The following is a 66,262-nucleotide window of genomic DNA, read 5'->3' on the forward strand; positions in this document are numbered from 1 at the left end:
GTTTGGTTTTAGAGATGATTGAGGCATTTCTTTGTGCAACCCTCTATACTTGAGAATCCACCTGTGCATATTACCATAGTTAACCCCTTTGAGCCTGAAGCCTGTTCTTTGATAACCCTATAACGATCTAAATCGCTGTGTTTGAATAAACTTAATTATTTGAACCTTTACCTCCTAGAAGCACTTGAATCACTAAAGAATATACAAAAGTCAAAGTGTGGGGTGGGAGAGAGTTAGAAAAAAAAAAGGGGGGGAATCAAGGATGAAGGTTTTGATTGGTGAACTGGCAGTGTACAATAAATCTCTGGAAAAAAAAAAGAGAGAAGAAGCCAGTTGTACCTAAAGAAAAGTGGGGGTCACAAGTGAAACAAAATGTGGAATAATGATTGGGTTGATCATGAAAGCAAAATAAAAGGAAGTATGTATTAAAAGTGCTTAGGGAGGTTAGTCACTATATCTAAATATATCCTACCCGTCCCTTAGCCTACATTACAACCTATAAAGACCTCTTGATCTTTGACTGAATGGCTCGATTAGTAGAGTATTACACTAAGGCAAACTTATGGTGTGTCTGTGTGGCATGTGAATGCTCTTTGCTGAGAGTGAGTGAATTCTTTCTATATATGGTTCCTTGTTGTTGAATTTTATGTGTGTGGAACTTCTCTCAGATTTTGTTTATGTAAGGGCATGTGACTCAGGAAGAAAAAGTGAGTCTTCATTTCTGTTAGAGTAATTAGAGTGAGCACAAGTGTGTCTTGGCATGAGAGTCTGCATTTGAGATATGATTGTGCACTGCTTAGGTCAATCATAATAGCAGGTGTGACATAAATTGGGGCAATGCATTGAGCAGTTAGGCCTAGAAGTGTGGTTTAGTTTGCTCGAGGACGAGCAAAGGTTTAAGTGTGGAGTGTTGATAATAGGTGAATTTGACTATAATCACACCTTAAATAATTACCTTCTTGTATAGTTTTAATGCTAAAAGTGATAACAAAATGCTCTTATTAGTGCTTTTCATGATTGGCAGGTGATATATGTATAAGGAAGGCTAAGGAGCAGTTTTGGAGTCAAAATTGAAGAAAAAGAGGCTAACTGTGAAATTCCCCAAGTACACCACGCAAAACAGGCCTGAAGATTCAGAGAACTGGTTTGACCGCGGTTCCACCGCGACCGCGGTTCCACCGCGACCGCGGTGGAAGATAGCTGCGGATAAATTCAGATTCAGGGAAGGCTTTTGGCCGCGGTTTGACCGCGACCGCGGCAGAACCGCGGCGGACGCAGAAAACTTCAGGGACTAAAGTGTAAAACACGGGATTTTTAGTCCTAAACCCTATTTAAAACATTAGACTTCGCCAAAGAGAGGCATGTATTGATTTTTAAGGTTTCTTATCAAGGAAAAACATTGTGAGAGAATACTCAAAACATCTTTCTTCTTTACTTTCGATTTTTATGATGAATTCAATCTTAGTTTATTTTCCCATAGCTATGAGTAGCTAAATTCCTTGTCTAAGGTTTTGATGGAACCTATTGGGTGATGAACTTCTTGTTTATGTGAATACAAATTGCTAGTTTAATCTCTATTTGTTCAACTTCGTATTTGTTGTAGTTAATTGACAGGATTCTCAATTAGCTGTGCCTATTTAGTGTGCATAACTTGGAAAAGAGTGCATATTTAGGGTATTGTTGAACAACACCACTCCTAGATTATTAGAGGAATCTATAATTGCGGGTTTAAAGGCGGGATTAGGGATAACGAAGCCTTGGGTGTAATCTAAAGTGAATCGTGCTAAATAAAGTAAGCTAGTGTATCTCGGGAGAGTGCAATAGTAAATTACTGTGATTACTCGGGAGAGATTTACGGTAAGATTAGCGTTCATGATTGATAGAGATGTGTTGGTAAATTTGTATGAGCATAAACAGAAGGGATTCCATCAATAGGGGAAATCATTGCCTTAGCTTTTTCTCATAATTGTTTACAACCGTATTAGTTTAGTTTACAGCTATTTAGTTACTCGCAAGCGTAGTTGTTAAAGAACATTCAACTGAGATTTGAATATTTGGGAAGCTGGTTCTGAAGAATTAGTGGGTCTGAAGATAGTGGTTGATAGGTTAACTCTCTGTGGATTCGACCCTGGGCAAATACTCAGGTTATATTTGCAACGTCCGCAGAGTCCTTTTTATAAGGCATAGTTGGGCGTGATTAGAAGGCACTCTTGACGTCCATCTGGTGAAGAGTAAATTCCATGTATGCAGCAAAGGCTATGAGGAGTCTTATTGCTTCCAAACATGCAACTAGGACAAAGGTCTCATCATAGTATATGCTTTCCTCCTAGCTATAACCTTGAACCATCAACATTGCCTTGTTCCTTGTAACAGTTCCATCTTCATCAAGTTTGTTTCTAAAGGCCCATTTAGTGCCAATTACTGATCTATCCTTGGGTCTTGGTACCAGATGCCAAACTTGACTCCTTTCAAACTGATTGAGTTCATCTTGCATTGAATTTACCCAGTCTGCATCCTGCAAAGCCTCAGGAATATTTTTAGGTTTAATAAGAGATAAGAAATCATAAAAAGCACACAGATTCTTTAATTGAGATATAGTTTTAATTCCAGAGGTTGGACCAGTATTATGTTCTCAATGGGATGAGAACTTTGATACTTGTAAGGTTTCACAACCAACCGGTTTCTATTTGATATTTTTCCCATGTTCTGTTGCTGAGGAACAGGCTCGTGGATAGGTTCCATTTGGGAATTAGATTCAGTTCTTCTTTGTTCAGTTCCCCCTATCAGGTTGCCATGGATGGAAGAACCTGTTCAATCACATGTTCCTTCTTCTGGTGCAGCTTCAGCTTGGACTGTGACTTCATTTAAACCTCTTACCAGCCCAATTGCTTTATCTTCATGTTCCTGTCTCTCCGAAAAAATGTTATTTTCATCAAACACTAACAAAGAATTTGCATCCAAATGCCCTAAGATGGGATATATTTGGTTTTCTCCCTTTAAGTAACTTATAGGGAGTCTTCTCTACAAAATATCTAGTCATGCACCTATTAATAATGTAACATACAGTATTTACAGCTTCTGCCTAGAAGCTATGTGCAGTTTACTAGAAAGAAGCATAGTCCTAGACATATCTTCAAGTGTCCTATTCTTTATTTCAACTGCTCCATTTTGTTGTGGAGTCCTAGGGGCAGAAATATAATCTATGCCATGCACATCACAAAATTCAGCAAACTTAGCATTTTCAAATTCAGTTCCATCATTAGACCTAATTGATGCAAGTTGATTACCTAGTTGCTTCTGAGTTTTTCTAACAAAAGAAATAAACATGTCAAATTCTTCATCTTTAGATGTTAAAAACAATATCCAAGTAAATCTAGAGTAATCATCAACAAGCATCATCACATATTTTTTACCACCTCTGCTTAATGTTCTTATTGGACCACAGAGATCCATATGAACCAGTTCCATCGACCTGGTCGTGCTTACCATTTTCTTGCTTTTGAAAGAGGATCTTACCTGCTTCCTCTTTTCACAAGCCTCACAAACTATGTCTTCCTTAAACTTGATGCTAGTCAGCCCTATCACCAGGTCCTTGAAGACTAATTTGTTGAGTTGACTCAGACTTGCATGTCCAAGTCTTTTGTGCCAAAGGAGGGGATAATTTTCCAGTACATTTAAGCAAGTGAGTTTATTTTCTAAAATAGTGGACAAATCTACAATATATATATATATATATATATATATATATATATATATATATATATATTGTTAACTCTTTTTCCCTGCACAACAATCTTGTCAGTGGTAAAATTTATCACAAAACATTTGGTAGAGGTGAATGCTACCAAGTTACCTCTGTCACACAGTTATAATACATTGATTAGGCTATATTTCAAGCCATCTATTAGGTAGACATTCTCAATGGAATGTGAGTCTGGCTTACCTACCTTTCCAACCCCAATGATATCGCCTTTCTTACCATTTCCAACGGAGACATTACCTCCTTTTAGGTTTTCAAGTGAAAGGAACTGGTTCTTGCTTCCAATTATATGCTTTGAGCAACCACTATCCATGTACCATATTTGGCTACTCCCCTTCACTTGAACTTGCAAAAGGAAATCATGGGTTAGTCTTAGAAACCCAAACTAGTTTGGGTCCCTTTCTATAGGCAAAAGGGTGAATTAAATTCTTTTTAGCCCATCCTGGTAGCCTACCTTTCCCTTGAACAAAATTTTTGTTTCTTTTGACTGGCCTCTCTTTTGCATTACGTTCATTTTTGTAGTGACCAGTCTTACCAAAGTGTGTGCAGATTTTGTTCTCAGAAAGTATGATGTACTTGCTTTTGGGATCCCACTTAGGTGCAGGGGTCCCATAGCTAAGTCCTCTCTTATTGCTACCATGGTGGTCTTTTAGCCATGATAGTGCATCATAGGACTTATTCCATTTGCAAGTTTTGTCTAGTTCATGCTTAACCTTACCTAGATCTTCTTTTAGGACTCTTATCTGCTCATCTTTTTTGTACATCTCATCCTTCATTTTTCCTAGATTTTCTTCTAAGGTGAGGTGTATGTGATCATCTTTCTTTTTACCTGTTCCTAATTTCTTTTTTAAATTTTCAGATCTAATCTCTAACATAGTGTTCTCAAGTTCAAGAACATGGTTTTTCAACTCAGTATTTTTACTATCACTTTCACTAGTCCCGAGTTCCAGATTTTTGCACTTAGCTTTCAAGATTACACATTCCTTACACAGTTGTTCCTTTTCATTGTTTAGGACCTCAGGCTCATCAATGAAATCTAGCAGTAACTCAGATAGCCTTTCTTTAGACAAAAATTTAATCTTGTCTTTGAGATGAATCACACTTACCTCTAGTTCATCATATGATTCTCCAATGGCCATAAGTGCTTGTTCATCTCCATCTTCATCTTCTGAATCCTCATCTGAGCTTTCTCCCCAAGCAGCAACCATAGCCTTTGTTGATCCTTTGTTCTTCTTGGGATGAACCTGTTCATTCTTCCTATTTCTTCGTTCAACCCTTTCCTTCTTCCATTCAATTTCCCATTAAGGATAGTTTTTGATTATGTGGTCAGTCTTACCGCATTTGTAACAGCCCTCGTTAGTCTATTTTTTAGGGACCCTTGGTTTGTTGTAAGTAGAACCTCTTGAAGAAACCTTTCCTCTCATTAGATACTTTTTGAAATCCCTCGTGATCATAGCCATTTCATCTTCCTCTAGATCTGAACCTTCAGCGATTCTGAGAGCCAGGCTTCTTTCCTTCTTGGGAGCATCCATCTTCATGGTTTGCCTTCTCAGTTCATAGGCAGTGAGATTTTCAATTAGCTCGTCCAACTTAAGAGTGGCAGTGTTCTTTGATTCCTGAATAACAGTGATTTTGGTTTCCTAAGTAACTGGCAACACCCTTGTCAGAATTTTCTCAATCTTGTTTTCTTCAAGGATAATGCTTCCAAGAGACTTAAGTTTATTTGTTAGTGTTGTGAACCTTGTATACATCTATCCTTCCTTCATGGTGAAATTCTCATATTGAGAATACAGCAGTGTTCCTCTTGATCTCTTTGCTTGAGGAGTTCCTTCGTGAGCCACTTGCAAAGTATCCCAAATTTCCTCAGCAGTAGTACAACTTTGAATTCTGTTGTACACGTCTGGACCAAGTCCACACACAAACCATTTCTTGGCCTTAGCATTCTTTTCCCACTTCTTCAAGTCCTCAGTAGTGGAGTCATTTCTGGTCTTTGGCACATCCACTCCTTTAGCATTCTTCTTTATGGTAGCTAGGGGACCATCAGTAACAATGTCCAAGAGTTTATTGTCCTCTCCGATGATGTGATCTCTCATCCTGTTTTCCCACCAAGAGTAGTACTGGCCATTAAAGAGTGGAGGCCTAGCAGTGGATTATCCTTCCCAGTTTCCAGGTGGTGCACTCATCTTGATCTGTTCCTAAGGGGTTAGCCTCTTCAAGGATAACCTGCTCTGATACCAATTGATGTTTTATACTTCAATACCACACAAGAGGAGGGTTGATCTGTCTGGTGCCCAATTTTTCGCTTAACCTGATTATAGAAGGACCTGGTTCTTCTATGTGTTCCAACTACTACTGTTGCAAAATAATAAGTACAGAAATTAAAGAACACAAAGTTTTACGTTGAAAACACCTAGCTCAAAAGGTGAAAAAATCACGACCTACTTTCTAGCAGGATTTTCCCAAACTTCTCCACTAAAATCATTGAGCCAAAAACTACATTTACAAAACTCTTTTGTAAACCTAGGATTAACTATAATCTCATTGTAGCACACAACCTCAACTATTGCGACAATTTCAAGTTAACTCTAACTTGAAAACTCTGAGTACCTAATATACTTGCTTCTAGATAAAGCTGAAAGGTACAATATGAAAACATCTACTACAATTGAACTAGAATAAAAGACAGATACTTGGAACTGGTTCTTCTATCTGGTTCAAGTAGCTTTTGGTTTGCACGCTTGAATCACACACAAGTTGCTTGCAAAATTACCTTGCTATTTTTCTCTCAATTCACGTTTAACTGCTACTTATGTGCATTACCTGTAAAAGAGAACAACACCGATGTTTATGGAGTTAGTAAATAGAGATTGACTAGAATTCTGATGCTACTCTTCCTTGGTGGAAGAGTTCTAGTTGATCTATCCTTATCCAATATGCAACATTTTCGATCAAGATCAGGAGATATCACTACTGGTAAGTTAGGTTTATCTCCTTCACGCATCTCACATGCTTGAGTTGACCATATATGTGCTTCACTAGGATGGACCTGGTCCATGTCTGAGTTCCTTTGTCAATCTTAAAAACTCTCCTTTACTTGGGCCAACAGATTCTAGTAACCTCACTAAGGAAACCCGGTACTGCAAGCTCAGATGGACAATGGTCCAACAAACAACCATGCAATGATGTTTAGGCCTACTAATATTATAATATGGAACATCCGTAGAGGAAACAATGAGAACTTCATGGTTAATTTTAGAGAAATGATAGATATTCATAGGCCATTCATGGTTACACTTTTGTAAACGAGAATGGAAAATCACATCTCCCTTCTTAGTGACTTTGCCTTCTCTAAGATGATTGAAGTTCCAAGTGATGGTCAATCTGGAGGCATGGTGATCCTTTGGGATTATAGTGTCGTTAAGGTCCATAACTTTGTTAGGACAAACCAGAAGAATCATGTGACTATTGAGGTAATCCCCTCTCATTCCTCTTGGATTTTTTCATCTATTTATGCTAGCACCATGACTGACAAAAGAAGTGAATTATGGAACAATATTGAAAATATTGGTACTAGTTATAAGGGTCCTTTGTTATTAGGGGGACTTTAACGATATCCTTAGTACAAATGATATGTTTGGAGGTAACCCAATTAACCGCAGGCATAGCAATTCTATTTGGAATAGCATAAATAATTGTCAATTATTAGACCTTGGTCTAATCATAGGAAGAAATCTAAGGATCTAATTATGGAGAGACTAGATAGAGTCTTTGTTAACAAGGATTGGTTGTCCCTTTATCCTAAGGCTGTGGTAATCCACCTTCTTAAGACTCATTCCGATCATACCCCTTGTTACTTAATCTCTCCCCTAAAAATGTAAATCATTTTAATAAACCATTCCGTTTAGAAACCATTTAGTGTAGACATCCGGACTTTATTAGTTTAGTTAAACACTGTTGGTCTAATAATAACCTTATTGGTGCCAAAAATATCTTTAGAGATAAGGTTATCATTTGGAAGAATGAAACCTTTGGTGACATTTTCAAAAAGAAAAAAGGATTCTTGCTAGGCTATGTGGAATCCAATCTTCTCCTAATTACCACGTAAGCTATTTCTTGCAAGATCTAGAGTCAAAATTATAGCAAGAATATAACTCTATTTTAAAAATGGAACATGATTTCTGGAAACTATGATCTAGAATAAATTGGCTCAATGAGGGCGAGGCTAATACCAAGTACTACCATATTATGGCCTATAATCGCAAATGACGTAATGATATTATGTACTTCACTAATGATAACAGGGATTGGATCTCGGATCCAAAAAAATTCTAGATGTCACGACCCCAGTTCGCCCTCCGTGAACTATCGTGACGGCGCCTAGTCTTTACGACTAGGTAAGCCTAACAAATGAGGAAAAAGGAACAATTGCGGAAAGAAAGTAATTAAAAACCGAGATAACAAAATTAAACAATGTTTAAGATGCCGCCTGGCATATAACACTATAAGATCTCAACCTAACACTCCCAAACTCCGGAACCCTATAAATCACAAGCTAAGAGATTACATATAAAGCTCTAACTCCAGAAATGTCTATCAAAAAGGAAAATACATAAGGGCTATACTAGTAATGAGAATAGAAAGGGACTCTTCGGTCTGCGAATGCGGCAGATATATCTAGAAGTCTTTACAAAAGCGCCTCGCCTCAAGTATGATAAGATTTAGTGGAAGTACCTGGATTTGCACATGAAAAACATGCGCAGAAAGGGCATGAGTACACCAAAGCGGTACTCAGTAAGTGCCAAGACTAACCTCGGTCGGGTAGTGACGAGGAAAGCCAGGGCCGAACTGAGGTTAAATAAAATACAAGGTATAACAACATAGGAGAAGATAGTATAATCAAGTGCAAGAGTAAGCAGTAACACATGATAGAAAGAACAACAATAGCTATAATAGAGACAAAGAAATCACGGAAAGGAATACAACTTAACACAGAGATAACAACCGGGGATCTCCTAGGATACCGTCCAGTAGTCCCAAATATAAATATCCAGTGAATCTCCCGAGATACCGTCCCGTAGTCCAAAAATATATATATATATATATATATATATATATATATATATATATATATATATATATATATATATATATCCAATGGATCTCTAGGGATACGGTCCCGTAGTCCAACTCATAGTGCGCGGGGATCTATCGGAATCCCGATCCGTAGTCCCAAATGTAAATACCCAGTACTGGAGGAATCTACCGGGTGTAGTCCCGTAGTTCCAATATAAAAGTGCAGGGGGATCTCCCGGAATACAAATTCGTAGTCCTAAAGTGAACATACAGGGGGATCTCCCGGGATACCGTCCCGTAGTCCCAAATATAAATACACAGCAGCAACACAAAGAATACTCAATTCAATTCAAATTTCATACCAAGGTAAGCAGGTATTTCTAACCTAGCATACCGCACATAATTCGATAAGGCAGTTGAGCAAATAGGCAATTAAGTCAATTAGACATGCTTCCCTAAGCTAACAGAAGGCTTAAATTAGCAAGAAAAATAAAAAAAGGGAAAGGAAACACAATTTTAGTTACTTAATAAAAAAATTGGATTTTCAACAATTAGTACAAGTATGCACTCGTCACCTCACGTACAAGGGATTTCAAATATCAACAATACCAAATCCTAAGGGGGATTTCCCCCACACAAGGTTAGGCAAGCCACTTACCTCGAATCGGCACAAAATCAACCCGAAACCATGCTATTGCCACGAGTACTCGACTCCAAATGGCCCAAATCTATTCAATTCAATTGCATAATGTAAATAAAACTTCAAGTAACTGATTTTACAAATAAATTCTAAGCTAATATGCAAAATTAGGAAAAATGACCAAACGCTCCTCGGGCCCACGTCTCAAAATCGGGTAAAATTTACATTTTCAGAATCCTCAAACTCTCACGAGTCTAACCATACCAAAATTATCCAAATCCAATGTCAAATTCCCAACCAAAACTCGAGATTTAATTCTAAAAATTTTCTCCAAATTTTTCCACAATTTTCATCTCAAATCTGAATTTAAATGACGAAACTAAGACTAGATTATAGGAATATAACTAGAAAGGGAGTAGGAATCGTTACCCACTGATTTCCCCTTCAAAATCCTCCCAAAATCGCCCTCTCCCGAGCTCCAAATTAATTTTCTAACTTTTGATTTCAAACCCTCGAAATTCTTATTTTCTGCCTAGCAAATCCGCTTCTGTGGCCAAGGGACCGCACCTGCGGTCCCGCTTCTGCGAAAAATCAACCGCACCTGCGATATTTCATTAACTTCCTAACTCCGCACCTGTGACCATTTTACCACATATGCGGTCACGCAGGTGCGTGGAAACTTCTGCACCTGCGGCTCCTAGCCTTTCCTCTTCTGGACGCTTCTGCGGCTTGATTCCGCATCTGCCGGAATCGCACCTGTGGCCTCTCAATCGCATATGCGGTTATGATAGCAGCCATAAACTTCAGCTGCAACTCCAAATTCTTAATTTTCCGTCAACCATCCGAAATTACCCCGGGGCCCCCGGGACCTCAACCAAAAGCACAAACAAGTCCAATACCACTATTCAAACTTATACAAGTCTTCAAAACACCTCAAACAACATCGAATCAACCAATTAGCATCTGATTCAAGCCTAAGAACTTCAAAAACTCTCAAATTACGCTTTCGGTCAAAAAGTCTATCAAACCTCGTCCGAATGACCTGAAATTTTGCACACACGTCAGATTCAACACTATGGAGCTACTCCAACTTTCAGAGTTCCATTCCGATCCCGATATCAAAATCTCACTATCGAACCAAAATCTTTAAAAAATTCAACTTTCGGCATTTCAAGTCTAAATAAGGTACGGACCTTCAAACACAATCTGAACACGCTCCTACACCCAAAATCACCCAACGAAGCTAATGGAACCGGCCGAATTCCACTCCGAGGCCATCCTCACACTATTCTGACTATGGTCCAAATTCTAAAACTTAAACTCTCATTTAGGGACTAAGTGCCCCAAAACTCTCTGAAACTCCAAATAAATCCTCCCGGCAACTCACAATAGCAGAAACAAACACGGGGAATGCAGTTAATAGGGGATCAGGGCGTTAATTCTTAAAACGAATGGTCGGGTCATTACATCCTCCTACACTTAAATATTCGTTCATCCTCGAATGAGCATAGAGACATACCTAAAGTAGTGAAAAGATGAGAGTAACGGCTGCGCATATCCTTCTCGGTCTCCCAGGTCGCCTCCTCGACCGGCTGACCCCGCCACTAAACCTTCACTGATGCAATATTCTTTGACCACAGTTTTCAAACCTGCCTGTCCAATATTGCCATTGGCTCCTCAACATAAGATAGATCCTTGTCTAACTGGACTGAACTGAAATCCAACACATGCGACAGATCGCCGTGATACCTCCGGAGCATCGAAACATGAAATACCGAATGAACTCCTACCAAGTTGGGAGGTAAGGGAAGCTCATAAGCAACCTCCCCAACACGCCTAAATATCTCAAAAGGACCAATAAACCTCGGACTCAACTTCCCTTTATTCCCAAATCTCATAACACCCTTCATAGGCAAAACCCAAAGCAGAATCCGCTCTCCAACCATATAGGAAACGCCACGAACCTTCCAGTCCGTGTAACTCTTCTGTTCTGACTGGGCTGTCCGGAGTCTATCCTGAATCACCTTAACCTTCTCCAAAGCATCCTGAACCAAGTCTGTAACCAATAATCTAGCCTCACCCGGTTCAAACCAACCCACCGGGGATCTACACTGCCTAACATATAAAGCCTCATACATTTTCATCTGAAAGGTGGACTGATAACTCTTGTAGGAAAACTCTGCCAATGGCAAGAACTGATCCTAAGACCCTCCAAACTCAATCACACTGGCACGGAGCATATCCTCAAGGATTGGATAGTGTGCTCGAACTGTCCGTCCATCTGAGGGTGAAATGTTGTACTCAACTTCACCTGAGTACCCAATTCATGTCGAACGGCCCTCCAGAACCGTGATGTGAATTGAATACCTCTATTTGAAATGATGGAAACTGGAATATAATACAGACGAATAATCTCCCGGATATAAATCTCCGCCAACCACTCCGAAAAATAGGTAGTACTCAGAGGAATGAAATGCACGAACTTGGTCACCGATCCATTATCACCCAAATGGCATCGAACTTCCTCAAAGTCTGTGGATTCCAACTACGAAGTCCATGGTGATCCTCTCCCACTTCCACTCTAGAATCTCTATGTAGTGAAGTAACCCACCCGGTCTCTGGTGCTCATACTTCACCTTCTGACAATTGAGGCACCTAGCTACAAACCCAACTATATCTTTTTTCATCCGCCTCCACTAATAGTGTTATCTCAAATCTTGGTACATCTTTGTGGCACTCGGATGGATGGAATACCGCGAACTATGGGCCTCCTTTAGAAGCAACTCTCGAAGCCCATCAACATTGGGTATACAAACCTGATCTTGCATCCTCAATACCCCGTCATCACCAATAATCACATCTCTGGCATCTCCATGCAAAACCTTGTCCTTGAGGACAAAAAAATGAGGGTCATCAAACTGATACACCCGAATACGATCAAACAAGGAAGACGGGGAAACCACGCAAGCTAGAACCTGATTGGGCTCCGAAAGATCCAATCTCAAAAACTGGTTGGCCAAGGCTTGAACATCTTTCGCCATGGGCCTCTCTGCTGCTGGTAAATAAGCTAAACTCCCCAAACTCTCTGCCCGGCGACTCAAATCCTCGGCCACCATATTGTCCTTGCCCGGGTGACAAAAGATAGTGGTATCATAGTCCTTCAGCAGCTCTAACTACCTCCTCTGACATAGATTAAGATCCTTTTGCTTGAACAGATGGTGTAAACTCTGGTGGTCAGTATAAATCTCACAAGGCACACCGTACAAATAATGACGCCAGATCTTTAAGGTGTGAACAATAGCAGCTAACTCGAGATCATGGACAGGATTATTCTTCTCATTTACCTTCAACTGTATGGACGCGTAGGCATCACCCTGCCGCCCTACATCAATACCGCTCCAAGACCAATCCTCAGGAATCATAATAGACAATATAAGACCCCGAACCTGTAAGCAATATCAAAACTGGGGCTATAGTTAAAGCTGTCTTGAGCTTCTGAAAGCTCGCCTTACACTCTTCTGTCCACTAGAATGGATCACCCTTCTGGGTCAGCCTGGTCATATATGCTGCAATAGATGAAAACCCCTCAACAAATCGATGGTAATAACTTGTCAAGCCAAGAAAACTGCGAATATTTATCGTTGAGGATGGTCTGGGACAACTTTGAACTGCTTCCACTTTCTTCGGATCCACCTTTATCACCTCACTAGATACCACGTGACCCAAGAATGCCACGGAATCCAACCAGAACTCACATTTCGAGAACTTTGCATATAACTTCTTTTCTTTCAGAGTCTGAAGCACTACCCTCAGGTGCTTCTCATGATCTTCCCAACTCCGAGAATACACCAGAATATCATCAATAAAGACAATAATGAATGAGTCAGATATGGCCGGAACACACTATGCATCAAATGCATGAAGGCTGCTGGGGCACTGGTCAACCCAAATAATATAACAAAGAACTCGTAATGACCATACCGAGTCTTGAAAGCAGTCTTCGTGATATCTGGCTCCCAAATCTTCAATTGATGGTACCCTAAACGTGAGTCAATCTTAGAAAATACTCGTGCACCTTGTAGCTGATCAAACAAATCATCAATACGAGGCAAAGGATAACGGTTCTTCACTGTAACTTTGTTCAACTAATAATAATCAATACACATACGCATAGAACCATCCTTCTTCTTGACAAACAAGACAGGAGCACCCCACGGTGATACAATAGGCCTACTAAAACCCTTATCAAGCAATTCTTGTAATTGATCCTTCAACTCTTTCAAATGGGCCTATTAAAACCCTTATCAAGCAATTCTTGTAATTGATCCTTCAACTTCTTCAACTCAGGAGGAGCTATACGATACGGAGGAATAGAAATTGGCTGAGTGTCCGGCAATAGATCAATGCAAATATAAATATCTCTATCAGGCGGCATGCCCGGAAGGTCAGCTGGAAACACATCAGAAAAATCTCGTACTACTAGGACCGAATCAACTGTAGGGGTATCAATGCTGACATCGCTCACATAAGCTAGATACGCGTCACACCCCTTCTCAACCATTCATTGAGCCTTAAGGAAAGAAATAACTCTACTGGGAGTGTGATCTAAAGCACCCCTCCACCCAACACGCAGTACACCTGGCATAGCCAGCGTCACAGTTTTGGCATGACAATCAAGAATAGCATAATGGGGTGACAACCAGTCCATGCCCAAGATAATATCGAAATCTACCATACTAAGCAACAATAAATTGGCTCTGGTCTCAAAACCACTAAGAGCAACCAAACACAACCGATAAATGCGGTCCACAACAAAAGAATCTCCCACAGGAGTAGAAACATAAACAGGGAAACTCAAAGAATCCTGAGATACACCCAATTGTAGAGCAAAATAAGAAGACACAGAAGAATAAGTAGAGCCTGGATCGAATAGATCCGATGCATCTCTATGACAAACCAGGACTACCTGTGATGACAGAATTGGAGGCAACCGCCTCGGTACGGGCAGGAAGAGCATAGTATCTTGCCTGGCCTCCCCCTCTAGGGCAACCTCTACCTCAACCTTTGGCTGAATGAGTAGGTGGGGTAGTAGCTAGAGCTGTAACCATAGCCTGAGAACTCCGCGAGGCACGTTGTGGCTGAGAAATCTGTGGAGGTGCACGCCTTCTAAGTCTAAGGCAATCCCTCACCATATGGAACGTGTCACCACACTCAAAACAAGCTCTGGGAGGATGTGGCAACTGTGACTGGCTCGGGCCAGGTCTGCTGGACTGACAACTGAAAGCACCCCGTACAGGAGGCGTACTAGATACCAGAGGTACATAATAAGGCTCCTGAGGTCTGGGAGGAGCTGGAATACCACTAGCTATTGGAAGAGCTAAATGAATAGGTATATTCATATAACCCCTACCATGAAGACCTGCAACTGGGGCACAAGCACCAGAATAATGGCCCAACTCTTGAGACCTCTTGGCCTCCCTCTCTTGTCTATCCCTAGCATGCATACCCTCAATCCTCCTAGCAATGCTCACCACCTACTGATAAGAAATATCCATCTCCAACTCAGGATCCATGCTAGACCTGATGCTGGGAATAAGCCCCTCAATAAACCGGCGAACACTCTCGCGAACAATAGAAACCAAGGCTGGGGCATGTCTAGCCAGGCTAGTATAACAAACAGCATACTCTAAGACAGTCATAGAACCCTAGTGCAAATGCTCAAACTCTGCGCGCCATGCGTCTCTGAGGCTCTAAGGAACATACTCTCTCAGGAACGTATCTAAAAACTGAGTCCAAGTCAGGGAAGCTGCCTTATCTGGACTGTCTAACTCATAAGTACGCCACCACTCAAAGGAGGCTCCTCGAAGCTGAAAAGTAGTGAAGGAAACCCCGCTCGATCCTGATATACCCATGGTACGGAGAATACGGTAGCACTCATCCAGATATCCCAGAGCATCATCTGATGCTAGACCACTAAATATAGGAGGCTTGTACTTCTTGAACCTCTCAAACCTCTGCTGCTCATCCTCAGAAGTCGCTGCCCTGTCCTCGAGATGATCTAGGACTGCAGGCTATACAGGGATAATCTCTGGTACCTGATCAACATGCACTCGCTGCTCAAAAGTGCGGGCAGCGGGAGTCTGTGCTCCTCCCCTGGCCTGAGATGTAGCAGCAGCAAGGGTAAGGGTGTTCATGGTTCGATTTGAATCGGTTTTTTCTTAAAAAGAAACCAAACCAAGTAAGTCGATTTTTCAAATATTAGAACCAAACCAAACTAATTAAGTCAGTTTTTTCTCGATTCGGTTTATGTCGGTTTTTTCTTAAATATAAGACATACACTACCAAACACATATTCCGGCAACCAAATTTTCAACGTAACACTATCAAATCAATTGCCCTTTGAGAAATCTATTATATACTAAAATATATTGATGATAATTGAATCAAATAATGATTAATAATTTAAGGACTCAATTAAAAAAATATTTTTTTTAACATGAAATGGATTCTTACACTTAACAAAAGAAAACTACCAATCAAACTAGAATATAACGGTAAAAAAGCTGTACTAAAAGTGCAAACGATTAATATTCACCATAAATTTTTTGAAATTTTGTATAAAAATGTACATATATATAGGTGTAATAACAAATATGAAATAGCTACTCCTATAGTCGGTTTGGTTCGGTTTTTCGGTTATTTTTTGATTAAAACCAAAACCAAACCAAATTTGATCGGTTTTTAAAATTCAAAACCAAAACCAAACCAAACCAAAAAGTATCGGGCTTTTTGGTCGGTTTGGTTTGGTTTTCGGTTTGGTTCGGTTTTTCGGGTTTTTCTGAACACCCCTAAGCAAGGGGAAACAACCCTGCCTGAGCCAAAGTGGTGTTCATGCTCATGAACTATGCCAGAGTCTCCTAAAGTGCTGGAGTAGTAGTAGCACTAGGCGTATCAGGTTCTTGGGCTCTGGCTGGAACTGCTTGTGGCCCCTCGATGGCAGCTCGCACGGGTGCTCTGGCTGTATCGCGTGCGCATCCTCGACCTCTACCCCGACCTTGGCCTCAAACGGCTCCAGTAGGGGGCGTGGGTGCCTGATCATCTCGGGTAGTACGTTTCCTCACCATCTATGAGAGAATAGAAGACAGAAGTTTAGAATTGTGATATCAAAATCTCGCACGACAAGAAAATCAAATGAAGTGGAATTTTCCTATCAGTTACATAGCCTCTCGGAGATAAGTACAGACATTTCCGTACCGATCCGCACTCTAATAAACCAACTTGTGATTCATGACGCCTATGAACCTAGAGCTCTGATACCAAATTGTCACAACCCCAGTTCACCCTCCGTGAACTATCGTGATGGCACCTAGTCTCTACGACTAAGTAAGCCTAACAAATACGGAAAAAGAAACAATTGCGGAAAGAAAGTAATTAAAAATCGAGATAATAAAATTAAATAGTGGTCATTGCATACAATTTGATTTTATCGAATTTTAATGCTATTACTCCAATAATGTTAGAAGGGAGTTAAATCAATCATAAATATACGGAAAAAGAGGAGAAAGTGATGGCAAGTTATACATCAATGCATTGAATTAAATTGTGTTACCTTATGGTGAAACTAATTATTTGTAACGACCTGACTGGTCGTTTCGAGTATTTACACTTCGCTCGCCAGTTCTCGGGTATGACTAGCCCGTATGATGTATTATGACTCATGTAAATCGTCGATTTTGTATTAATAGATATGGAAGAATGATTCTCAACTCGAAGCTTTAAATTTAAAAGGATTGACCGAGTTTTGACCTTTTAGTATTCAATCTTGGATTTGAATTTTTATGAGTTGGTTAGCTTCGTTAGGTGATTTTGGACTTGTGAGCGCGTCCAGAATGTGATTTGGAGGTCCGTGGTAGAATTAGTCTTGAATTGACCAAATTGAAAATTTGATAATTTTTGGGCGGCAGTGGAAAATTTAATATCGGAGTCAGAATGGAATTTCGAGAGTTGGAGTAGATTCATAGTGTCATGTTCGACGTGTGTCCAAAATTTGAGGTTATTCGGACGAGGTTTGATATGTTTCAGCATCATTTGCGAAACTTGGAAGTTTAAAAGTTCTTACGCTTGAATCCGAGGTTAATTTGGTATTTGATGTCGTTTTGAGAGTTTCGAGGGTTCGACTAAGTTCGTATAATGAGTATATAACTTGTTGGTGCCTTTAGTTGAGGTTCCGGAGTCCTCGAGTGTGTTTCGGGTGTGTTTTGAGCGAGTCCGGACATTTTCGAAACTCCAGGATGGTTCTAGTGCCTTGAAAACGCGGAACTGGGCAAAATTTTACGGACTACGGAGGAGGGGGCACGAACAACGAAAATGTGGTCGCGTAGGCGCTCCAAGGAAGATCTATAGATTCTCTAGTCCGACTTCGAAAGCCCATATCTTTTGATCTACAAGGAATTTTAAGATGATTAAAACCGAAAGTTGTAACCCTTCGTGTCTAGTTTCCCGAAAGGTAAAGAAATCATTATTTGAACATCCATAGAGAATGTTATGGCCAAAATACTAAGGCCTGTCAGTGCAGCCACCAGAAGCGCGGACGGTGCTACTTTTTTGCGACCGCGGGTGGTTGAATTTTCGCTGTCGCGCTTGGACTTTCACGAACCGCGTAGTGGAGATCAGAGAGTGCACTATATAAACGGGGTTTAGGGCATTATTTCACATTATGGACCTAGGGAGCTCGGTTTGTGGTGATTTTTTGAGAGTTTTTCAAGAAATTCATCGAGGTAAGTGATTCTAACTCAGATTTGGTTAATATACATGAATATATCACTCATTTCATCATTTGATTAGTAATTTGAGGTGGAAATTTGGGGTAGGCCTAAACATACGAGAATCATCCTTACCTTTCACTGGAAGTACTATATTACCTTTCACTGGAAGTAATATAGCATCACCGACATAAGAAGGTCAACTAGGTTATGTACCTAGCGGCAAGTATCATATACCCTACTTGCTCAGGTCATCTCATCATAGTGCCATATGAATCGACTTAGCCATGCTAATAATAACACAAAATAATACCCTTTCGATGGAGAGCACTCTGTCATAGTCTATACCACAAAGTGGCCATCTACGCCTACATCGGCATGTGTAGTTTCATGACAACGAACACGATATATCCGAAGCAAATTTCGGTGAACACAAGTAACTCCCAAAACATTTGATACTTCAAAAATAGATTCATAGCATAGTAGTCTTAAAAGATTTACTTTTATCAAATCATAGCATTTACAGAAAATCTAAATCGTTTGAACAAAATTTAAATAAATAACCTTTTACATGCTAAAGCCTTTAGCAATTTAACATCAATCTTCAAAAGACACCACAAGTGATATTTTTTCGTCAATTTTCAAAAGAAATACTTTTCATGAAAACTTATCTTTAACACTCAAAATGTGTGCTCTTGTCAATACGTAAGTTTTGATAAAAACTTATAACATTTACCTTGAGTGTCATTTTGCCAACAAGATTTAAAATAAAATTTTATAATACAACATGGCACTACATATGTAACATAATACTTTAATACATGGAGACATCCATACTTGTTTTTCCCCACAAGCACGAACGCACATTTGCAAACATCTTAAGTATTAACTCAAGAACATGATTTTAGAGAAAGTCCCTCAAGAAGAGTAAGTTTTAATCAACTTACCTTGCTTTATCTTTATTAACATTCACAAGCTTTTAATCTTTCCCTATCATTTCAAAGTTGATTAAAATGCTCAACATCACCAACAAGTAGATATCTATAATTAGATATCCTAACTACATCAAAATATGACCTGAGATATTGATCAACATCCATATATGGATCATAAGTTGGCTACAAGCCTCCAACAACTTGAATCACCAAATAGTTTTACATGCTAGACCATTCAACTTCATTCTTATGTTTTAATACCCATTCGAAGTCATTAATAATACTACATCAATTGTCCATTGCCAGCAAGTTACTATTCACCGTATTCCATAATTAACACTTGCAAAATATACATTTCGGGTGATTACTTGGTTGATCACTTCCATCTTTTTCTAAATAATTCCATTCATTGTATTCATAAATTTCATCGCCAAGATTACCATTCATCTTCTCTCTTATTTTCTCAAAAGTATTATTCATGCCATGAACTAGAGTTTATAATCCAATCTTTCAACCATTAAAACTTGTAAGAAATGCTTCAAATACTTCTAACTACTCATAATAAACGAGTTTGAAGCATTAAAATTACCTCTAGTAGCTCAATCTTGAAAAATCACAATTTTAGTGATTTTAGTGTTCTTGAGGATTTGATGATGAAATCTAGCATTTGGGTGCATGAATGATGTTAGAACTCATGTATATTGAGTAAGAATCAACCCAAAACATCATTAACAACTTACCTTAGTTGATTGGACTTGGTTTGAGTTCAAAAACTCCCCTTCATCTCTAGAACCCTAACCCCCCAAATACTCAAAATACTCTCCTCCCCCAACCCTGTATTTATAGGCCCAGATTTCTGGGTTTCAGGCGCGGCCTCGAATGCTTTGCATCCCCAGTTCACTCCTATTTAAAGCTCGGATGCGGACCTAGATTCTACGGCAGCACTTCACTGGCAGTCTTTCTTTCCGACGCGGCCCCGGATGACAAACATCCCCAGGTCATTTGGACCTAGACGTTATGACAGACTCCTTTGCCAGCCTTTGATAATTTGGTCATAACTTCTTGTAGGAATGTCCAAATGACAAATGGTTTGAAGTGTTAAAAACTAGACTCGGATATCTTTCATTTGATAAGTTTTTCATCAATAACTCCTTATATATATGTAGATATGCTCATCCAAGGTTTGGTCGTGTGCGTACTCATTTGGAACTCTCAAGTAATTTCCAACTTGACTTAGACTTAGGGCTATCTTTAAACCCCACATCACTTATAATATGCCTCGTACACTTATTATCATATCCAATTGACATCCATCATATTAAGAGTCCTCGTCTGTGTACAAAATAATAGAATTAGCGTACATCAACTTTCTTAATAGCGCTCAAGTACTTCGAAATTTTCCGAGGTGCTACACCCCTGCCCATGTTCTGGCGAGACAAACGGCAATCCCTATGAATGTGACCCCTCATACCATACCCATAGCGTACAGCCTGGTCAATGAAGCAAGCCCCAAAGTGCATCTTCCCGCACCTAGAACATGGAGGCCTCCGCTGCTGCTGAAATCTCCTACCAGATCGACCCTACAGGTAGGATCCCCTGTTACCCTAGCTACGCCTAAAATGGCTCCCCTGCTGCTGGCTGGGCCCTGATGGCTGCGCACTGACTGAAGACTAAGCAAAATACTAGGATGGCCCTGATGACCCTACCTTAAATGTTTACCAACCACCACCACCACCACTAGAAGAACCACCAAAGTTGCCCGTGGACCGGGCTTTGATGCTTCCCTCACGTTCTATTCTTCAATATGCAGGTCTCTGTGCCTTGAGAAAATGCCACTATCTTACCATAGTTCATATCACAATTCAAGGCAGCTGTAGTGGCCTTATTGATAACCAAGGGGCTAAGGACCTGCACAAACTAGCACACTCTAGCCTCCATAGTGGGAAACATGTAGATGACACATTTGGACATGCGCGCGGATCTCATATAATACTCCCAAACACTCATGCTACCTTGCTTCAGGCTCTCAAACTCGGCGACATGGCTGCCTTAGTCTTGGTAGGCAAGAAATGATCAATGAAAGCATTGGCAAACTCACTCCACCTCACCGGAGGGCTCCCCTCCTCACAGAAGTCCTCCCACATATCAAACCAAGAATATGCCACCCCTTTCAGGCGGTAGGAGGCCAAATCTGCTCCCTCAATATCGGTAGTACACATATTCAGACGGTCTTGCGCATCTCATCAATAAAGTCCTAGGGTTCCTCCTGGGGATCAGTACATGTGAACACTGGAGGATCCAACTGGAGAAACTCGTACACCTTGGAACTAGTTGAATCCCCTGGCTGACTAGAAGAAGTGGGTGCAACATTTGATCTCTAGGCCTGGGAAACCACTATCTAAGCCAACATCTGTAGGGCTCCCCTAAGATCCCCATCAGATACACCGGGACCAAAAGCTGGGGCTGGAGGTGGAACTAGAATATCAGTTGGAGGGATCGTTGTACCCCTAGTAGGTGTACGGACTGGTGCAGTTTGATCAGGTGTAGTAGAATCAAGCAGTGTAGTAGTCGGGGGAAGATTCTCACCTATCGGGTGCTCACCCGCATCATCAAGTAAAGAATTAACTACCCCTCCTGGGCAACATTGGCTCCTTGACCTGTTCTTGCTTTCTTCCTAGGTGTCATATACTGAAAATTAGAGCAATGCACGAGTTAAAGGAGGAACAATCTTACAATCAACTTTATCGCACGATCTAGAACATTAAAGAAGGGTATTATTCCTAAATGCCCAAGTAGCCTCCTAATTATAAATGTGGTCGATAACACATCGATAATAAGGACTCAACTCCGATACATCCTATGATACTTTAAAACCTTAGGCTCTAATACTACATTTGTCACGCTCGACCTCGGGGAGCACGACCGGTGCTTAATAGAGTTACCCTGGTCGAGAAAGACTGCACAATGTTGTCTACCCAACTCACCCATGACTAAACAGAAGAATACATTTCATTAATTATACAGTAAGAGGTCATGTGAATAACACCAGTTCATTTTCATTAGTTATGTCAGTAACAAGCCTCCAAAACAGTACACTGTACAATCACAGTTAAAGTGGAACAAATGATAAGATTATAACATTTTTAGTTTAACCTTTCCAAAAACAAGATAGAGTCCACACTATGTCTTCTGAGCCTCTAACATAAACAAAAGAGTGCTACAACAGTGCAGGCAACATGGCCCCTGCTATACCTCAAAACGATATGCATAAAGGACAAGAGATACAGGACCCCGAAATGAAGTGGAGCTCACCAAGTCAGTTAAGGAGAAGGTGTGCTGCTATCACTAATCAATACCACCTGCATCCATTAAAGATCCAGTGCCCCCGGCAAAAGGGACATTAGTATATATGGAATAGTACTAGTATGTAAAACTAAACACACTCTCGATAGAACGAGTAACACTAAATGGAGGAGAAAATATAAAATCAATAAGAGACTCAAAAAGTATCAAGGTGTCAAGTTAGGGAAAGGAAAATTTCAAGTGAGTTTTAGTATTTTAAGTTGGGATATCTTTAACATCTATACACCACCGTATTTTTATCACTGAGTCCTATCTCAACCCGACCGGCTAACTGTCTCACCCCCAGACATCCACTCATAATACTACCATGTGCACGGCATGGCGTCCAATCTTAGTCCGATCGGCTAAGTCATCTCACCACAATGCCATGTAGGTCAACATCACAACACATCTCGCTAGCAATAATCTCGTCCCATTCAATGGGAAACATCTCAACACATCATTCTCATCCCATATAAAAGAAAATAACCTCATCACATTAACACGGGGATTTATCCCTCAATCGCTCTTACACCGGCACGTGTAGTTCGGGGTTAGGTTATTTTGACCTACCCTTCCTCAGTGACTAAATGATACTCCTAGAACATTTATTTTTTAAAAGGATTCACAACTCATTTCAACATCTTGTTCTCGCCTGTTTGTTTCATTGGCACTAATGGCCCCAAATATAATGTCATTATTGGCACATTGGCCATATTTTATATTATATATTTACTGTTTCACTTTCAAACATCATCATGGATTATTAACAACAAACATTTCTATTCAAGACTTTAAATACACATTTGAGCAACTAACCGAATTAAGGGTCTTAGGAATATGTGGTTTCTTACACAATTCGACACGCTAGTTTTCATTAGAATAACGTTTTCAAGTCATAACATATTAACACACAGCCCATGCTTAATCACCTTATCAAATAGTAGCCCAACATGAAAAGAACATTTGGAATACAAATTGAACACATATATCTTTTGACACAAGGCTTATTCAGAATAAACAATTTATAATGAGCAACACGAGACTTACAAGGCCATTGTGGGGTTCAATTCTAAAAGAGGAATTTAGCCAACATACCTCGCTTTGAGCTTTCCTTAATTCACTATACCGTTCCAAAAATCCTAGCAACTTTGATCTATTTAGAGATATAGCAAAATTGAACACAAATTAGGGAGGAGTTCATGTTTTCAGCTCATTTGAGCATTTTATCAAACAATAGGTGGGCATTATGATTTCTAGCTTCTCTTATGGAGGATTTCCTTCACTCCACAACCCAAGGTCTACCCATTTGAGTTCAACTACCTTCCCACAACTCATGAATGTACATGCATGCATAATCAACAACCCTCATTCTCAAAACCTTCCTCCCCATTACCTATTCCCAAATAAAATTTTGAAATTGAAGGTTAGGGCTAGAATCTTACCTCTTGGTTGAAGACCTTGTGAGATTTCTTGTTGAATTTCAAGGTTTGACCAAGATTTTGGATGAACATTAACTTAGGGATTTCTCCTTTCACTATAGGTCACTTCCACTCTCTAAAAATATCAGATATTCCCTTTAAAATGGGTCCTTTATGTCTATTTATCGCGATAGGGTCGGGTTAAAAAATTAGAAAAATGAATCCCTGATGTCGATATGCGATAGCCTATGTGACCATATAATGCTTCTGCGATATGCAAAATAGACCGCATAATGGCCCTCCGAATCTAGGCACTTCTGCCTCACCCTGCGACCAGTCTGCAGTCTGCAGAACTTCCCTCCAGAATTTTTTATGTTGGATCTGCGATGGGTTGTGTGGCCCGCGAAATGATTATGCAGCCGCATAATGGTACGACAGATCTGCGGTCCACAGATCAGTTATGCGATCGCAGAATGGACCGTAGAAACTCCATGCACTTCCAAAATTTTTATTCAACTCCCTAACGTATTGTTCAACCCAAAAAGTCCGGACTGCGTCAACGCATAAGTCTACCTTAGCATCACGAAACCCCGAGTTTTAGGTAAAATTTTACGGGGCCTTACATCCTCTCCTGCTTAGAATCATTCGTCCTCGAATGAGGGTCGAAAGTCGTCATTAGCATCCGTTGTGATTCACTATTACTTCACACACCAGCAGTCCCCAAATTTTGGACTAACTCCCTAAATTTCTAAAAAATTTAGCATAGGTTTCCCTGTAATTGGACCTATCTACCTGTCAGAGAATCCTAGAAATCAATCCTAACAATACAACCACAACAATGTGAAACAATATGGAAATAACACCGACAACAATGCCATAAACATTGTAAAACCAAGAGGGAGTATCCTTAACATAAGTTGTATAAGGGACTGATCCTCTGAATGATTCTGTACGTTCCGACATACCTTGGACTCAATTGTCCCTTTTTACCAAACTGCATTACCCCCTTCATAGGGGAAACCTTCAAGAATACTCAATCATCCTCTTGGAACTCCAAATCCCTATGACGTATGTCCGAATAGGACTTCTGACGACTCTGGGATGTTTTCAACCGTTCTGTAATGATCTTAACCTTCTCTATAGCCTGATGCACGAGGTCAGTTATGCGATCTATGGTCCAAATATTTGCCCAAGTTTCTGCTTTATTTTGCAGCACATATGCGGTCTGTAGATCAGTTCTTTGATCGCATAATGGACTGCAAAAATGCCTTGTACTTCCAAAAAATTTATTCAACTCCCCAACGCACGGTCTACCTCAGCATCATGAAACCCTAGGTTTTAGGTAAAATTTTACGGGGCCTTACATCAACCCCACCTTCCCCATAATTCTCATGTTTCTTGTACTCCTTCCCCACCCCCCACCCCCACCCCACAACCCTCGACTCTATTTTCTTCAATAATTTAATTACTCTTTTTTAAATTCACACAAACCCAAAGGAATCAATGTGCTACTTTATTTTTTCACATAAGAACAACGTTAAAATTTGAACTTGATAACTATTTTGTTGAAAAAGAAAGTATCTACTCTACAACATGAAAGAAAATTACTCGTTTTGTTGAATGAAAAAAAAATATTTTTTCTACATCATGAAAAAAAACTACTCGATTTGTTGAAATGTGAAAATATTTTTTCTACATCATGAAAAGAAAGTGCTTGTTTTGTTAAAATGAAGGAAAATACTTTTTCCACATCATGAAAAGAAAGTACTTGCTTTATTGAAAAAAGGGAAAAGGTCCAAAATTACCCCTCTACTATGGTATATTGTTTACTTCTGCCACTCGTTATACTTTTCGTCCAGATCTATCCCTACCGTTAACAAAGTTTGCATAATTGGCCCTAACCCTAACGTTCCTCCACTGTGGCAGCTGACCCCTCTAATATTTTGTCCATGTCAGCCGCCAAGTTACCCCTCTACTATGGTATATTGTTTAAATATTTTTTTAAATATTTAAGCCAACCAAATAGATAAATTAAAAACTATTTTCTTTCCTGCCAAATAGACCCTAAATCCCCAGTAGTTAAACCAAAAGAAACAGAAAAAAGTTTTAGATGACAAAAAGTTTCACGTGACATCAATTGGTGAACTTTTCAGTTGTCAGTTCTCACCATTCTTAACAATGTACGAGAAACACAGTCGATCAAAACAAGAAACAAAAATCTGAGATCTGGTCATAACACAGTTACACAGTTCAGCCACTAATCACACTCTCTAATTCCATGCGCAGTTCATCAAACTCTGTAGAAAACATGCCCATGGTTCCAAGATTTCTCCATAGCCAAAACCGCCTCAAAGATCTTCTCTTACTCTTCTCCACACTTGTAATCTTCTACTTAATCTTCCATCTTCACCATCTCCACACCCCTAAAACCAACTTCATCCCTAACACCGACTATACCCCCACCACCCCACCCCGCTCCACTAATCTCTCTCTTTCTCACCTCTTTTTCTCCATTGCCGCCGCTTCTTCCTCTTTCTCTCTCCGTCTCCCTTATATTAACCTTTGGTACAAACCCAATTCCACAAGCGCTGTGATTTTCCTCGACACCCCAATTTCCACTACCCTCTCTGTTTCCTCACCTCCAATTCTTGTTTCCTCTGATACTTCAAAGTTTCCTTATTCTTTCCCTTCTGGTCGTCGTTCAGCAATTCGGATTGCTCGTATTATTAAAGATACTTTTGACTTAGCTAAAAATGTAAACTTTTCGAACACCCGTTGGTTTATTTTTGGTGATGATGATACTGTTTTCTGCACGGAGAATTTGGTCATTGTTTTGTCTAAGTATGATTTTGAGAAGTGGTATTATGTTGGGTATAATTCAGAGAGTTATGAGCAGAATGAGAAGTATTCTTTTGATATGGCATTTGGGGGTGGTGGGTTTGCGCTAAGTGCTCCTTTAGCTAAGGTTTTAGCTGGAGTTTTGGATTCTTGTTTGATGAGGTATCCTCATTTGTATGGAAGTGATTCTAGGGTTTTTTCTTGCTTAGCTGAGCTTGGAGTACGTTTGACCCATGAACCTGGATTCCATCAGGTTATTTCTTTTTAACTTAATTACTCAATTTTGTTTCTGGGGTTTATTTTTCATTAGCTACTGCTTCTTTTCATTTGTCCTTGAGCCCGAGACTCTTTAGAAACAACCGCTCTACCTCCACAGGGTAGGGTTAAGGTCTTCGTACACACTACCCTCTCCAGATCCCACTTGTGAGATTATACTGGGAATGTTGTTGTTGGTGGTGGTTCATATTTCATTAATAAAACTTGAAGTACAAAGTTTAAAATAGACGAAGATGGAATTTTGGAGCTGGCTTTAATGAAATGAACTTACTGTACCATCTTAAGATTCAGTTATTAGATGTATGTATTGCTAATTTGGTAAAAGCATGAGAGAATTTATAAACTGTGTTAGTGCTATGTTAAATAGTTAAATGATTTGTGAATGCATCCTTTTTGTCAAGTTGATATATGTGTTATCATAGTATCGCAGGGAAATTTTTGATCTTTTGATATCTTTTGGTTGATTTGATTGGCAACCCATCGAAATTGTGGACACTCTATTTAGCGTGTTTTCAAAGAAAAAATTCCTCTTATTTTCCTTCAAAAAAGTCATAGTTCAGCAATTGCAATGATAATTGAAGTAAGGCTTGCTCTCATAAAAATAGTGTTTTAGGTTCTCTATTATATTTATATGTTTTTTGCGTGCAGCCATTTTGCAAGCTTATGAATCTAGCCTCATGTTGTCTCAAAGTTTGTTTCTTTGCTTAGGAAGTTAAACGGATAGCCTTTTGAGGGTGCACATCAAACTATGGACACCCTGTTTAGCATGTTTCCGAAGTGGAATATTTGTTCTCTTTTTTTTTTTTTCAATAAAATTTGAATTCGAACTTATGGCTTAACCACCCCTTCAGCAAAGAAATTGTGCACAGCCCTGGCCAAGCTGGCAAATTTAATAGCAATGTCAGTTCAAGTGAGGCTTGTTTCGATACAAATACTGAATTTATGTGTTTTTGACATGCTGCCTTTTCGTGAGCTTATGAGTAAACCTGACCTCAAAGTATGTTTCTTTGCTTATGGAAGTTATATGGACCAGCCTCTTTGAGGGTGCACTTGAGAGTATTTAAGCCACCTCCACGATGTTCCTGATTTTAGGTTTTGTATTTTAAGTTGAAGTTGCTTGCAATAATAGGTTGATGTTCGAGGAGATCTATTTGGTATCCTTTCCGCACATCCATTATCACCTCTGTTATCACTTCATCACTTGGATGCTGTGGAGCCACTTTTCCCTGGCATGACCAGGATTGCAGCCACGGAGCATCTTTTTCAAGCTGTCCATGCTGATCCTGCTAGGATTTTGCAACAAACAGTGTGCTATGACAAGTCCAACTTACTGACGGTTTCAGTTGCTTGGGGTTATGCAGTTCAGGTGTTTGAAGTGAACCAACTTCTTCCAGATCTCCTCTCACGGCAGCCAACATTTAGACCATGGAAAAGGGGTAAAAGTGTCGCTGCAAAATATATGTTCAACACTAGAGTATTCCCCAGTGATCCATGCAAAAGTCCTGTGGTCTTTTTCTTGCAAAATGTTTTTTCTAGTGGAGATGGCATATGGACTGAATATAGAAGACACGATATTGGGAACTGCGTAAGAAGTAATCCGACAAAAAAATTGGCAAAGATAAGAGTCTTCTCGCGGAAGCTAGCCTTTGATGCTGAACAGGTACTCTGCTTGCAAGTAGACCCTTAACTTTGTTTCTATTGTTTTGTTATTGCTGCTGTTCCTTTCTTTGTGGCGTATTACTATCTTGCTATTCTCTGCTGAACATCTAAGTTTCCTGAATCAGTTGAAGGCACCTCGACGATCATGCTGTGACATTTCATCACCTATCAATGAAACGATGATAATTGGTATTAGACAATGTGGGTATGATGAGTTGATCTCAATGCAGACTTAGAAAGATCCTCGAAATTGCTCTAGACAAATGACCAGTCAATCCATGACTAGGCGGATTAGCGGGGATCATGCAGTCTCTTGACAGGAACTCTGTTCATGTCTAAATTTTATAAGGTACACTTTCTTGTTACAAAGACATCATACGCCTTCTCCTTCCACCCTTTATTGGCTTTTTGACTAACAGAAGACTTTCTCCCAACGCTATTCTAATTTCCGATTTCTAAATGTAAATCATATAAGGTCCTACCTCTCGTTATGGCAATATTTTTTGCCTTTTCTGATCACTTGTTAGTTGTTGCTGTGCCTATTTCTGTCATTTGTTTATGACTGTAAATCATTTCCTGTTTCTGTCATTTGTTGAATTTTCTGCTTCTTGTCCTAGCAACCTTCTTGAAGTCGGCATCATCATTTTGTGCAACAATTTGGATTATAGCTTTATGGAACCTTTGAAGTTTGAACTAACCTGTCCCTGCACCTGTCCTAAGTTGTGTTCACAAGTAGTTCTAATATTGTTCCTGGAAATTGCGTCTAGATATCTAATACTTCATTTCTGCTACCCATAATTCCCTGTGTTAAATCTTTGTTTATCATGACAGTTTCCTGGAAATTGCATCTAGATATCTGAATTGTCTGCATTTATGTATACCATAGTCCTGTCTAATGTCACTCTTCTTTCTTCTTATGGGGCTAAAATAGAACATTTGGGGAAGAAGATCCCCGCATTTAACAAAAGGTGATGTTTTAACCGTCTTTTTCCTATTTCCTTTACACAATATCTCCTGCATGGCAAGTTTTAATAGCTGGTTAAATATAAATTTTCTCAGAAAACTTATATGCTCACAAAAAGAAGGGAGGTTCGAAATTGAAATGCATAGAACAACTGATTTAATTTGCAATTATTCATGTGTTTTCCTGGCTAGTAGTGTTTTGTCTTATCCATTAAAGCTCGTCGTTCTTTAGTATTTTGCTAATTAAATGCCTTGTAACTTTTTCGTATGATTTGAACTTCTGTTAATTGAGTAGTTGGCATAGAGCATTATTAAAATGTCAAGATAGATTTAGTAGTTTGCACTGAAGTGTGAAATATAGGGGCCTTGGCAGTAATAACAACCATATTTTGAGTCAGACTGTGTAATTGATATGTTGGAGATTAGCTGGGGGCATATCAGAGAAGTCATGAATGGTGTATGCACTGTTAAAAGAAAACTGCAGAACTCCGAGTTGCTAAATTTCTTGTCCTTTTGGCTCTCCCTTTTGGGCATTGATCTTAGGATTGAATGGATTAATTTGTTAGCAGTTCGATCATATCACAGCCTAGATTTTAACAAGTTAATGTTGCCTTTGAAACTGAAAGGATATAAAGTTAAGCTTGTCGCGTTACTTGCCTTTTGTGCCTCTTACCCATTGTTTGGAATAATGCTTCTACTTGGCATTGCAGATTTTGGCGATTGTTACTCTACCTCTTATAATATTAAGGCACCCACCCTAGTTATGAGGGTGTAATGTGTCTTGCGGAATGAGTAGTAATCACTCTTCTCAGAAACCTTTGTGGCCTGTCAATTCCACGGATCTCATGGCAAGATGTGCTTATAAATTATAATTGTATTGGTGTATTCTGACATACAGCTGATTGAAGTTGTTCTTCTGATTTCTTTGGGAACTATGATTTGATTTTAGGCATTTGTAAGTAGAGAAAGATAGATGAGTTGTATAAATAATAACTTCAGCTGGAGCTTGTATCATGTATCATTTAATGTTCAATAAGAAATTACTGTGGATATCAAGTTTTAATGAATCCTTAACTGTAGCTCTAATTTTTACATGTTAAATAAGCTGATTGTCTTAATCTCTGATATAATTTAGTACTGTGCATGTACATGTGAAAAATCACCCTTTATTATTTGAATAAATCACTTTATGAAATATTGGAATAATTAATGATTAGTGAAAGTAAAAACTAAGAACAAGTTTAGCATACGTAAAGTTAACTTTCACTTGACTTGGTGCAAAAATTGAGGCAAATTTGTAATATTATTATTAGTAATACGTAAATTTGTAAACTTGTGCTTCCAAAGAGAGAAGGTCTCCAAGTTCGCCACCGAACCCTTAATATCACAATTCTTAATTAACACACGTCACATATTCATTTTATTAATTGCTTTTCTCTTAAATGTGCAAAAACGCCTTCTGTTTTCTTCATTTTCAGTCAATTTTCACATAACATTGTTGACTCAATTCCCCAGCAAAAGATTGATAAAGAAATATGGCGTTACATATTCAAAGTAACCTAACTTTCCCAAATGTAACCTAATATATTCATCAGTGTCTTGATTCCAAGTACTCTTTTGTTGTAATTAATAAACACATGAAGATGTAACCGAATTTCCAGGGCATTAAGATTGTCAAATTTCTCCTACTTTTCTTTGGCTAAGGACTCCTGGTCTAAAGGGCTGATAGCTTCTATCAATTACAGTAAATTCTTATAAACCCCTTCTTCCATTGTCTTCAATTCCATCCTCAGAAATGCAGTTTTTTCAGGTTCTCAACAAGACACAATATTCCACCAACCCTTTCAAAAATCTCATAATTATATCCTGTTTTGGTTGCATGATTTATCTAGTTTGTACCATCTTTCTTGCTCCTAACAACAACAAGCATTTCCATACCTCAGTTTCTTTACAGCATGATGAATTGTCATCTCAAACCAATCTTGATCATATTGTTTTTGGAATTGCATCCAATGAGCAATGTTGGTCCAAAAGAAAAGAATATGTTAAGCTCTGGTGGGCACCCCATATAATGAGGGGATGTGTATTTCTTGAAAAGATGCCACCTTATTCATCAAATGGAACATCTAATGAGTCTCTGCCTCCCATTTGCATTTCTGAGGATACTTCTCGGTTTAGATATACGCATAGAGGTGGGACACCTTCAGCTATTCGTGTGGCACGTGTGGTCTCTGAGACAGTGGCGCTTAATCATTCTAATGTAAGATGGTTTGTGTTTGGAGATGATGATACCATTTTCTTCACTGAAAATTTGGTGAAGACACTTTCTAAATATGATCATGACCTTTGGTACTACATTGGAACAAATTCAGAAAGCTATATGCAGAATAAGTTTTTCTCCTATGATATGGCTTTTGGTGGAGCTGGTTTTGCTATAAGTTATCCTTTGGCAAAAGTTGTGGCCAAAGTCTTTGATTCATGCATTGAAAGATATCCCCACTTATATGGAAGTGATGGTAGAGTTCATGCCTGTTTAGCAGAGCTTGGTGTCGGCTTAACACGCGAGCCTGGTTTTCATCAGGTGCCATTTTCACTTACCTCTGGAATTTTTTATAAAATACAGTTAGGCTATTGAGAATTTTGCATTTCTAACTTTCTTGTTCTGTTTGTGTGAAATTGAAATGCTAGATGGATTTTCATGGAAATGTGTTTGGAATGTTGGCTGCACATCCCATTAGGCCATTGGTATCTATGCATCATATGGAGGCAATTGATCCTATATTTCCAAATATGACAACTGTGAAGTCTCTGGAGCATTTGTACAGGGCTGCAAGTTTCGATCCACATCGGATTTTACAGCAAACAGTATGCTATGATCATTGGTTTTCTTGGACGGTGTCAGTGTCTTGGGGATATGCTGTTCAAGTGTTTGATAGGAATGTGCTTTTGTCAGATGTTCAGCGCGTACAAGAAAGTTATGCTCCCTGGAAAAAGAGTCATTTAGGTGGATTATATGACTTTGATACGAGGAAATATGAATTTGACCCGTGCAGAAGGCAACTTGTTTATTTCTTGGACAAGGTGTCTTCGGGCACCAATGGAACTGAGACCATTTACAAGAAGACGACATCTGAGGAATGCAAATTTGACATGACTTCACCTAGAAGACTAGAAAAAATCAGAGTTTTATCGAGCAAGTTAGTCCTCGACAAACAACAGGTGCCTTTCTTGAGCTTATTAGTACTGCTCTTTCTGTAAATTCTGTGCATTCTAAAATTTCCTTATTGTCTAATTTGGTCTAATGTGATATGTAGTTGCTAGCTCCAAGAAGGCATTGCTGTGATGTATTACATTCTACCTCGGGTAATGTCATGGAAATAGGGATAAGAGAATGCAAGGAAGATGAACTAATTTACATGCACCATTAGTGCAGTATATTCTTGACAGTCAGCATAGCGATCACCATTTGATGGTTTCCCCAATTGCCTGATCCAATCGCGCAATCTCCATTTCCACGAAATTTTGAATCTGAAGAAACCAATTCTGTTGTCTTTTTTGATGACTCATTGTTCCTGGGAAAAAAAGAGTTGAGCATAAGGAAGTCTAATACCAAGCCTAGCAAGATGCCAGCAGTTTTTACAAGGCAGACTCGTTTGTTTTCTGAGCATTCGAGTTCAGTGATCAAAGAGAATTCAGAGCCAGACATAATTAGGGGGAAGCTTTTTTTTCTTTCAGTAATCAGTTTTGTACATGTGTTTATTTGGTTTAGATGTATACGTCAGGAAACTAGGCACATAAACAATTAGCAACATATTGAGAACCTTTTTAACTTGCGAGTTAACCAGAACAAAGAAAGTCTCAATTTTGACTGAAACTTGTTCAAGATTTCTTCATGTCTTGTATGATTGTTTGACCTTTTCTCTTGCATACCATACACCTATTTAGCCGTAAATGAAGCAACAAGCTGAGACTTATAATGGACTTGTTTGAACTGTGACCCTTGTCCCTTTGCTATAACAATATGTAACTCGTAGTTGAACCTTTTGACATCCCGATCCTCCTACTTTGCAGATTTTTATTTAGACACCTCAGATTGATCAAAACAAATTCTTTGCATTGACCGAGCTTATATGCCGTTGATATGATTGAGGTGGGAAAAGTGTGTATTTCGTGCGTATAACCTGTTACGAGGATTCAACACCAAAAAAAAAAATATTACAGTTCCCTTGGATGAGTTTCTTGCTTAAGTAGTAAAATGCTGAGTCATGTTTGGTTGGAGATTTTCCATGAATATCCTTTCTATCTGTTTCTGGTGAAGAACAATATGTTATTGAGGATGTCTTAAGAGTTGATAAGGGGATGCAAAATACTTTGAATTTTATTTAGACCTTTCTATTTAAACAAAATAGATGACCCTCTAATCTAGTTTAAAATAGAGGTCTTCGTAAATCACTATTGTTTAGTGGTTATTAAGTTCCTATAGGTACCATATACATAATTACTTCCTATAACTATTATTCAAATGTTACGTAGTGTATTTGCGCTACTGTATTCATGAATACAGTAGCAAAAGTCGCCTAAAACGGGTTACAACTGTACGAGATTGTATTCGCACCATGTATTCATGAATACAGTAATGGCAATTACCTTAAAAATAGGTCTGTCCAGTTATCTAGTAAAGGAAATAGTATCAATTAGCATGATACACTACTAATAAAATCAGCAAAATCAATTCTAACATGCCTCATTATCAACACAATTAATTAGAATGATTTTTAAGTTATACACTACTAATATAACTCAACAAAATCAATTTTAATTTTTCACTGTATTTCTATTTGTATCAAGTATATTTTACTGTATTTTAAAATTAAATGTATTCGCTGCTTATATTTTGTTCTATTTCAATGTTTGTATTCAGTGGATTTCAATGTTTATATCCTGTATTCAGTTGTATTAAAAAAATACAGACCTTCAAAATACATAAATACAGGCAAAAAATATATTTATACAAAAATACAATGTGTTTGAATGAATTTGTACACAATTCAATGTATTTGTATCATTTTATGTTATTAAATAGCAGAGAAGAGAAAAAAGTTCGTCGGAGACGGGGTTTTCCGGCCAAGAAGAGAAGAAAGTTCGTCGGATCCAAACAACAAATTTCTGATAAAAGTTCACAACATTGCTCCTTTCCATTCAAAAATTCACTTCTTTTTGTTTCCTTGCTGCCTTATACTCTATTCTAATGTCTCGTCGGCCACCAATACTAGGGCGTGTATCTTGAGTTTCTTGGAGAGAGAGAGAAAGAATAAAAATTATGAGAGAGAGAATCGTGTGTTAATTGAAAGAAAGAGAGAGGAAAAATATAACTACCATATTCCATGCCCAATGCTGGTATATACTATAAATTCCTATTTTGCTATCAAATATAAAAGGTAGCTATAGAAAATAATATTTTAAAAATTGATTTATAATAAATAGGGTGTATACCTTTGCGATAAAAGATAAATTTCCTTTAATGGCTATTAACTTCCTATAGCTACCATATATAATTACTTCCTATAGCTACTATTCAACTGTTACGGTAGTGTATTCGCTGTATTTACACTACTGTATTCATGAATACAGTAGCAAAAGTCGCTTAAAACAGGGGGATTACAGCTGTATGCGATTATATTCATATGTATTAGCATCATGTATTCATGAATACAGTAACGGCAATTACCTCAAAAATAGGTCTGTCCAGCTGTCTAATAACGGAAATAGGAACAATTAACGTGACACTCTCCTAATATAACTCAACAAAATCAATTCTAACATGCCTCATTATCAACCAATTAATTAAAATGATTTTTGAGTTATATACCCCTAATATAACTCAACGAAATCAATTCTAACTTTCTACTATATTTTTTTTGTATTCAGTGCGTTACAACCCATGTTTTTGTACGTGAAATTTACGTCGTAAGTCCGTTGATGTAAGCTCAAAAATGAGATCCTCTTGAAAATATATAAAGTGATTTAATGGTGTTACGTCCCATATTTTTTTTGCAAGCCTTTGAGTGTTATTATGCAAGGTTAAATAGTTAAGGGTACATGTTATTACACCCCGTACTTCAGACATTACTATCATTATAGGATTATCTAATGTAAGCTCAAAAAGGATGAAGTCTTTCTACAAGGAGAAGAAATGTTTGCCGAAGTGTTAAGTAAGTTAAGGTAAATATGAGACTTATTAATAATTATTTAAATGTGTTTTAAAGCCATGATATGACTATATATGATGTTTGGTTATGAAATATAAAGTTTGAGAAAAATCGGATTTAAGTTGCGGAAAAACTGACTAAGGATTTGCCTTGTAATTGAGCTTTTTGAGAAATAAATTTTGTGAGCTATATATGATTTTTTGGGGTCATATTATATATCAAATTGAAGGTCTTGGAATGTAGTTTCTAACACTTTTAACCGTTCATTCATACGATAACCGGATAAAAAGATATAAGCGTCTGAAGGAGGACCTATGCGAGGGTGCCAAGTGGCACCTTTTTGACTTTTGGAAAAATGGGATATTTACATCCCAATCTCGTCTCCTTCTCCATTATTCCATAGGCCTCGACCAAATAACACCCCCAAACTCACCCTCAATCTCCCCACAAGTGTTTCCAATAATATTATCATCCAGGGCACGAAATCAAGTAGCGATAACATCAAAATGATCCTTGCGACGTAAGTATCACTATATCACCTCTTTTTTTCTTTATAGTTTGAGTTTTGGAAGGTATTTAATAGTTAAGAAAATTCTTAATTTCTGATGTTAAGCTCTTAAATATCAAGGAAGGTTGATTAATTGATTTCATAATAGTTAGAACTCACGGGACGATGATCGGAAGCCGCGAGTTCGAGTTATTTGACTTGTAATGGACTGTTTTTGGGCTGTTTCATGTAGCTTTTGGGCTGTCTATTTTGTTGTCATTAAATGGATTTTTTGGAGGATAAATAGTGTGGAGAAACACCACATAATGGCAAAAACATGGATTAGTCATTATGTTTGACACTACTATAGTCGTCGTTTTGGATATAAATTGATCGGGGTGTATTGGGCTGTTATAAGCTAAATACAACATCGAATTGCATCTACTATATGAGGTAATTATATTGTGTTCCTATATGTTCTTAAGGTTATCTTGGCATTGGTTAAGTTAAATAGATGAACTAGACATGAACTAGTGAATAAAGTTGCTAATTAAGAATAATTGGAGTTGTGGATCGTTTTCTTTGTTATGGATATATGGTATAAGGCTGGAATTATTGATTAATGACTTCATTATCAAGTTAATGATACTATTAAGTTAAAGTAAAATGTCTATAAGGGATGATATGGGGTATATGCATTCCAATTGGAGCTTGTCGCTCGTCGTCAAATAGTTATGACTTGTTGTTATTTTATGGTGTCTGGTTATTCATAATTATGTATTGCTGGATTTCTCTGGTAATTGTTGTTGGTATATGGTATTGGAGGAGGCTCTTGTTGCAGGGGAGATGCTGCCCGAATTTATAAAAACACGCTACAAGTTTAAGTTGCAGACTTAGCCTTTATTTAATACTGATTTTGAATCCCCTTATGCAATGGTAGATTGAGTTGAGTTTTTTAAGAGGTTCTTGGGAGGTATTAAGGACTCACCATGGTTAGGTATGTTAAGGCATTTCTTTCTTTCTTTTGGCATGATCTAAAGTGAAATGAATATGCTATTTCATAACGGATCCACTCCTAGAAACTAAGGTTGCCCATTATGTTCTTTTCTTATAAAGTTATAAAAAGCAAGTATGTATGATCCTTGAATCCTATAGAAGCTCATATTGATGGTATGATGTCCATAATGTTAATCAAGGGTGCAACGACCTTAAGTCACTCTAAAAGGTTTAGAACGTGATTCCATGAGTCTAGCATGCATTATATATAGTATCTATTTTACTCTACCGAGCCGCGCTATAGTAGGCCGGGTACGACACCTGTTGTGCAACCACCGATCAGTTGGATTTACCGAGCTCCACGGGGCCGGGTACGATTTACCGAGCCTTTTGATGGCCGGGTACGTTTTTACCAAGTCCTCTTTGAGGCCGGGTACGATATGGTGATGCCTACAGAGGCATATGTTTTTTAAAAGTTTATGTATATATATGTATTATGTATTTCATGTCAGTAGCCCCCAGAGGTACGCAGATGTTCCAGGTTGTATCTCATCTATCTCTCTTTATATTATTGTTCTTGTTTATGCTTTTCTGCCTTACATACTCGGTACTTTATTTGTACTAACGTCCCTTTTGCCTGGGGACACTGAGTTTCATGCCCGCAGGTCCCAATTGATAGGTTGACATTCCTCCTAGTAGGCTATCAGCTCAGTGGAGGTGTTGGTGCACTCCACTTGCTCCGGAGTTGCCTATTTGGTCAGTATGCTTTGGATATGTATTGATTGATATGGCGGGACCCTGTCCCAACCTTTATGATTTTATGTACTCTTAGAGGCTTGTAGACAGATGTCAGGTTTATGGATACTTGTATGGCCTTGTTGGCCTATGTGTTGAGTTTACACATGGTCATGTCGGCCTTATAGGCCCGTACGTCACATATATAAGTTTGTATATCATGTTGGGTCGTCATATATAGAGTATTCCCTTATGTTTTCTTCTTGTTATCTCATGACGGGGGTTCTAGATATTTTACTCATGTTAGTATGATAAGAAAGATATGTTACGTTGGTACTCGGTTGAGTAAGGCACCGGGTGCCCGTCGCGGCCCTTCGGTTTGGGTCGTGACAGAAGTGGTATCAGAGCAATTCTGTCCTAGGGAGTCTACAAGCCGTGTCTAGTAGAGTCTTGTTTATGGGTGCGTTGTGCACCACACTTATAAGCAGGAGGCTACAGGGTATTTAGGATCGTCACTCTCTGTTCTTACTCTAGACCGTGTTGTAGAGCTCAATTGTAAGAATTCAAACTTTTAAATTCTATTTTATTCGTAATACAATGATACCTCATCCAAATAGGTAGTTAGTATGAGATTGAATGTGTTTGTGGAAGAGTTGAGTCAGAGGAACTCGATTTTGCATCATGCTTATGACGAGCAACTGTGGGGTCTTCTGCAGATCATGTGTGTACTAAGATGTGTAAGCTTCTTTATAAGGAGTCTTAAGGCAAGAATATCTATCTACTCGTACGGTAACAAGGAATAAGTGAATCGGAAAGTAGACACAAGTTTCAACAAGTAAAAAAAGTAAGATGACGAAGGGTACGAGGTACCTAGTTAATGAAGATTATCAGTATTTACAATTCCGGCGGAGCAATGTAAGTATTAGTGTTACCTTCAATATTAACGGTGATATATACAATTGACCACACCTATCTCAGTTGTGCCCTATGGGAGATAACAAATATAGTTTAAGAGAAGAATGTGATATCAAGATTTAGTTCGGGTTAGAGTAACCCAAAATTATGGATGGATTGTTATCATTAACTAATGTTTCCGAATGATAGTGCAAATGTGGTAATATATCTTCTTGTGAGATACCCAGATGGTGAACTCTAGAATTGTACAGTCAAATACGAGTACTAGAACATTTAAAAATTTCAGAAGATAGGCAGTGGGATCCTAGACGGGAAAAATATTCCCCTTAGTATGGCTCCAGCCCGAGTAAAAAAAAAGAAGAATGTTAGGCATTCCGAAGAGCCAGTGAGATAAAGCAAGGGGAGCTAAAAGAGAAAGAACTTTTTGTTGAAGTTTTCAGAATAAAGTGAAAGACAAAAAAAATATTATCCGGAGAATAAGAAGAGAGTAAATGAAGCATCATGAGTAAGATGTGATATATGGGTGATAATAGTAAATCACATTATGACACGATGACAGAGTCCATAGTCAAGTGAAGGAAAATACAAGAGGTGACAGGCCTTGAGGCAATAAACGATTATAAGCCATAAAGTCATATCCTTATTTCGAGATAAGTTGGTGACTTCAACGTGATTACCAGGAGGAAGGTTAGACCCCAGAGTACTAGAAATCAGTATGGACTGGTGAATAAGATAAACTGAACATGAATTAGGGGTTGAAAGATTTAATAATAGTTGGTATCATGAGAATTTGATAGATAACATTCTGACAATAATATAATGGACAACAAAAGAATAAACTTTAAGGTTCATTTAGGAAGATGCTTCCCTAAAGCAAGCACGTGGAGCAGAGTTAAGCTTAAGGGACTAAGTGTGCCAGTTACACTAAGTGTCACCCTTGTGCGTAATAAATTTGATTATCTCCAGTATATATGGGTTACCGCAAGGCGAGTAAGATGTTAGTGAAGATGTGAAAAAAATGGCAAGATGAAGAGGTAACTATGGAATAGTAAAGGAGGAATGAGGTAAAAGGGTGAAAGGAATGAGATAGAATCTATTCAGATCCTATAGATATAATATGACTCCAGAACATTATGCAAGCATCACGCCGAAGGGAAGCGGTAAGGGTTGCGCACCCAATGATGTTGATAAATAAATGGAAATGAACACTTGATATATAAGGAGCCAGTGCAAGAGGTAACTTAAGACAAAGTAATTAACTAAAGGGAGATTATATGGAATATAGATATGAGAATGGACCAACGAGTAGTTTGTAGTTGATTCAGGAAGAGCCAAGTTATGGCTACATAAGAGGTTATAAGCAAATCAACAGATCATGCAAGATAAACGTAGTAAATCCTAATCAAGTAAATTCAGTGTCACAGATATGATGTCGTAACCTTGAGAAATATTCAGATAGGAGTTGGGTTACCAAAGGTACCGTATAAGTGTTACGGAAATAATGGAAAGTGCCACTAAGGAGACAATCAAAATCTGAGTTTAGAAGTAACCATACGAGCACAAGGGCACGAAGGTATGTAACTAATGATGTTTGTAGGCGAGTAAGAATATCGAAAATTCCTGCGGGTATACAGTATAACAAGATCGTAACTTTACAAGATCCAGAAGGTCTCCTTAAGTACTACAAAGAAAGACTGGCTGAGGAAAAAGGCTTCAACTTAAGCATGACGATATAAAGAAGAAATGGTCTTGTAACAACAGTCTCACTACAATATGGTTACACTCCATAAGAAAGTGGCACCTATCGTGCTCAATGAACGGGAGGTCAGAAGTGATATTTGAGATCATATGTGTCACAACCCAAAATCCACTAAGGGTCGTGGTGGTGCCGGACACCGCCGTCAGGCCAGCCAACTCAAATACTTAATTAAATCTCATTTTTAACACTTTTGAAATCCAGGATTTTCCTTAACTATTAAGAGATTTTAAAGGATATAGTTTCAAATCAAATTTAAATGTTGAACAGTTAATACAATACTTCAAACCATCCCAGAACCCAGTGTCACAAGTGCATGAGCATCTACTGATAAGAGAAATAAAATACAACATCCGTCCGAAATACAGTGGACGGAAAGTAAATAAAGTACACTGGAAGGGACTACCCTAGCTGCGGTCGCCTCGAATGATGCAGCTCACCTAGTCCCAGAAACGTCCGTGCTGCCACCGCCCGTAGGCTTCTAGAGGTATATATATACCTGTGCAACAAAAATGCACAGAAGCGTAGTATGAGTACGTAATCAACGTGTACTCAGTGAGTATCCCGCCTAATCCCGAAGGAGTAGAGACGAGATGGTCAACTCTGACACTCTCTAATAGTCCAATTGTTATTTATCCTTAATATACATATTAAACAGTGGATTTATATTTTTAGACATGATGTTAATCCAGATAGAGGAAACAAGTAAACACATAATTCCTTCATAGGAAATTTCCAAGATTTCTTTTCATTATTAACAAAATTATCTCGAGCCATAGTGAGGCATGTAACAACTTAAATAAGTCCAAGCAGCAATACAAGCATGCGCAAATTATACCGAGGCGACGGCCCGATCCAACAGAAATAAATGTGCACTTGCCGAGGGTCGACGGCGCGCCTATAGATGCATCTATTAATCTGCCGAGGCGTTCGGCCCGTTCCAAAATAAACACACACAGACAGACAATCAGTCAAGAAGTAAACATGGAGCAATTATCCAAGAAAGGCCAATTCTCTTTAATAACTTGAGAAAACGAAGCTTAAGTCTTTTTAGAAATCCATTTATTAGTTTAATGTGATCTATTACCCCACTCGCGAATCATCCATGCGACGCGGTCAACATAAAATAAACAATCACCCTGCTCGCGAATCATCCATGCGACGCAGGTACACATAAGATACATGCTCAGATAGCCAACTAGAATTTTATCGGGGAATAATTATCCAAATAAAACCAATTCTCTGTTTAACAATTCAGGAAATGATGTTTAATCTCTTTTTAAATTCGTTTACTAATCAAAGGTGATTTAAACAATTCAAGTCATCGATGGGTTCACAATTAATCCACGTACAACATGCTTTTGGGTCCTAACTACCCGGACAATAGCATAATAGTAGCTACGCACGGACTCTCGTCACCTCGTGCGTACGTAGCCCCCACAAATAGGAGCACATAATCAATTACTTCACCTATGGGGTAAATTCCCCCTCACAAGATTAGAAAGGAGACTCACCTCGCTCCGAAGACTCAAAACCGGCATTCTACATTCTTCCGAGGACTCCAATTGATGCACCACGCTCCAAGACTAGCCAATGGTTACGCAAATCCATTAATATATGCTCAAATATTCATTAAAAACTAATTTATAGCAATTCCTAACCCCGATTGGAAAGTTAACCAAAACGCCCTCGGGCCCACGTGCCCGAAATCCAAAACTTTTCGAAGATAAAGTTTACCCATAACCTTAGGAACTCGAATATATGATTTTCTCTTAATTCCAGGTGGAATGGGGTATGGCAAGAGGTCATTTGGGTTTAATTAGGAAAGGGGAGTTTGTGGCCGTTGATCAAAATGATCAACGGCCCTGATCAATAGTGGGAAACGGGCTGGTTTTTAAATTGGGTTGGGGCCGGGTTAAAATTGGAATTGGTTCGACATAAATTAGGTGGAATTTGGTCAATTTGAGGGCTACAATTTAAATGCCCAATAGGCCATAATTGAAATAAATGTGGCTAAATATTAAATAGCCAGTTTTCCCCTTTTATTTTACAAAAATAGTAAAATGATTTTAAAAGCCAATTAAAAGTGCTGAGCTAGTAAATGATATATAAATATTAATTTAAAAATATTGAAACCAATTTTACAATTATGAAATGTTGTTAATCTAAAAATAGGCTAAAATTGCAATTATATGCAATTTAGCATTTAAAAATACCAAATAAATTTGTAAAAATATACAAAAATCACCTTAACTATATTTTGGTGTAAATATAAGGATAAAATAATTCATTCACCAAAATGATAATCCTGGGAATAATTATTGGATTTTATACTACTGAAATAGACAATAAATTGATTTTAAAAAATCTTAAAAATTGGGGAAAAATATCAAAATTCTTGGGCATGATTATATATGCATACACATGCTATTTTGAAGATATCTTGAGTATAAAAATATATAGGAAAAAATTGGGTATCAACAGCTGTCCCTCTTTATCCGGGAAGGATGAAAGAGTTGTCGGGTAAAGATATGATGGCCAATTCTGACCGAATGAAACGATTTGAAGAATTTTAACCGAGCTCTGGTTCCTGAGCCACCTACATATCCCTGGTCTTACAGGAATCAGGCCATATGTAGTTCAGGATCCATTGACGGAATATGTCGATGGAGATTTTTCGAAAAACGGATGCGATGTTCGGGTCGAGAAGGGTGGTTGAAGTCTGATAGGCTGCGGGAACTGGAGCGGGATCGCTCCTGCTGAGACGGCTGTTGCTAGCCGGCGTACCTGCAAATGAGCAATACAAACATATATTGTGCGTAAATTTAAACGTGATGCAAGTTTTCGTTGGCCCATGAATATTGTCTTTGGACGGTTAGGATGACGTCCTCGGACCATGATGTCCTGGGCCATGAAGCGTATGATAAAGGATTCGCAGGCTATGAAATGATGTTCTCGGGCTATGAGAATGATGCCTCCGAACTATGATTCCTTTGAATAATGATATGCAAAAGCTAAAATAGAGTCCTCAGGCCATGGCATGGAGTTCTCGAGATATGCAAATGGTGCCTCCGAACAATGATGCCTTTGGACAATTTGGTGATCTTTTAGCCCATGAAATGCAGAAGGTGGCGATCTTTCAGCCGATGCAAGATGTAAATAAAGGTGGCGATCTTTCAGCCAGTGCGGGGTTTAAATAAAGGGTGGCGATATTTCAGTCGTGCAAAATAAGGTGGCGATATTTCAGCCATGCAGGATAGAGACAATGCTTAGTCCCGGAAGGCAGAAAGGTAGCCTTATGCAACGCAGAGAAATGCAGTATGGAGACAATGATTAGTCTCGGAAGGCAAAAAGGTAGCCTTATGCAATGCGAGGAATGCAAATGGAGACAATGCTTAGTCTCGGAAGGCAGAAAGACAGCCTTATGCAATGCAGAGAAATGCAGATGGAGACAATGATTAGTCTCGGAAGGCAGAAAGGTAGCCTTGTGCAATGCAAGAAATGCAGATGGAGACAATGCTTAGTGTCGGAAGGCAGAAAGGTAGATTTATGCAATGCAAGAAACGTAAAAGGCGAGTAATGGTAAAATCTCTTAGCTGATAGCTTTATAGCTGATAGTCGATTGCGATATTGTGGCTGCTGGGGATGTCGGGTACGGATAGCAATTGTAAACAGGTGATGATTCTGAGAAGTTGTGTTCCTGAAAAAGTATGAGTGCATAGATGATTTTGCGAATTGAGTGCCTGCATCCAAAGAAAAATCGTGAGTTTTGTAAAAGAGGGGAAGGTTAGTTCGTGTTCCCGTGGCCTTTGCTTGTCTTGCTCGACGTTGTGCACCATTGGGGTAGCGTTGCTAACTAAGCAATTTTGGTAGTAGTCATGCATGATTTAGTAAAAAATGTAAATACTTAATAAACAAATAGTTTTCTTTTAAATGAACCGACAACTGCGACGTGGTTCAAAACATTGCAACCTCTCTTACTCCGGAATTTTGAGGGTCCTCCTCAAAATTCTGCCCCAATTTACTGGGCTGGTGCTTCTGACGGCTGCGTGTGATGAATGACTGAAGATCAACTTCGAAATTTTGAGGGTCCTCCTCAAAATTCTGCCCCAGTTTCCAATGTCGGGGGGAAATAAAAATTTTATTGAATTGTGTCCGAACCCATAGGGCTGCCTATGTATACCCTCTTAAACGGGAATCAGGTCAGGCGTAGTTCAAATTACATTGTAAAGAAATCATAAATGGTTACACATAGTATCGCTTTACTACATCCGAGTTGATCGGCTTCGGCCAGACTTCTCAATCCATTTCTGCGAGTATGAGAGCTCCCCTGGTTAGAACCCGGTAACTATATACGGACCTTGCCAGTTGGGAGAGAATTTCCCTTTGGCTTCATCTTGATGCGAAACAATTTTATTCAACACCAGCTGCCCCGGTATAAACTTTCTCGGCTTGACTCTTTTGTTGAAAGCTCTGGACATTCTGTTCTGATACAATTGACCATGGCACACTGGATTCATTCTTTTCCCATCTATAAGGGCTAATTGCTCGTAGCGACCTTTTACCTATTCTGCATCGTCTAGTTCCGCTTCTTGTATGATCCTCAAGGAGGGAATTTCCACCTTGGCGGGAATGACCGCCTCTGTACCATAAACCAGCATATAGGGAGTTGCCCCGGTTGACGTGCGAACTGTGGTGAGGTACCCCAACAAAGCAAATGACAACTTCTCATGCCACTGCTTATGCTTCTCTATCATTTTCCTTAGTATCTTCTTGATATTCTTATTGGCCGCTTCTACAGCTCCATTCATCTGAGGTCTGTAGGCTGTAGAATTCTTATGTTTGATCTTGAATGTTTCACACATTGCTTTCATCAAGTCACTATTAAGATTGGAACCATTATCAGTAATGATTGACTCCGGAATTCCAAACCGACAAACGATACGGTCGCAGACGAAGTCTGCCACGACTTTCTTAGTCACTGCCTTATATGATGATGCTTCAACCCATTTGGTGAAATAATCAATTGCCACTAGAATGAACCTGTGACCGTTTGATGCGGCGGGCTCGATAGGTCCGATAACATCCATCCCCCAAGCGGCGAATGGCCATGGTGAGCTTGTTGCAGTAAGCTCGTTTGGAGGCACCTTTATCATATCCACGTGTATCTGACAGCGATGGCACTTTCGGACATACTGGATGCAGTCCGTTTCCATAGTCATCCAAAAATATCCAGCTCAGAGTATCTTCTTTGCTAAGATAAAACCATTCATATGTGGACCGCACGTCCCTGCATGAACCTCTTCTAGTAACCCGGATGCTTCCTTTGTTTTGACACACCATAGCAATCCCAGATCGGGAGTCCTCCTGTATAGGATTCCTCCGCTGTGAAAGAAGTTGTTAGATAACCTCCGAAGTGTGCGCTTTTGAGTAGCGTTTGCAAGTTCTGGGTATTCTCCTATTGTCAAATACTCTTTGATGTCATAGAACCATGGTTTTCCGTCTGCTTCTTCCTCGACATGAGCGCAATAGGCTGGCTGATCATGAAATTTTACCGGAATAGGATCTATGAAGTTCTTATCTGGATGCTGAATCATAGATGATAAGGTAGCCAATGCGTCGGCAAACTCATTCTGGACTCTGGGAACATGCTGGAATTCTATCTTTGTAAACCTCTTCCTAAACTCCTGTACATGATGCAGATAAGGGATTATCTTGGAGTTCTTGGTTGCCCATTCTTCTCGGACCTGATGTATGAGCAAGTTTGAATCCCCGATCACTAGCAACTCCTGAATGTTCATATCAATGGCCAACTTGAGCCCTAAGATGCAGGCTTCGTATTCGGACATATTATTGGTGCACGGGAACCTGAGCTTGGCAAACACCGGATAATGTTGGCTGTTTTCCGATACTAGGACTGCTCCTATGCCAACTCCTTTGAAATTTGCTGCTCCATCAAAAAACTCCAACCATCATAAGATTCTGCAATATCTTCTCCTATGAAAGATACCTCTTCGTCAGGAAAATAAGTCTTTAGAGGCTCGTATTCTCCATCCACGGGATTTTCAGCAAGATGATCTGCCAATGCTTGTCATTTGATTGCCTTCTGGGTTATGTAGACAATGTCGAATTCACTTAGTAGGATTTTCCACTTGGCTAGCTTGGTCGCAGGCATGGGCTTCTGGAAGATATACTTCAGCGGATCCATTCTTGATATGAGATAAGTGGTATAGGCACAGAAATAATGCCTCAACTTCTGAGCTACCCAAGTCAGGGCAAAACAGGTGCGCTCTAATAGAGAATACCGGGCCTCGTACGGGGTGAACTTCTTGCTGAGATAGTAGATGGCCTGCTCCTTTCTCCCCCGTTTCGTCATGTTGTCCCAAAACACAACCGAATGCCCCATCCAATACTGCAAGGTAGAGCAATAGAGGTCTACCTGGTTCGGGCGGAACCAAAACTGGCGGCATTGACAGGTACTCCTTGATTCTGTCGAAGGCTTTCTGGCAAGCATCAGTCCATTTGGTAGCGGCGTCATTCTTCAATATTTTAAAGATTGGTTCACAGATGACAGTGGACTGGCCTATGAACCGGCTGATATAGTTGAGTCTCCCCAGGAAACTCATCACTTCCTTCTTGTTCTTTGGCGGTGGACATTCTTGAATGGCCTTAACCTTTGACGGATCCAGTTCTATTCCTCGACGACTCACGATGAACCCAAGTAGCTTCCCGGCAGGAACCCCGAATGCACATTTGGCGGGATTCAGTTTCAGATTGTACCTTCTCAGTCTGTTGAAGAATTTTCTCAAATCTTCCATGTGGTCAGTGGCCCTCTTGTACTTGATGATGACATCATCCACATACACCTCAATCTCCTTGTGTATCATGTCATGGAAAATAGTAGTCATGGCCCGCATGTAGGTGGCCCCAGCATTCTTTAACCCAAATGGCATCATCTTGCAACAATACATCCCCCACGGTGTGATGAAAGCCATTTTCTCCGCGTCTTTCTCATCCATCCATATATGATGATACCCACAAAAACAATCAAAAAACGACTGCAGCTCATGCTTGGTGCAGTTGTCAATAAGAATGTGTTTATTCGACAAAGGGAAGTTGTCTTTAGGACTGGCCCGGTTGAGATCTCGGTAGTCGACACAGACTCTAACCTTCCCGTCCTTCTTCGGCAGTGGCACAATATTGGCTAACCAGGTTGGATACTCTACTACCCTGAGACCCTTGGCTTTAACTTGCTTGGTGACTTCTTCCTTGATTTTCAAACTCATGTCGGGTTTGAACTTTCTGAGCTTCTACTTTACCGGCAGACATGTTGGATCTGTTGGCAGTTTGTGAGCTACAATAGATGTACCGAGACCAGTCATATCATCATACGACCAGGTGAATATTTCCTCATATTCCCTTAGAAATTCCGTGTACTCTTCCTTTTCTAATGGTCACAGGTGGACGCTGATGCGCGTTTCCTTGACATTCTCTGTATCGCCCAAGTTGACAACCTCAGTTTCGTCCAAGTTAGACTTTGGTCAATTTTCAAAATACTCAACCTCTTTAACGATTTCTTCTGGTATATCATCCTCTTCTTAGTCTATGTCCGTTTGTTGCGTTGTCTCGTTGCAAGTCACAATCGCCGGTTCATCAAGATAAGTAATAGCAATGTTGTGTAAATAAAGTAAACGATGGAAAAATAATAAGAGCGAGATTCATAAGAAACTGAAACGCTTTGATAAATTTCATAATTGTTTTGAACATTGGAGCTCTTTTCGAATTTAAAAAAAATACGGAAAGAAAATCAACTAGCAAAAAGTAAAAGATAATGCATGTGCTTTGTTCAGCCTAGCTACCCCCAAACTCGCCGGGCCCTGGTGGTTCAGATGGACCAATTATTGAGACACTCTCCTCGGCTCACAACTTGTATAGAAGGGCCTTCCTCCCCTTCCTTCTCGAAAATGACATAACAATCCATATTGTCGTATTCCAGAAACAGATTCCTCATTGCCGCCAATGCTTCCTCTTCTTCTGACCCGTATATGACATCCGCTGGCTGGAAAGTCTGCTCCAAGCGAGGTATCGGATGCTCCAGTGGGTAATAAGGTCTGCGCCATGGTGGTGCTAGTGGTTGAATTCCTCCCAAGTGTATTCATATCCCAAGCCGAAAGTGGTGCCATGCTTCTTCAGCTTGATAGGTTTGGTGATTCCCTGGAGGTTCTTGCCGAGTCCCTTTCCAGGTTCATATCCATACCAATTCAGTATGCTCTCAATCTTATTGTCCCACCATTTATCCTTGTCCACGGCGTTGACCTGCTTAATGTGGTGGTAGGTTTCTCCGCCTATTTTCCTTCTTCCTCCGATCGCCGGGATGGTATGGCGACTGTATATGTGATTGCTACCATCGCCGTGAATAATCACCTCTTGGTGATTCCACTCGAACTTTACTGCCTGGTGCAGGGTTGATGCTACAGCTCCGGCGGCATGAATTCAGGGCCGTCCCAATAACAAGTTGTAAGATGCCGGGATATCTATCACTTGAAAATCAACGTCGAACCAAGTCGGTCCCATCTGCAGACACAAACTGATTTCTCCAATAGTGGACCTTTGGTATCCATCAAAAGCTTTGACATTGATGGCCCCATCATTGATCTCATGCAGGCTTTTTCCCAGTGTTCTGAGGGTCACCAATGGACAAATATTGAGGCTGGACCCTCCGTCAATCAGAATTCTGGTGATGAAATAATCCTCGCACTGTACGGTGATGTGCAACGCCTTGTTGTGGCTCAAACCTTCTAGTGGCAGCTTATCTTCGTGGAAAGTGATTTTATGACTCTCAACACTTGCCCTACCATGTTTGCCATTTCTCCTCCAGTTATGTTGTTGGGCACATATGCCTCGCTCAGTACCTTCAATAAGGCGTTCTTATGTGCAACAGAGCTTTGCAATAGGGCTAAGATGGAGATCTGAGCTGGCGTCTTGTTTAGCTAATCGATGACTGAGTACTCTTTTGCTTGTATCTTCCTCCAGAGGTCATCAAGCCTAGTTTCAGTGATGGTGGTCGTCCAGAGGCTAGCTTACTGGACTCAGCTAGATGTTCTGGAGTGTAATCCCTGCCGGTTCTAGTCATACCATGCGCCACAATTGCTTCTCCAGATTTGGTTTTCCCTTTCCTCCTCGCTTCGGTTGTGTAATCCCACGGTATATCCTTTGAGTGGAACAGTGTTATGTCTGACATTCCTACCGAAATGGGTACCCTTGGAGGTAACACAGCAACTTCAAATGGTGCAGGTGCTTTCGGGTCGACCTCAATTGGTCCTGGCGCCTTTGCAGAAGAAGGTGCTTCGAACTCAAGTGGTATAGACATGTTTACTTCATCATCCCCGGGAGGCTGGATCTTGACAACAGTCGGGTTAAGTGTGACTGCCGATTTCTTTGGCTCGTCACCCTCAGCAATTAATCCAATCGACCCTTTGGGGTCCCAATCATCTTCTACCTCGATTATGTGAACGCCTCCACCTTTGTGGTCTGGTAGAGGGTTGTTGTGAGCATTAGGAGCGGGATCCTTAGCCACAATAATCTTTTTGTCAATCAAAGCCTGAATTTTATCCTTCAGACAGCGGCATTCATCAATGGTATGCCCCTTCATGCCGGAATGGTATGCACAGGTTTTGTTCGGGTTGATCCATTGGGAAGGGTTTTCTGGGGTTATGGCAGGGATAGGGGTGACGTAACCAGCAGCTTTGAGTCTTTCATACAGCTGGTCAATTGGTTCGGCAATGGCGGTATATTGTTTGGGAGGTCTGCGGTCGAAATTAGGTCGAGGTCTAGGGAAGTTTTGGGGAGTTGGAGGTGATTGATAGTGAGAAGGTTGATTACTATAAGTTTGGTAGACAGGTGCGAGTTGAGAGTATCTAGGTCAAATGGGCTGATATGTGGGAGGTGGAGATGATTGGTAAGCGGGTGGTGGAGCTTGATAAGAAGGTGAGGGTGCTTGGTAATTTGGGGTAGGTTGATATGTAAGTGGAGGTAATGGGTAGGTTTGGTATTTTATTGGGGATTTTGTTCTCTGTGCAACCATCACGGCACTCACATCCCTTTTCTTGGATGTGCCACCAAACTGTAGAGCCTTGTTGGTAGCCTGTAATGCTTCAAGGTTGGTGACCATACCACTTTTAATGCCTTCCTCGATCATTTCTCCTAGCTTGATGATGTCGGAAAATTTCTGGCCTTCAATCAGCATCAACCTCTCATAATATTGTGGGTCCTGAGCTCGGAAAAAAAACCTGTTCATCTGTTCTTCTTCTAAGGCCGGCCTGACCTTAGCAGCCTCTGACCTCTAACGAGTAGCATGCTCGCACAATGTCTCTGTAGGTTTCTTCTTCAAATTCTGAATGTAGAATATGTCTGGTGCATTCTCTGTATTGAATCTGAACCGGTCCATGAAATCGGACGCCACACCTACCCAGCTTGTCCACTTCTTGGGGTCTTGGCTAATGTACCAAGATAGAGCATCCCCTTTCAGACTTCTCATAAAGAGCTTCATGCGGATCTTTTCATCCTTTCCGACTCCAATCAGCTTGTCGCAGTACGTCCTCAAATGGACTCTGGGATCCTCTGCGCCATCAAACATTTCAAACTTGGGAGGTTTGTACGCCTCCTGAAGTTCGACATCTGGTTGAATGCAAAGGTCCTCATAATTCAGCCCCTCGATACCTTTGTTTCCTTCAATACCCTGAACTCGGCTAATCAACTTCTTGAGTTCTGCGGCCAGGTTTTTGATAAGAGAGTCTTTGTCATCAGATTCTGGTGTGCTTGAAATTGGCTGAGTATAGTGCGGCATGGTTTCCACATAAATGGGAGTGTTGTGGAGATGATCATTTGTGGTGTTTAGTGGTTCAGGAATGAGCAAAGGAGGGTTGTTTGAAGTGTGGCATGTGTTGCAGTGTTGAACATGAGTGGGTTGTTTTTGTGGTTTCGGGATGCTCTGTGGAGGTGGGGGATTTTAAGTATTGGGAAACTTGATATCGGGAGTGGTGAGGGAAAATGATAAGTTTGTCAAGTTCCGAACTTGGTCTAGTTCTTCCTGAAATTTCAACAACTTCTGCTCAAGCTGGGCAGCACTTTCCTTGGAAACCTGAATACCCTGGGTAATCTCTACCCGTTCACCCGAGTTCTTCTTTCTGATGTTTCTCAAATCTTCCATTTTTGCCTTGTTCTTGTTTCTTATAGGACTCGGAGGAGGTGGAGGGCCCTTATATCTTGTGGAGTAAGATGACGATGCCAGAGTGCACGAACTAACCTTTGAGGAGGGGAATAAAACAAAAGTAAAATCAAAAAGGTAAAAAGTTAGTGAGGATCATGAGAAAAAACGTTGCAACATTTAAACACATAGTGCAAGAATATAAATCGTGTCCTAATTAGGAAGCCTCATTATGCTCGAGGTAGGCCTAGTGACAAATAGATTTGCAGAACTTATAATGCTAAATGCCTCATTTTATTGATAAAAATAAGACGAATCCCAAAACGACACTAAAAAAACTGCAGGAAATTAAAATGTCACTAATGGCCATTGGCCTTATTACATTTTAAAAGCAAAAAGAAAAAGACTCCTAACTACTTGGTCCCAGAAGAACCTTCCCCAGACTCGGCATCTTTAGCTCCATCAAACAGCTTCAACAGCTCGCGCAGTCCCAGCAGCAGATAGGCTCTAGCCAAGTGTCCTCGTTCGTTTCCCTCAGCGTTCTGGCAATTTTCAATCCTCTGGATGAACTTCCTTTCCAACTCTACTAAACCCCGCTCCAAGTATCCCAATCGTTTGTTGGTGCTGACAGCCATATCTTTCCATTCTTCAATCAACTTCTGATGTGCTTCTTGAAATTCCCGGTGTTCACTCTTGCATTCCCGAATCCTCTTGCGTAATTGGTTGTACTTAACCTGTACTTTAACCTTTTCGTCGATGACCCTATGACCTCGAACGGACCCGGGTTGTCCTAACCCACCATGATCGTCTTCCAACCAACTTGGATAGTATAGGGTATAACCAGCATGGTATCTGTCTGGTTCTATGGAATCCTTCCCGAGGATGATTTTGCAGTGCCACATGTGCTGGGCTTGGCACTTGTGAGGGCTATTGTCGTCTTGAAAGTCGGCCCTGAAGTGACTTATCTTGTCGAATATTGGTATAACCTGCTTTCTCCCTGCCTGCCTCATGACTCGAAGATGGACATAAGGATAAGTTCCCCTCAAACCAATGAGTATGAGAAAAGGTGCATCCCGAGATCGGACAATGAACTCTTCAGTAGGAAACCATTCGAACATCCACTGCACTTGGTCTTCCTTCAGATTTTCAAACAATGCTACCCACCCTTTAGCATCTTCTAGCTGAGCAAACATCTTAGGCATATAGTTCATTCGCCTTGGCTGATGGAAGGCGATATGATCATCCCAGTCTCTGCGCAAAATCTCTTGCCAATATTCACCCTTTTGGAGGTGCTCTATGAGCCAAAGCTGGAGTAGTAAGTTACAACCCTCAAAGTGATTGGCCCCTTGTTGACAGTTTTTTAGGGCTCGGTATATCTCCGCGACAATCATTGGTACTATGCGGAAAGGCTGCTCGCCAATCCCTTCCATTAGAGTCTTGGTGACCATGGCTAGTCTGGTGTGGATCCTAGCCTTCTTCATAGGAAATACTATCATCACCAAAAAGTAGAACATAAAGACGAAGACCCTTCTGTGGATATGCCCCAATGAGGTGAGGGCAAATTCATCTGGGTAAGTGCGGTATGACTTGCTATGGCCGTACCTCTCATACAGATAGTCGAAAGGAATGTAAGATTCCTTCAAACAGGTTAAGTCTGGGTTTTTCTTTAGTCCCATCATCTTGAGGAAACCCCTACCCTTGCGATTTTCTGGCATAAGCAAATCCGGAGTCTCCCAAGGAATACCGGCCAACCCTCCTATTTCCTCGAGCAAAGGTGTCATTTCAAGGTCCCCGAAGCGGAACACGGATCTGTCACTATCCCATAATAGAGTTGCAGCCTCTATGATTTTGTTGTCGGGTTGGATCTCCAGAAGAGAAGGCAAATTTCCCAAATACTTGCGGACGAGAGTCTGATCGCTGGAGTGAAGGTCTTCCCACCAGCTTAGCAACCTTGGGTGAATGTTGGTTACCATGCCGAATCTGGGGACTTCGTGCCTCATTTTCTGCAAAACAAAGTGTTAGACCCTTACCCCGCCGGACTCGACTATTTGAACCAATAATTAGCATAAGCGGCATTTAGTTCTCCAAATAAATGCACAGATGTGGTGGTGTCCGTTTGGGTTCCAAGGAAACCCAGTAGACTTTGGACAAGGCTATCTTAAAGAGTCATTATGTGGATAACATAACTGACTCGGCTAGGTTTGACCATGATGCATGCACAGTTAAACAGAGTAAGGTTTATATGGGGTATTAGACCGGTACCCTTGAGCGGACAACTCAAGAGGGAAAGGCACGGAACCGTCAACTGCACCGCTGATCGACTGGTCTTACCGCAAAATACCTTTGCCAAATTTAGGGGGTTATAACATCGGAAGAGCGCAACCACTCATTATAAGCGTTGCTATAGTATTTTGTTTGGCACGAGTGGAATATGATGTTGAAGATGCAATTATAAGAATGAAACAGATTGCCACGTATTTGCACGTTAATAAAGTAATGATTACAATAATTGCTCATAATTACAACAGTATTGAAGAAAGCAATAAATAAATAAAAGACATGAAGAGACAACTCAGTTTCGTAGAAGAAGAAGTGATAAAGACATTAAGTAAAAGCACTAAAGAAGCAATAAAGTCACAAATAACATGAAATGGTAGAAGCCTAAAGAAATTCCCCAGCAGAGTCGCCATGTTGTCGAAGCCCCCTTTTTCTAAGGCGAAATCGAGTTTATGACATTTTTGAAGGACAACTCGTTCCCTTTTGGGAATTGGGTTTTTGGGTTTGAATAGTTGCCACCTAATGATTAAGTGCATTAGGACACTGTAAAAGGTTTTGAGTTTGAAGAACCAGAGTTTGGGTAAGGGCTAAAAATTATCTCGAGGGGAAGGTGTTAGGCACCCCTCAAGATCCACTAGTGTGGTTCCCGGCCATGTTATAATTGTGACTTCACGTAATCAGATAAGCAATCAAGGGCTCAAATAGAAAGGGTTCACACACAATGTTGCAAATACATCGGAACTTGAGAAAGGCAAAGAAGGGCGGAAATTTTGAAAAAAAAAAGATTTACATAGTTTCACAGAAGAGATGAAAGCACATAAAGGGAGAGGGGTCCTAGGTTTATAATTAATATGGATCACATCAATGCAATATCCAGCAATCACTCCTCACAAGAGGGGTCGCACGTGATATTAGCCCACCGGTCATCATATCCATACCTACCCTTCCCACCCCGTTAAGGTATTAAAGTGCGGAGTAGTATCGTTACTTATTGCATGTTATTACCCGTTCCAATCCTATCAGTCCCAGAGGCATTGAGACTACTAATCCTAAAGGGGAGGGAGTTGGGGCTTTTCAGAGTTTCAAAAGGATAAAAGTCTAGGCGACAAACAAAAAAAATACATAAACAGTCAAGGGGAAACAAGTAGATATTATGGCTCAAACAAGCCTCCTCATTCAAAACAGCAAATTAATTAGCATGACTTACAAGTACTGATTTGGTCTGAATTAAATTAAGGCGTAGGATAGGCTGATTCATCACATATTTTCCAGATGAGGAGTCCAAATTAGCCCTGACTAGATGTAGCTATCAAAAACTGATACAATTAATCAGTTACCTACAGTTTGCCTAGGTGGGGCATATAAATACGACGTCTATCAGAGTTGTACTTATTTTAAAGAAAGTTACTGATTATGGAAGAGGAATCTGCAGATTTCAAGACTAGTTTTAGGTTCAGAACGAGGCTGATTCAGTTGATTCAATCCTATAGGCATGATTTCTAAGTGTCATTGATTTTGAACAGTTGCAATAGTCCTATTGACATGATCTCTAAGCGAATTGATCATTATTAGACCTAAAGTTGCTTACCCAGTGACGTACATATACAGAAGTATCGAAAGACCTATAGGCATGCTTTCTAGATGCAGAATTATAAAGGGTCCTACAGGCAGATTTTCTAGATACACAAACGCAGAGGTTTAACAGTTCTATAGGCAGATTTTCTAGATGCAAAAATGCAGAGATTATGCAGTCCTACAGGCAGGTTTTCTATATGATATTTTTGTATAGAATCTAAAACAGGACTTTATATATAAAATGCAGGACCTAAGGCAGGATCTCTATATGAAAAAATATATGATTTGCAAAAAGTAATACCTAATAAGCATGATATCTACCCTTTTGCGTGTAATAAATAACCCTTTCCCCATCTTTACTATATACCCCATAGTCATTACAAATTACAACTTGAATGAATCAGAAAGAGGGAGAAAGATTACATCAGAACATTCCAACTACGTCTAATCAGCCTAATTCCGGCTCAAAGTCCAATAATATGAGATAAACCAACTTCCAGGATTAGATCTCCAAAAGACTTTCTCATATTTGGAGTGTGTCAAAGTTCCCAAGAGCCTCATAGGGACTCAGGGCAATGCTTACACCCAAACACATTTCATAACCAAGAACATAGTGCAGTGTGGAAATGCTAGCTCTCAGATGTCCAAGTTCAGAGGGAACTCAAGGTCCCAAGGCAAGGCTCAAAAGAGAGGGCAGAACTTAAGATTCTAGGAATATGTGTAAGTGCATAAGGGAATCAGAGAAAGACAGGCAAGCTAGTGGTCATGCCCAGCAATTTGGATGTTGGCACACCCCTGACCAGTCTGCTAGTCGGCATTAAGAGTTAGGATCCATTGTGGATCAAGTCAAGGCCTAGACAGTAATTAGGGTACTGTCAGGCCAAGAACTCAACTCAGCACATAGAAGGGAATACGGGTAGAGGATTCATGACAGAAACAGAAGCACAGAAAAGAAATGTGAAGTACAAACTACAACATATAAGCAGTAAAGTAAATAGGAAACCTGAAACTTGAAAATAAACACATAGGGGTGAGGTAGGATATTTAAACAAAGGACATACCAGTTTCAAAGAAAATAAGTAAGCAAAAGTAGTCTTGAAAGAGCCAAATTGCAAATAGTTGTTCCAAAAGATCTCAAAAAAGAAGCAGAATGTCGAAAGAGTATTGAACCCAAAGCAGTATGTGAGAGTGAGGAGGAGTAGTGTGAATTTAAAAGCTCGAGGTATTGAACTCGAAGTGCTGTGTGTAAAAGTGTTGAATTGGAAGTGTCTTGAAAGTGCAGAAGGGTAGTCCCTTTTATAGTGCAGAAAGACAAGTAAGAAAGGTAAGAAAATAGTTTGCAATAAATCACATAGAATTTCCCTTTAGTTAAGGGATTTGATTTCAAACGGGCAGAAGACGTTTAAGGAAAGAATTCGATTAAAACTGTTCCAAAGTAATACAAAGAGGGTAGATACATAGGGGTTATTTAAGGCAAAAGTCCAATGGTACACGGTTTGTGAAAAATAAGGAAAGGGAATCAATTAAACAGCCAGGGAGATCACGATTACACGCTTTTACTCGAACGAACCCAGTCAGGAAAGAGGGTTCAATTAGAGAAAATCAGTAACAATCAATCAAACCCCATTAGAGGATTTCAGAATCAATCAATTAATTGGTAAAAACCTTTTGAAGGAAGAATTTCTCATATATAAAGCACACAAATATGTGAATCAAGAAAGAACTGTCATGTTACTTAGAAAAGAGTCTAGCATAGAAAGGTCCAGAATCATAAGCAAAGAGGTTCAAATTCAGTTCATAGACTCAGAATGAGTCTGGTAGTCCAGGGTTCCAATGTAGAACCCTAGTCCAAACACCAAATCAAACTTGCCGAAAACCCAAATCCTAGGGTTTCAACTCGAATCAGATATAGATACAAGAAGGCAAGCCATTGAAAAAGGCTCAGATGTCTCTTTCAGAGACTCATGAGAAACAAATTGTTATGATAGCAGGTTTGAAACAACAAAGAAAGAAAGCTGATTTAAAGCATAAAGAACATATTTTAAGAAAAGCTCGGAACTGAAGCAAGTTCAGAAGAGGAAAGAAGTGATATAAGTTTAAGAAACATAGATGAAACATATTTAGCAAGAACTCGAACAAAGTCCAGTAAAGCAAACAAAATTAAAGAACTCGGCAGGAAACACATACAATAGAAGAATACTGAAAAGTGTAGCAAAGAACATATAGCAAAACACAACAAAGATTGACATGCGAGCCTAGTCTAAAGGCTCAGTAGAATGCAAAGGTACAGATGAGTCATGTATAGTAGAAAGAAAAGCGGGAGAATAACACATGCATGGTAATCATAGTATAGGCAAACACACATAAAGAAAAGGAAAAGGAAGAATCAGAAAGACATTTGAAATCCTTTCAGAAACCCTAAATTGAAACAAATGATTTTAAAAGGAAAATTTAGGGAAAATACTTTAGAAGCCCAATAGAACACAAACATACCATAGATCTAAGAAAATAAATAGAGAAGAACCTCGAACAACTTAGGGTTTCAGAGAAATCCTAGAAATAAGAAAGTCTTAGAGGAAAACCGGATCCGGAGTCGGCTGAGTTAGAAAGTGGCTTCTAACGCCTTAGATACGCCGGAGCATGGCCGAAGAGGCCCTAGAATTGTAGATCTGAGACGATCTGGGAGAGGACCTTCGAGGTCAGACCCCAAAACTTCGAGCACCCATGGTTCAATGGTGGAGAGGGGTGAGTACAGACGGTCCATGGCCTGAGAAGCCATGGATTCCGGTGAAAGTACGGTGAAAGAAGGTGGGAGGAGGCTAGGGTTTCGAGGGGCTTTGAGAGAGTTTTGGGAGACGAAAGGATTTCAAAGGCGACGGATTAGGTGGAATGGGGTAGGGCAAGAGGTCGTTTGGGTTTAATTAGGAAAAGGGAGTTTGTGGCCGTTGATCAAAATGATCAACGGCCTGGATCAAAAGTGGGAAATGGGCGGGTTTTTAAATGGGGTCGGGGCCGGGTTAAAATTGGAATTGGGCCGACTTAAATTAGGTGGAATTGGGTCAATTTGAGGGCTAAAATTTAAATGCCCAATAGGCTGTAATTGAATTAAATGTGGCTAAATATTAAATAGCCAGTTTTCCCCTTTTATTTTATAAGAATAGTAAAATAATTTTAAAAGCCAATTAAAAGTGTTGAGCCAGTAAATAATATATAAATATTAATTTAAAAATATTGGAACCAATTTTACAATTATGAAATGTTGTTAATCTAAAAATAGGCCAAAATTGCAATTATATGCAATTTAGCTTTTAAAAATACCAAATAAATTTGTAAAAATATACAAAAATCACCTTAACTATATTTTGGTGTAAATATAAGGATAAAATAAGTCATTCACAAAAATGATAATCTTGGGAATAATTATTGGATTTTATACTGCTGAAATAGACAATAAATTGATTTTAAAAAATCTTAAAAATTGGGAAAAAATACCAAAATTCTTGGGCATGCTTATCTATGCATACACATGTTATTTTAAAGATATCTTGAGTATAAAAATATATAGGGAAAAATTGGGTATCAACAATGCCCAAACCCGCTTCTGCGATGCCAAGGCCGCTTCTGCGGCTCCGCTTCTGCGGTTCCCAAGCCGCAGAAGCGAAAATACCAGAAGCAGAAATGCTTCAGCTGCTGCAACACTTCTCCGATCTCCCCGTCAACCATCCGAAATCATCCCGGAGCCCCCAGAACCTCAACCAAAAGCACCAATAACATCTAATATCCTATTCAAACTTGTACCAATCCTTAAAACACCTTAAACAACACCGGAAACCCGAATTAATCAAAGATTTAAGCCTAAGAACTTCAATTTTTATCAAAATACGCTTTCGATCAAAAACATATCCAAAGCATGTCCGAATGAACTGAAATTTTGCACACACATCCCAAACGACATGACGGAGCTGCTTCAACTTCCGGAACTCCATTCCGACCCCAGATCAAAAACTCACTATCGGACCGGAAACTTCAAAAATTCAAACTTTGGCATTTCAAGCCTAAATGAGCTACGGACTTCCAAAATGCATTCCGAAAACGCTCCCAACCCCAAAATCATCTAAAGGAGATAACGGAACCATCAGATTTCCATTCCGAGGTTGTCTTCACACTGTTCCGGCTACGAACCACTTTCCAACATTTAAGCTCTCATTTAGGGACTAAGTGTCCCAAAAACTCTCTGAAACCCAACACTGAACGTCCCGTCAAACCAAAATAGCAGAAATAAACTTAGGGGAAGAAGATAATAGGGGATCGGGGCGTTAATTCTTAAGACGACCGGCCGGGTCGTCACACTAAGTTACCCATAGATCAGCGACTTAAGGCATCTGCTACAACATTAGCTTTCCCTGGATGGTAGAGAATGTTAACATCGTAATCTTTAAATAACTCAAGCCAACGCCTCTGTCGCAAATTCAACTCTTTTTGCTCGAAGATATATTGCAAGCTTTTATGATCTGTAAATACATCAGCATGAACACCATGTAAATAATGTTGTCATATCTTAAGTGCATGGACAACAGCAGCTAACTCGAGGTCGTGGGTCGGATAATTCCTCTCGTGCTTCCTCAACTGCCTTGAAGCATACGCAATTAAATTCCTATGTTGCATCAGGACACATCCTAACCCGACACTTGAGCCATTACAATACACGGCATAACCCTCTAGACCCTCTAGAAGTATTAGAACTGGCACTGAGGTCAACCTGTTCTTAAGCTCTTGGAAACTCCGCTCGCAAGCCTCTGTCTATTTAAACTTAGTTTCTTTCTGCGTCAACTTTGTTAATGGTGCCGAAAGGGAAGAAAAAACCTCTACGAACCTCTGGTAGTATCCTGCTAAGCCTAGAAAGCTACGAACCTTTGTCGAAGTGGTAGGTCTATGCCAAGATTTCACAGCCTCAATCTTCTGAGTGTCTACCTTTATACCTTCATCGGATACAATATGTCCCAAGAATTCTACAGACTTCAACCAGAACTCACATTTAGAAAATTTAGCATACAACTTACGATCATGAAGGGTTTGGAGTACCGCTCGCAGGTGGTCCGCATGCTCATCCTCCCAACGTGAATAAACCTGAATATCATTGATAAATACTATCATGAACAGATCTAAAAATGGCTGGAATAGGCTATTCATCAAGTCCATAAATACGGCGGGTGCATTCGTCAACCCGAAGGACATGACAAGGAACTCAAAGTGGCCATATCGAGTCCTGAAGGCTATCTTCGGAATATCTTTCTCCCGAACTTTGACTTGGTAGTACCCCGACCTGAAATCTATCTTTGAAAAGCATCTAGCCACCTGCAACTGATCAAACAAATCATCGATCCTTGGAAATGGATACCTATTCTTAATAGTTACCTTGATCAACTGCCTATAATCAATACACATCCTCAGCGAGCCGTCTTTCTTTCGCATAAACAGTACCGGTGCACCCCAATGTGAGGTACTAGGCCTGATGAAACCTTCCTCTAGCAAATTTTTTCATTGCTCTTTCAACTTCTTCAATTCGGCAGGTGCTTCGGCAGGTGCCATGCTATACAGAGAGATGGATATTGGTTGAGTTCCTGGAAGCAAATCGATGTTAAAATCAATCTCTCGCTCTGGAGGAATACCTGGAAGCTCATCTGGAAACACATCTGCATACACTTTGACTACAAAAATAGACTAAAGTGTAGGTATCTTAGCATCTGCATCTCTATCTCACACAATATGATAAATGCACCCTTTTGCGATCATTTTCCTCGCCTTCAGATAGGAAATAAACCTACCTCTGGGTGTCGCTGCATTACCTACCCCTTCAAGGACTGGCTCACTCGGAAAATGTAACCTGGCTGCCTTTGCTCGACAATCAACTGTGGCATAGAAAGCTGCCAACCAGTCCATGCCCATGATAGCATCAAAATCCAACATCTCTAGCTCAACTAGGTCGGGTGAGGTCTGATGACTATAAATTGTCATCGTACAACCTCGATAAACCCATCTTGCATAATCGATTCTCCGACCAGTATAGTTACCACAAAAGTATTTCAGGTACTATACCAAACTTCCCCGCGACAAATGGGGTAATATACGATAAAGTAGATCCTGGGTCTATCAAGGCATAAGCATCGTGAGAGAAAATGGTCAATATACCTGTCACAACATCTGGCGAAGACTCCTAGTCTTATCGACCCGCTAAAGCATAGAAACGGTTTTGATTACCACCTGAACTGGAACCTCTACCTCTGCCTCGACCTCTACCAGCCAAAGACTGAGACTCGCACCTTGAAGGATGCACGAACATAGACAATCCTGTTGCTGAACTTGCTGGTTGTGCCATTCCCTGAGAATCTCTATTTAGGAAATCTCGCATCATATGCCCCATACGCCCACATGTATTACAAGCATCAGAACCTGCTCGGTATTGGCCCAAGTGTCCTCTACCAGAGATGTCACACCGCGGCAGAAATGACTATGTTTGACCTGAACCTCGTTGTCGCTGCAAACCCGATGCCCATGAGCTCTCACCTGGTCCTGACTGAGTATATCGTTCACACTTGTAACCCTGTAATTGAGGTGGAGGAGGCCTAGGTGGCCGTCTGAAGTATTAGGGACTATAACTAACCTAAGACTGGTCCTCAGACCTAGAAAATCTCATCCTCTTACGCTGCCCTTGCTCAGTCCTCTCTGTACCCTGCTGTCGATGCCTACCCCTTTCTATATTCTGGACGAATGCCTGAATTCGGGAGATATCCATACTATGCTATAATGCAGCGGTGGCATATGCCTCGGTCGACTCTAGGGCCAACCTTGCTATAAACTTATGAATCATGTCCTGCATAGTAGCAACTACGGATGGTGCATATCTGGCTAATGAGTCAAAATGGAGACTATACTCTCGAACACTCATATTACCCTGCTTGAGGGCTAGAAATTGATAGAGTCGAGCCTGCCGGATCTCTTGCGGTAAGTACTGGTCAAGGAAAGCATCTGAAAATTTCTCCTAGATAGCTGGAGGTGCATCACGTCCCCTGGACCTCTCCCATCCCTCGTACCAAAGGATGGCTATATCTCGGAGTCAAAAAGCTGCTAGCTCAACTGCCTCTTTCTTAATGGAATGCATAACCCAAAAAATCCTATGAAGCTAATCTATGAAATCCTGCGGGTCCTCCCTCTGATCTGTCCCCATGAACTCTGGGAGACTCAAAGCAATAAACGCTCGGACCCTTGAACTCCTAGACCCCTCAGAAGATCCTGCACTGGCTGATGCCCTAGCCTATAACTGGGTAGCTACCAACTGTGTTAACAAATGCACCACACTCCTCAAGTCCTGATCTGATAGAAATGGAGGGGGAACTGGATGTGCAGTCTCCCTAGGAATCTCCTCAGTCGATGGAGGAGTCGGTAATGGCTGAGTAGGGGTCTCACCCTGGCCCTCAGACTGGGCCCCATCTACTTGGGGTACCCTACTGGTCCCCTCACCTGTTGTTGTATCTCTCCTCTGGCTGGCTGTAGTCTTACTAGTCACCGTCATCAGTGTATGAAAACACCAACACGTATGTTTAACTCAAATTTCCTATAGCTCAATTTTACAGCACGATTTAGATTTGAAAGAAAGATAACGAACTCCTAAATGCCCTGTAGTTCCCTACTTATATAATGTAGTGCACAACACATCTATAAACAAGACCCTACTAGACACGTCTTGTAGACTCCCTAGAACATAACTGTTATGATACCAAGTTTGTCACGCCCCGAACTTGGGGGGCGAGACAAGCACCCGGTGCCTCACTTAACCTAGCATACCAACTTGCAACTGAGAAACTCTGAGCATACAATGTCATACTTTGGTCGTGGGGTCACATTGCAATACAATTTGCGAAGCAAAATATAAAACTAAATGGAAACTAGCGCTGACTAATCATCAATAAAAAGCTGGGCCGACAAGGCCGTCAAAACTACTACAGCTAACAAACCAACAAATACACATACAAGGCCTACAATCCCAACATACTGCACTAACTGACAGGATATGTCTACAAGCCTCTACTAATGGATGTACTATGATCGGAATAGAGCCTCTACCTACCCATCAAACCTGTATATATAAAATGGACTCCATAGTCTAGACCTAGTAACTCCGAGGAAGTGGAGCTTACCAACCAAGATGATGTTTGATTCTATCTGCTAGGAGGGTTTGTCCAACTGTCAATGAGGACCTGCAGGCATGAAATATAGTGTCCCCAGAAAAGGGACGTCGGCACGAAATAATGTACCTAGTATATAAGGCAATAAAATAACTAAAACCTAAAACTGAACTGATAATATAATTACTGAAAGTAACTGGGAGTCAAAGATGATTGGAGATATACTTACCTGCTGATACTGACTCAGCTCTCACAATATAGTAAGTAAAATAAATGTCCGGCCCTATAAGGCTCGGAACGTGTAACTGCTTTGTCGTAGTAGGCTCGCTCATAGGCGTTCGGCCATACTAGGCTCTATATATCGGCTGGGCTCCCTCAAAGGCGCTCGACCACAGTAGGCTCGGTATATAACTTACCATCTAATTTGAGGTTGCCCAATAGGGGCCTGCCTACCGATTATAGCTTGATGGTGGTAAAAATACAGTAATACTATATATATATATATATATATATATATATATATATATATATATATATATATAATATATATATATATATATATATATATAGACCGTCTTCTCTCTTGACTGGAAGAAGACAATACTCAATTGAATATAAAGTCCTGAATAAGGGAGAATATTGTAACTTATGAGACTGGGATAGTGTATATATGTAACGACCAGACCGGTCGTTTTGAACACTAGCACGTCGTTCGAAAGTTTGACGCCATGAGTAGCTTCACTTCAGATATTATGACTTGTACGCGTGGTCAGAATTGAATTTCGGAAAGTTCAGAGTTAATTTGGAAAGAAAATTCTCATTTCGGAAGCTTTAAGTTAGAAAATTAACTAAGGTGTGATTTTTGAGTAAACGACCTCGGAATATGGGTTTGAAGGTTCCAACATGTCCGTATGATGATTTTGGACTTGGCCGTATGTTTGTATCGGGTTTTGGATGATCCGGCAGCGTTCAGCGCCTATTGTGGTAAGTTGTACCTTGGAAGAATTTCATGAATTTGGATTGAAGTGTATTACAATGTTATCGATATATGTTTGGGATTTCGAGCCTTGGAATAGTTCTGTATGGTGATTCTGGTCTTAGGAGCGCGTCCAGATGTGGATTTTGAGGTCCTTAGGTGATTTCGGGGTTATTTGGCGAAAGTTGAAAATTTGAAGGTATTTGGGAAGTTTGACCGAGAGTGGACTTTCTTATATCGGGGTCGGATTCCGATTCCGGAAGTTGGAGTAGGTCTGTAATGTCAAATGTGACTTGCGTGCAAAATTTGAGGTCAATCAGACTTGATTTGATAAGTTTCGGGATCGAATATAGAAGTTGGAATTTCTTAGTTTCATTAGGCTGGAATTGGGGTGTGAATCGTGTTTTAGTAAAGTTTGACATAATTTGAGGCCTCGACTAAGTTCGTATGATATTTTAGGACTCGTTGGTATATTTAGTTAGGATCCCGGGGGTCTCCGGTGTATTTCGGGTGCGTTTCGGATCATTTTGGGCTACCTTGGATGCTGATTTTCTGATGTCTGGTGTTGTTCTTCGCGTTCGCGAGGATCCTCTCACGTTCGCGAAGAAGGATATGGCTTCTGGGATTTTGTTCTTCGCGTTCGCAAAACTCTGTTGCACAGGTCTGACTTCGAAGTCTCATATCTCGCAATCTATAAGGAATTTGGAGATGATCCAGAAATAAAAGTTTTAGCCCTTTGTGTCTAGTTTTCAGAAAGGTATTTGGATTTGTGTACAAAAAGTTATGGACAGGCTGTCCCGGAAGATGAAGAAGAAATTTTTGTTGCACATGGCTGACTTTGGCAGTTTATATCTCGAAATCTATAAGGAATTGGAGATGACCAAAACATGAAAGTTGTAGTTCTTGGTGTCTAGTTTTCAGAAAGTTAAACTATATATTATTTAGAGCTTTGTACAAAATGTTATGACCATTATACTAGAGGCTATCTGTGAAGAGTTTGGAAATGGCTTTTGAGAATTTTATTCATCGCGAATGCGATGGGAGGCCCGCGAACGTGAAGAAGGGTCATCTGGCAGTGTATAAGTTTGCAAAAATGGGTTTGGCTCATTTCATCTCATTTCCTCCATGGGAGCCGACCTAAGAGCTATTTTGGAGCTCCAACTTCATCATCTATGTCAAGGTAAGTGATTCCCATACATTGCAAGTTAAATACTTTGATTATATATAGATTTTAACATGGAAATTCATGGAAAATTAGTGAAAATTTAGAGTTTTGGT

At 39.9% G+C, this 66,262-nt stretch overlaps 2 protein-coding genes across 3 annotated transcripts; both read left to right on the forward strand.

The window, feature by feature from the left end:
• Positions 26,026–30,736, forward strand: LOC109229496. 2 transcript variants are annotated; one of them, XM_019394956.1, is made up of 5 exons: positions 26,026–27,024; positions 28,177–28,707; positions 28,832–29,055; positions 29,638–29,674; positions 30,380–30,736. In XM_019394956.1, exons 1-3 carry the CDS (start codon positions 26,212–26,214, stop codon positions 28,940–28,942), a joined length of 1,455 nt encoding a protein of 484 aa, XP_019250501.1. In that variant the 5' UTR covers positions 26,026–26,211; the 3' UTR covers positions 28,943–29,055; positions 29,638–29,674; positions 30,380–30,736. The 2 variants fall into 2 exon arrangements, with proteins under 2 accessions (XP_019250501.1, XP_019250500.1); XM_019394955.1 differs by lacking the exon at positions 29,638–29,674.
• LOC109230584 lies at positions 31,382–33,500 on the forward strand. Its single transcript, XM_019396054.1, has 3 exons — positions 31,382–32,250; positions 32,358–32,888; positions 32,984–33,500. The coding sequence occupies exons 1-3, from the start codon at positions 31,465–31,467 to the stop codon at positions 33,095–33,097; spliced, it is 1,431 nt and encodes a 476-aa protein (XP_019251599.1). The 5' UTR covers positions 31,382–31,464; the 3' UTR covers positions 33,098–33,500.

The sequence above is a fragment of the Nicotiana attenuata genome, chromosome 7, assembly GCF_001879085.1.
Source record: "Nicotiana attenuata strain UT chromosome 7, NIATTr2, whole genome shotgun sequence".
NCBI classification, from domain to species: domain Eukaryota; kingdom Viridiplantae; phylum Streptophyta; class Magnoliopsida; order Solanales; family Solanaceae; genus Nicotiana; species Nicotiana attenuata.

Excerpts from the sequence above, each read along its gene's own strand:
- LOC109229496 (XM_019394956.1), top strand. The coding sequence starts at position 26,212 with ATGCGCAGTTCATCAAACTCTGTAGAAAACATGCCCATGGTTCCAAGA. Across the intron at positions 27,025-28,176 it reads ATGAACCTGGATTCCATCAG|GTTGATGTTCGAGGAGATCT; the intron begins GTTATTTCTTTT and ends TTGCAATAATAG. Across the intron at positions 28,708-28,831 it reads TAGCCTTTGATGCTGAACAG|TTGAAGGCACCTCGACGATC; the intron begins GTACTCTGCTTG and ends TTCCTGAATCAG.
- LOC109230584 (XM_019396054.1), top strand. The coding sequence starts at position 31,465 with ATGCAGTTTTTTCAGGTTCTCAACAAGACACAATATTCCACCAACCCT. Across the intron at positions 32,251-32,357 it reads GCGAGCCTGGTTTTCATCAG|ATGGATTTTCATGGAAATGT; the intron begins GTGCCATTTTCA and ends TTGAAATGCTAG. Across the intron at positions 32,889-32,983 it reads TAGTCCTCGACAAACAACAG|TTGCTAGCTCCAAGAAGGCA; the intron begins GTGCCTTTCTTG and ends TGTGATATGTAG.